General features: G+C 53.8%; 1 protein-coding gene across 2 annotated transcripts; it reads left to right on the forward strand.

Moving 5' to 3' along the window:
• The first annotated feature begins 18,084 nt into the window (after positions 1-18,084).
• TENT4A (terminal nucleotidyltransferase 4A) lies at positions 18,085-59,728 on the forward strand. 2 transcript variants are annotated; one of them, XM_043489128.1, is made up of 13 exons: positions 18,085-19,355; positions 43,865-43,988; positions 44,771-44,817; positions 45,662-45,782; positions 46,689-46,796; positions 47,923-48,051; positions 50,179-50,392; positions 52,269-52,395; positions 53,276-53,376; positions 53,928-54,100; positions 54,349-54,507; positions 56,778-56,942; positions 57,604-59,728. In XM_043489128.1, the coding sequence occupies exons 1-13, from the start codon at positions 18,601-18,603 to the stop codon at positions 57,793-57,795; spliced, it is 2,415 nt and encodes an 804-aa protein (XP_043345063.1). In that variant the 5' UTR covers positions 18,085-18,600; the 3' UTR covers positions 57,796-59,728. The 2 variants fall into 2 exon arrangements, with proteins under 2 accessions (XP_043345063.1, XP_043345062.1); XM_043489127.1 differs by having other exon boundaries at positions 18,086-19,355; positions 57,601-59,728.
• Positions 59,729-69,738: the final 10,010 nt, after the last annotated feature.

Raw genomic sequence — 69,738 nt, forward strand, 5'->3', positions numbered from 1 at the left:
AGTCACTGTGAAGTCACTATTAGCACTTTACTTCAAGACATGAAGTTCTTGAATAAGTGAATAGACATAACATTCTCCTAGGTAGAAAGATTTAGATTAATTCTTATATTAATACAATTTAATATAATTAGTTTATAAGATCTAAAAATGTAATATTAATACATTTAAATTTATGGAATCCCATTGGGTCTTTCTTGACCTTGGCAAAGTTATTCTAAGATTTACCTGGAACAATAAATACCTTTATTGAAATATTCAAGATAATTTGTTTCTTGTAAAGTAACTTAACATTTAAGAGAGGAATCCACTCCCCCTACCACCACCTTATAGGACATTAAACATGCCAATTTACAATCTAATAATTAAAATGGTATTTTTCTGGTTGAAGAATGGACAGAGTAATGAACAGAATAGAAAGAAACTTCAGAAACATACATCACAATAGTCAGAGAAACATTGGACTGGATGGCTAATTATTTGGAAAAACTAAATCAGATTTCCTATCTCACAGTTTACATACAATCAAGTCAAATGCATTAAGGTTTTTTTTTTTGACTGCATAAGGTCTTAGCTTCGGCGCCGGGGCGCAGCAGTTGTGACACAGGGTTTAGTTGCCCCTTGGCATGTGAGATCCTAGTTTTCAGATCAGGGAGGGAACTTGCGTCCCCAGCATTGGAAGGCAGATTCTCAACCACTGAACCACCAGGGAAGTCCCAAAATGCATTGTTTTAAATTTGAGATATAAACGCATATACTTATTTGCACTGTAGATGCATAATATATATATAAAGCAGACCTATATGGTGGAAATAAACACATGTATTCAACTGGTTGAGGGATGTCTAAGCGTGACTCACAGTCAGAAAAAAGTATTCTATGAATAGTTCATGCCTTCACTGTGGTTGATCATTACTCTCAAAATATTATACTAACCCAATGAAATATTGTTTCATGTTTCATGATCCACCAGTTGAAAACAGTATACATGTTCTTCTCTGGAATTATTTTCTCACACACACAAAAATCATAAATGTGGAGGATATTTTCCAGTATTGGGCCTAAGTTTACCATGAGTATTTTTTCTGCCATGAAATTACACATCACCTTTTAGACACTAGGAGACTGGGTCCTGAGTGGTCTAGACTTGAATTTAAACATGTCTAGCTTTCAGAAATTTTAACTAGCAACTATAAATGGTGCGCCAGTGTGGGCAGTAATTGTTCACAGCCACTTTAAATGCTTGCATTCTGGAAATGCCTTTGCCTCCACAGCGTGTTTGTTTTGCTTTAGGCATTTTGCAAACAAGATGCTTTTGAAACAAAACTTTCTAACTCCCCAGGGGAGCGGGGGAATGTTTCGTCATTTTATTGTTTAGAAATGAAACGAATTCATCTACCTGCTACTAGACAAGCCTTTGTTAAGTAATGACCTAATTGCAGAGATTTCTGCATATATTTCCTAGGATACTTCTAATTTTACAAACTCATTCTTAGAGGTTAGTGGTTAAGAAAGAAGATGAAAGTGTCTCTCACCTCCCTCCAACAGCTTTGTGTCTGGGGGAGAGCACACGCTGTGATTTGTGCCTCTAAAACAAGCCTAGCCCATTGTCCTGAGAAAGAGCCAGTTCTTTGGGAAACAACTTAGCCAAGATCCCATGTGAGCTGCAGGATGAAATGCAGGGTTTCATTATAAAGCACATGCAACCCACTCCAGCACTCTTGCCTGGAAAATCCCATGGACAGAGAAGTTCCCATGGTGGGTGTGGTCCATGGGATCGCAAGAGTTGGACACGACTTAGTGACTAAACCACCATTTCAAAAGGAAGGGAAATAATTTTTAAAGTTTTTATTGAAGTGTAGTTGATTTACAATGTGGTGTTGGTTTCAGGTATGCAGCAAAGTGATTCAGTTATACATACGTATCCTTCAGATTCTTTCCCCTTATAGGTTATTACAAGATACTGAGCAGAGTCCCCTGCGCTATACAGTAGGTCCTTGTTGGTTACCTGTCTTATATATAATAGTGTGTATCTGTTAATCCCTATCTCCTAACTGATCCTCCCCCGTTTCCCCTTTGGGAACCATAAATTTGTTTTTGTGTCCCTGAGTCTCCTGCTTTGGAAATAAGTTCCTTTTTGTCTTTTTTTGTTGCTGTTGTTGTTCAATCGCTCAGTTGTGTCCCACTCTTTGTGACCCCGTGGACTGCAGCATACCAGGCTTCCCCATCCTTCACTGTCTCCCAGAGTCTGCTCAAATTCGTGTCCATTGAGTCAGTGATGCCATCCAACCATCTCATCCTCTGTCACCCCCTTCTCCTCCTGCCTTCAGTCTTTCCCAGCATCAGGGTCTTTTCCAATGAGTCAGCTCTTTGCATCAGGTGGCCAAAGTATTGGAGCTTCAGTGTCAGCATAAGTCCTTCCAATGAATATTCAGGGTTGACTTTTAAAATCTTTTTTCCTTTGGATTCCACATACAAGTGATATCATTCCCTTCTGGAAGTGAGTTTTAGGGATATTATTTGATTGAGCCAAAGATAAAGACAAAATAAATTGAACATCTCCTTTTGGGCTTCCCTGATAGCTCATCTGGTAAAGAATCCACCTGCAATGCAGGAAACCCCGGTTTCATCCCTGAGTCAGGAAGATCCCCTGGCGAAGGGATAGGCTACCCACTCTAGTCCAACCAGTCCATCCTAAAGATCAGTCCTGGGTGTTCATTGGAAGGACTGGTGTTGAAGCCGAAACTCCAATATTTCAGCCACCTGATGCGAAGAGCTGACTCATTGGAAAAGACCCTGATGCTGGAAAGATTGAGGGCAGGAGGAGAAGGGGACGACAGAGGATGAGATGGTTGGATGGCATCATCGACTCGATGGACATGGGTTTGGGTGGACTCCAGGAGTTGGTGATGGACAGGGAGGCCTGGTGTGCTGCGGTTCATGGGGTCACAAAGATTCGGGCATGACTGAGTGACTGAACTGAAATGAACTGAACCTACTCTAGTATTCTTGGGCTTCCTTTGTGGCTCAGCTGGTAAAGAATCCACCTGCACTGAGGGAGACCTGGGTTGGATCCCTGGGTTGGGAAGTTCCCCTGGAGAAGAGAAAGGCTACCCACTCCAGTATTCTGGCCTGGAGAATGCCATGGGCTAGTTCATGGGGTCGCAAAGAGTTAGACACGACTGAGTGAATTTCACTTCACTTTTCCTCTAAGTGACATTTTGGGGAACTTTTAGCACCAGATAATCCATGTCAGCAATTGTGTTAAATTCACTGAACACCACTTGACGGATCAAGTGACCCATTTCAATCCTACGGTTTTTGCTTTTTTTTGTTCCGTTGCTTAGTCGTGTCTCTCTGCGACCCGATGGACTATAGCCCACCAGGCTCCTCTGTCCATGGCCTTCTCCAGACAAGATTGCTGGAGTGGGTTTCCATTTCCTTCTCCAGGGGATCTTCCCCACCCAGGGATCAAACACGCGTCTCCTATAAGTCTCTTGCATTGAGGGCAGATTCTTTACTGCTGAGCCACTGGGGAAGCCCTTTTACTTGGTGAGGACTTATGTTTTCAAACCAGCGTGGAAAAGTTTCTCTCTTGTCCCCTAAGTTGAGTTCTTCTGGATAGCGGCAGCTCAGAGCCTGGCACCCTGGAGTGGGGTGGTTGCTTCTTAAATATTTACAGATTCAAATGTGTTTCTTGTCTTCAGATTCCTTTTTCTGCTGCCTGCAGCGGGAGATGAACCATGTCTTGTCTGCTGCTTGTTTGAAACTTCTGTGGTTCTTTTAAAAGATCTGGACCCAGTTGCGTTTAGGGATGTTTCCTCCCCTGAGATGCTGCGTTATCTCTGGCCCCTGTGAGACGGCCCCGTGCCCTCCCTGTCAATCAGGATAAAGGGGAGGAGCCGCGGGAAAGACGCCACACCCGCGTGCATTGAGCGCCTCCTGCCGGCCAGCTGCGGAGCTGGGGCCGGTGCGGGGCTCAGCGTCTCAGGAGCTAAGATTCCTGCTGTGATGAATCCTCAGGTGGTCCACCTGGAGCACCTAGTAAAAGGGTCATACTCAAGTGATACCAGAGTCACTTCATCCCAGGCAATGGGAGAAGCCCACCGCTCCTTTTCAAGTTACTTGGGTGATGTTCAGAATGACCGTCAGTCTCCACTTCCCAGTTCCATCACACTGTGGCCAGGAAAAGTCCTGCGAAGATTTTGGCTGCACCCGGGTCTGGGAGGTTCGGGTTACCCTGGGAGAGGCAAAGACGAGGTTGAGAGAAGCTTTCAGATACTCGACAAACCCTGAACGCAGGTCAGAGAGACAAGAAAGCTGGTAGCTCGCTTGACTGAGAGGCTGTGAGCAAAGAACTCTGAGACCCTGGGATCCAGCAAGTGGGGGAGTGGTTTGGGGGAAGGCTGGTCTGGAGACTGAGGTCCAGTTTGAGAGGATCTTGAATGTCGGTTCTTTTAGTCAGTGAACAACTCTGTACGGGACGCCCTGTTGAGCTCTGTTGAAGGGTGGGAAGGTTGGCAGTTTCCCTGTCCCAGCCTGGGGCAGGGGACGGGGACGTCACCAAGGTCACCTCACTCTGAGCTGGCTCCTGGTTCATGGCCCATGGTTGGTCCCATGGAGACTTTCTGCCCAGAACTTTTAGCACTTGCTTCCAAGCCTTGACCTTTTTTGCTCATGGGGCAGGACCTTCCCTGGGACTGAGGTAGGCGTTTGAACCCAATCCCTCATTCTGACTTTCTGATGGGAGGAGTCACATAGACGGTCCCTAAAGTGTTCCCTGCTGTCCATCCTGCACCTGTCATGTGGGAGGGACTCCACACAGGTTTGTGTAGTAATTGCATCATGAACGTGCAAGGGCATGAATTTATTTACAGAAGAACCGAGAAAGACACAACCATGAAGACAAAACAAAATCTTCACTGTTTGACGTGGCTTCTTATTTCCAGACATCCTGAGGTCAGAACACCCACGAGTCTTAAATATTTTTAAGATACAAAGAAATGGACTTGTTAATGGCTGTTTTTAAACTTAGCCAGATTGAGGCGATACACAGCCTTCCCTTTACTAGCCCAGAGCCTGCAAATCCCAGAAGCAGCTTGGGCCACAGCGGCATCATCTGTGAGTGGGTGGATCGCTGGTGAGACTTGGCACCTGCAAGGTAGCATCCTTCATCCAGAGGTGTTGCAGGCGCTGATTATTGGAGCATCATTCCTCCTGGTTGTTCTCCATCTTCTATCAGAGGTCCACCCGTCACATCTTCTCCCTCAGGCATGGCTTCAGCCGGCAGAATGCGACTGTATGTAGCATCGCCTCACCCGAGCAGAACCCTGAGGGCCACCTGTGGCTTGGCTAGGTCTCCCTTTTCCCTCGCCATGGGGCTGAGAGGGGCTGCTCCTCCTGTGAGGGGCCCTGAATGGTGAAAGCATGATGCAGATAGTTCAGGGGAGGTGTTGCCCATGTTATTCCTAGAAGCTGTTGAGATGGGACCCTGGGTTGTTACTGCAGCATACATGAGCAAAGCTGACTAATGAAGGAGTTTTAAAATTTAATTTAGTTCAGTTTTTGGCCATGCTGCTCGACTTGTGGGATCTTAGTTCCCTGACCAGGGATTGAACCCTGGGCCCAGGCAGTGAGAGCTCAGAGTCCTAACCACTGTACTGCCAGGGAGTTCTCGCGATTTGTATTTCAAACTGTTAAACTACACAGAGTAGGCCAAAGGAAGCGTGTGTCAGGCCAGCGTGTTCTTTGAAACACAATGCCCACACCCTCCCTGGCAGGAAGGCTGATGTGGTCTCAGTGCTTCTGGCCTGTCTCTACTTCTGCCTCCTGCAAGACATCTGGGCCAGGACAGGCAAATGCAGCATACAGAGCCCCCCAGGAGCACCTTCCTTCCAGCCCCTTCCGGCAGGGGGATTTGCTGACCCCACCTACTCAGAAGACTCTTGAGAGTCCTTTGGACTGCAAGGAGATCCAACCAGTCCATCGTAAAGGAAATCAGTCCTGAATATTCATTGGAAGGACTGATGCTGAAGCTGAAACTCCAATACTTTGGCCACCTGATGCAAAGAGCTGATTCCTTTGAAAAGACCCTGATGCTGGGAAAGATTGAAAGTGGGAGGAGAAGGGGACGAGAGAGGATGAGATGGTTGGATGGCATCACCGACTCAATGGACATGAGTTTGAGTAAACTCCGGGAGTTGGTGATGGACAGAGAGGCCTGGTGTGCTGCAGTCCATGGGGTTGCAAAGAGTCGGACACGACTGAGCGACTGAACTGAACTGAACCCACTCCCTTCAAATGCCAAGGGAAAGTGAAAGCTTTCATCTTTTCTTTGCTGGCGGTAATACCCACATCTTAATCACAACCAGCAGTTTGTTAAGGAAGCCCTGTGGCATCAGGTACTGGCTTGAAGTTTCAGAAACAGGTTCCCTCTCGATCACTCGGTCACTTCCGGGGGGGCTGCCCTGTGCTTTGGAGAATACGACATCCTTGTGTTTCTCCCAGCTGCTGTTTTCTTTCTGCTGTCACTGCTGTTCATGGTGGGGCTCTAACCATCGACCTGTGTGGGGTGTGTGTGTGTGCACTCAGTCGTGTCCGACTCTTTGTGACCCCATGGACTGTAGCCCACCAGGCTGTCTGTCCACGGGATTCTCCAGGCAAGAGTACTGGAGTGGGTTGCCATTTCCTCCCTCCAGGGGATCTGCCCAACCCAGGGATCGAACCCGTGTCTCTTGTGTCTCCCTACATTGGCAGGTGAGTTCTTTACCACTCTAGAGACACTTGGGACGCCTGGCCTGGCTCAAATTCAGAAGGAAGGCAACGTGAGGATGAGGATTTTTCTCAGCAAACAGCCGATTTGGTGGACAAGGCCGCCCTGGCCCCGTCTCCATCTGCCCTTGTGGCTGCGTGGAATCCACTAGCAATGTCTCCCCAGCTAGTCTCTGTGTCCAGCCCTGCTTCCAACTCCAGGGCTGCTTGGCTGGGCCTGCAAGGTCTCACTGTCGTGAGAAAAGAACCCACAGCTCTGTCAACTCGCTATTTTTAGGCCTGAGTGGACTTCAGCCAGTTCCCCGAGTGTAGTAATTACTCAGCTATTTTATTGAACAGAGCCTTGAAAAATGACAGCACACATCCTAACTCCACTCAGACATTCAAACGGGTTGAAAAATGCCACGCAGTGGATTCACACAGACGGTGACGGGTCTGCTTGCCCCGCACCATCAGGCTGGTCCTGTCTCCATTTGTCTGTTCCGCTCACCCACACCCACCCGGGTGAGCTCACCGCCCGCACTCCATGCCAGCAGGGAAGGGTTCCCTCCCAGACGCGCCTCTCCAGACCAGCTCCTCGTCCAAATGCATCACTTCTGTGGCCGGCTGCCTCCTGGGTATCTCCTCGGGATGTCAGGCCAGGACATCGCAAACCTAATGTTTCCAAAAGAGCTGCTTCCCGCTGCCTTATGTCTCCATCTGGAAGAGGAAGGCTCTCAGTTCCTCCGGGCACCACCCGGGGGTCCCTTTATTCTCCCCTCTGCCTCACTCCTCGGTCAATCCGAATGATTCTGCCTTCAGACTGCACCCGGGCCCCCTCACCACCCACCACCATGGTGCCAGCATCCACATCTCTTCGGCAGGACGGCCATGGCCCCAGACTGGTCCCCTGTCTGGCTCCCTCCCTCCTCCCGGTTCCCTCCACTCAGGGTGGTCTGTTGGGAACGTAGACTGCCTCCACGCCTGGGCTCAGCATCCTCTCGTCCTGGCCCGTGAAGGGGACACGTGTCTGTGGGTCTTGAGGCTCCTTGTCTCTGGTCATTCAGTGTCACTCACAGACGTTCTTGACCCGAGGGACGGTTCAGCAGCGACTGGAAATAGGCATGTTCCGGCCTACGCGCCCAGGGGATCGGTTTGCACAACAGAACAAAACAGACCCCCCGAGGGTTTGTCTGGGGATGAAGATCTATTAGAGAAATAGAAAAATGAATGAGTTCATCAGACCTGTGGAGCCGTGAGCTATTCTCTTTTGTCACCAGGGAAGTTGGAGCCTGACCAAGAGTGAAAAAGCAGGAAGCAGGGCCCTTGAGTGCGTCTTTCCACTGAGAGCATGAAAAAACTAGGAAACTGAGGATGTAAAGAAAATTCTAGTTTCTCTAAGAACCTCTGAGGGACTTCCCTGGTGATCCAGGGGTTAAGAGTCTGCCTCGCAATGCAGGGGAAGTGGGTTTAATCCCTGGTCGGGGAACTAAGATCCCCCATATGGCAAAGCAGCTAAACCCAGGCATCATGGCCAGAGTCTGTGCATTGCAACAAAAAATCCTGCATCTGGCAACTAAGACCCAGTACAGCCAAACAAATAAAATATTTTAAGAAGAACCTCTGAGAAATAACATCACGAATACACGTGTAGGACAGGTGCTCTGTGCCCGTCACTCTGGTAAGCACTCCACAGGTATCGATTCTTTTAATCTTCACACAGTCCTATGCACGTGTGTGCATGCTAAGTCCCTTCAACCGTGTCCGACTCTTTGTGACCCTGTGGACCGTAGCCCACCAGGCTCCTCTGTCCATGGGATTCTCCAGGCACGAATACTGTAGTGGGTAGACATGTCCTCCCCCAGGGGATCTTCCCAACCTGGGGATCGAACCGCATCTCTTAAGTCTCCTGCATTGGCAGGCGGGTTCTTCACCACGAGAGCCATCCTATGCATAAGTTCGAATCATTGTCACCGTTCTGCCAAAGAAGGAGACTCGGGCCACCCAGCTTAATCAGCTTGCCCGAGGCCCCACAGTCAGGAAACAAACAGGAGAGTGATTGCAGGGTGAACGGGCTCCCGTAGGCCCTGTTCTTAACCAAGGAAACTGGTCTTTGTTTGAGAACGGGCTGTCTGTCCCAGTCAAGTGCTAAGGCAGAGGGAAGTTTCAGCAAACTCCTGAGACTAGAGCCTGGGTCCGTGTAGCTGGCACAGCTTCCCTGCGCAGGGCAGTGGCTTACGGATTGCCTCGGGCAGTGGCAGAAGGGTTTGGACCTGGCTGCGGGTGACCTCCGTCAGAGGGGGACCGAGCCTGGGGCTGCAGGAAGCGTCTGAGACCCTGGGATGTAATGTGTAGACACTCAGGAAGAGCTTCTGGTTGTGGAGGATTCTCCAGGGAGCGGGAGAAATGCTGAAGCCAGGGAGCCTCTGCGAGGCGACAATGAGAGGCCGGCAAACAAGAATTCTCCTGTTTCAGCTTCAGGTTGCCGGTTTATGTTGGAGATTTACATCCGCTGGCATCTATGGTTCTCCTTTGACCGGATGCGGAGTCCTACAGGTGGTAGTGGTGACCGCTCAGTGTTTAGAGGAGCCCCTGGTCCGCTTGCCCAGGCGGGGGCTCCTGTGTGTCCTCCATCCGGGGGTCCTGCCCCGGGCTCCTCGAGGGAAGCTCCCAGCTCCTCCCTCTTCCCTTCCTCCACGTGGAATCAATTACGGGGCCCGATGATTTTACCTCCCAAACATCCTGCAGCAGCGTCAGTGCTATGTGTCTGCCAGACACATTTCCTTTCTGCTGGGCTCCCGGCTCGACTACACTTTATAGACGCCCCCGGTTAGGTGGGGCTGAGAGCCTGAGCTCTGGCCACCGGGCTGCCTGCTGCAGATGTGGACCATGCCAGGCCCGACCCCAAACCTCCCGCCGGACCCATCATCCTGCTCCTTCCCTCCCCTGCTGGTCCTCGGCAGGGTACAGGGGGAGCCTGCTGGGCCCAGGGAAGCCAGGACCCCTGGACGGGGTAGTCTGCATCCCTGAAGGACCTTCACATGCCCTCCCTGCCTACACCCAGGCCCCATCAGGCCCAGCTGGACGCAAGTATGAATGAGCGACAAACTCATACGGCCTGCTGCTGAGATCTGAGGGTGTTTCCTCCAAGAGGCACAGCCCCTGACCTGAGCAAGTTTATCTTCAGTTAAATTTTCCTTTGCAAACCTAACACCGTGCTCGTTACTGACTTTACAGTTCTCTCCTCAAGCCCTGGGTCCTCAGCCACTATCACCACCCTCATCCAGCCTTGTGCATCACAACTCTATCTCCTGAGGCAGAGTGAAAGTGAAAGTCGCTCAGTCCTGTCCGACTCTTTGAGAACCCATGGACTATATAGTCCATGGAATTCTCCAGCGCAGAATACTGGAGTGAGTGGCCTTTCACTTCTCCAGGGGATCTTCTCAACCCAGGGATCGAACCCAGGTCTCCTGCAATGCAGGCAGATCTTTACCAACTGAGCCACAAGGGAAGCCCAAGAATACTGCAGTGGGTAGCCTATCCCTTCAATGGCACCCCACTCCAGTACTCTCGCCTAGAAAATCCCTTGGACGGAGGAGCCTGGTAGGCTGCAGTCCATGGAGTCACAGAGAGTTGAACACAACTGAGCGACTTCACTTTTACTTTCACTTTCACTTTCATGCATTGGAGAAGGAAATGGCAACCCACTCCAGTGTTCTTGCCTGGAGAATGCCAGGGATGGCTGAGCCTGGTGGGCTGCCATCTATGGGGTCGCAGAGTCAGACACGACTGAAATGACTTAGCAGCAGCAGCAGCAGCCTATCCCTTCTCCAGGGGATCTTCCTGACCCAAAAATCGAAATGGGGTCTCCTGCATTGCAGGCGGATTCTTTACCAACTGAGCTATGAGAGAAGCCCGCTGAGGCAGAGTGAGTCACCTTAAACAACTCAGATCCTGTCGCTCCTCAGTGCAAATCTTCTCATGGGCCTCCGATGCATCTCACATGCCGTCGGGTAGGATATGGCCTTCCCAGGCCGGGCCTCGGTCTACAGTGCCAGCCTCGGGTGAGATTTCTGTGGCCACCCCTGGACCTGGAGTCGGGGAGTGCAGCGCTCCTGTCCGCAGGGATGTTTCTCTCACCAGGTCTAGAACATCCTTCCTCTGCACACCTCTCCCTCCCTCTGTTGGCTGACTTCCCTGTCCCCTCATCTGGGGCGGTGAGGAGTTAGACCAGACAGTCTGTCTGCATGGCATCTCCTGCATCTCAGGTTAGATAGGAAGGGATGTCTTGGGATGGCTGTGCTGCTGAAATGTGGCGAGCCCTGCCCTGGAGGAACAGGGTGGAGGGTCTTCGGTGATGCTCACACCAAAGGTGCTTGAGGACACAGACCCATCTCCATGGTTGTCACACTTCTCAGAAAAGGCCAACCCTGAATTCAACTGAGAGTCTAGATCCAACAGACCAATTTACAGAAAACAGAGGAGACTTCCTTGGAGGTCCAAGGGTTAAGACTCCACGCTTCCACTGCAGGGAGCACGGGTTTGATCCCTGGTTGGGGAACTAAGATCCTACATGCCACAGCCAAAAATCAAAAATAAATCAATAAGTGGGGTCAAGATTTTAAAAGAAGGGAAAAAAAATAGAGATGACAACGAACATGTCAAGTGATACCACAGGGAGATGTACCTGCAAAACAGACTGTGGGACAAAGGAGCCTTATTTTTCAACAAAAGATTGCCACCCCCTCGACCCCCAAAAGAGAAAAAGATGAGGGAGAAATCACAGATTAAAAACCTGGGAAGATTCAAACCAACCATTGCAATTATAGAGCTTATGGGGAAAAAACAACCAATTAAAATTTTATAAGGTAATCAGATATCAATGATCCAGTAGTCGTGTACAGATGTGAGAGTTGGTCCATAAAGAAGGCCCATAAAGAAAGCGTTATGCTTTCAAACTGTGGTGCTCGAGAAGACTCTTGAGAGTGCTCTGGACAGCAAAGAGATCAAACAAGTCAATCCTAGAAGAAATCAACCCTGAATATTCATTGGAAGGACTGATGCTGAAGCTGAAGCGCCAATAGTTTGGCCACTTGATGTGAAGAACAGACTCATTGGAAAAGACCCTGATGCTGGGAAAGATTGAGGGTAGGCGGAGAAGGGGATGACAGAGGATGAGATGGTTGGATGGCATCACTGACTCAATGGACACGAATTTAAGCAAACTCCAGGAGACAGTGGGACAGGGAAGCATGGCGTACTACACTCCATGGGAGTCACAAAGAGTCAAACACAATCGCAAAGAGTTGGACACAACTTATCAACTGAACAACAACAACGGATATTGGTTATGGATCAGATATTTGATGATATTAAGTAAGACATTATTGCTAATACATTGATGTGATTAATACCATAGTTATGTTTTAAAACAAGAGTGCTTATAACTCAGAAATACATACTGGGATATTTATGGATGAAATATTATCTGGGATTTGCTTCAACATATTTGGAAGGAGAGAAAGTGGGTAAGGATGTTAGTGGACACATTTGACCATGAGTTGATAATAACTGAATCTGGGTAATGAGTATAAAGGGTTTCATTATATACATTCTTGCTACTGTTTTATAGATTTGAAAATGTCCATAATCAATGATGAGGATGATCCCTCATTTTATAGAAATGCTCACCCCCAAGGTTTACTCTTTTTTTAAACATTTATTAAATCGATTTACAATGATGTGTTAATTTCTGCTGTACAGCAAAGTGATTCAATTAAACATATATTATAAAAAAAAAAAAAACATATATTATACATATACATTCTAGATTTCCTTTAAGTAGTGGCCCCAGCACTTGAAATTTTCAGAAAGTTCAGCCTCCACCTCTTTAGGAACAGAGCTCTTTGAAGGACACCTGTCTTCATGGACAAGAATCCCTGAGGCACAGCTCAGGTAGGTGGCTCTCGCCTTCTCTCTCTTTTTTCCTCATTGTATTATCTGCTTCCCAGCGACCAGAGATTATCCACAAGCCACAGGGACCTGCTGACTCTTCCTGTCTGGCTCTCTCTGTGTGGTAGCATGTTCTGAATCACTGGCTGCAGTTGTTGTTCAGTTGCTCAGTTGTGCCTGACTCTTTGCGACCCCATGGACTGCAGCACGCCGGGCTTCCCTGTCCTTTGTTATCTCCAGGAGTTTGCTCAAACTCATGTCCATTGAGTCGGTGATGCTATCTAATCAGTTCATCCTCTTCACCCTCTTCTTTTGTCTTCATTATTTCCCAGCATCAGGGTCCTTTTCCAATGAGTTGGGTCTTCACATCAGGTGGCCAAAGTATTGGAGCTTCAGCATCAGTCCTTCCAATGAATATTCAGGGTTGATTTCCTTTTGGATGGACTGGTTTGATCTCCTTGCTGTCCAGGAGACTCTTAAGAGCCTGCTCCAGCAACACACCTCAAAAAAGATCCTTGCTCCTCGGAGGGAAGGCTATGACAAACCTAGACATTGTATTAAAAAACAGAGACATCACTTTGCTGACAAAGGTCCATATAGTCAAATATATGGTTTTTCCAGTAGTCCTGTAGGGATGTGAGAGTTGGATCATAAAGAAAGGTGAGCACTGAAGAACTGTGAGCAATACTGAACACTTATTTTAAGCCACTGAGTTTGGGGGTGGTTTGTTACTCAGCAGCAGCTGACTAATACAAACACATGCACAATCTGATTTTTGTCAGTTGCTTATATCAGCTATTTAGTTCCTGTGAGCAACTGAGTTAGGAACCTTGAATTAGATAGAGGTTTTCAAACTTTACTGTGCTTAAGAATTGTCCAGAGAGTTTACTTAAAATACTGATCCTGGGCCTAACTTCTAGAAAGATTAAGCAGATAAAATGAGCCCCTGACATCTGCATTTTGACCAGCATGTCTGATTTTGGTACAGATCATTCATGAAACACATATTGGAAACCATTTGCTCTGGAGAACACTAAAACTGTGATGTAATCACAAATATTACCTCTCCTTAATATCAGGAAAGAGAGAGAGTGGATTTTGGCCAAAGAAGGGTAAATGCTTTGTCTGTTATGTAAAGAGAAAGATGTTCCCCTCCCTGGTGTCTGAGACTGCATTTTGCTGTCAGTACTATTTCTTTTTTTTTTTTTTAATATTTATTTATTTTTATTTGGCTGTATTGGGTCTCAGCTGCGTCATTCGAGACCTTTTGTTGCCGCACATGGACTCTCTCCAGAGCGCCTGTGCTCAGCAGCTCTGGTGCACGGGCTTAGTTGCTCCAGGGCATGTGGGATTTTAGTTCCCCAACCAAGGATGGAACCCAGGTCCCCTGCATTGCAACGTGAATTCTTAACCACTGGACCACCAGGGAAGCCCCAGTATTGTTTCTTCATTTACATAAGGAAATGTTTCTTCTAAATCATATAAGAGGTTTATGATCAAATGCATAAATAACAAAATCTGGATATAATTACAAGAAGTTGACTGGTGGCTGAGGAATCAGGCAAAGAGGGATTAGCTAGAGGTAAACAGCAAAGACGGAGTGGGAGGTCAAGGTCGGGGGCGGGGGGAGCTTAAAATGTAGAAAACAAGTAAACAATGACAAGCTGTATAATAGATCCTGGAAGCTCGGCAATGCGACTGCCTGCTTTCATTCCCATTGGGTCAGTGAGGTGACTACTGGTCATCCCACCAGTTCATTAAGGGCCCATCGTGTGCCAGACACAGTCCTGAAGCTGGCCCCCACCAGGGAGAAGGACAAATATTCTTCTCCTTGTGGAGCTTACATTCCTATGGGGTGAGGGGACACAGATGACAAACATCGTAAAGAAAATTTACATCAGATGGCATAGTGGGTTGATTTGTGTTCCCTGCCCCCTCCCTCTCAAAAAAAGATCTGGTCAAGCTCTCCCCCTGGGTACCAGTAGCATGCGACCTTATTTGAAGATAGGGTCACCACAGAGGTAGTCAAGTTAAGATGAGGTGAAGCGTGAGCCCTAATCCAAGGTAAATGGTGTCTTTGTAAGAAAGGAAAAGACACACAGAGAAAACTTCATGGAATGCTGGAGGTAGACACTGGAGAGATGTATCCACAGCCTGAGGAACACCCAGAATTGCCAGCAACATCTAGGTGGCACAGCGGTAAAGAATTAGCCTGCCAATGCAGGAGATGCAAGGGACGAGGGTTTGATCCCTGGGTTGGGAAGATCTCCTGGAGTAGGAAGTGGCAACCTGTCTGGCATTCTTGTCTGGAAAATTCCATGGACAGCTGAGTCTGGGGGACTGCAGTCCCTGGGGGTCGCAAAGAGTCAGACGCGACTGAGCACAGGCACACACTTCAGAAGTTTCTCCCCTAGAGCCCCCCAAGAAAGGCATGGCCCTGGCGACACCTTGATTTCTGATTTTTAGCCTCTGGGATTGTGAGAGAATGAATTTCCGTTGTTTCAAGCCATCTGGTTTGTGGTATTTTGTTATGTGGTCAAGGAAACTAATGGAGATAAATGCTAAGGAAAACAGAGCAAGGAAGGGAAGAAGAGAATGCTGTGGGTCAGGTTTGCAGTTTAAACAGAGCCACTTGGAAGTCCTCCCTGAGACCTGAAAGCAGGGCGGGACGTCTGTGGTAGGAGCGTCCCGGGCAGATGGAACTGTAAGTGCAAAGGCGGTGTGTCCACTGCTTGTGGTGGAGTAGACGAGGTGACCAGACAAGGCAGGGACATGCAGGTCATAGTACGGCTAAGTGAGAAGCAGAGCCCCCAGAGGGTTTGGAGCAGAAAAGTGGCATGATTCTTATTTATTTAAAATCAGCACTTTCTCTTTTTTAAGGCTCACTTGGGTGGCTGTGGGGAGACAATGCCAAAGGGGGAAAGAATGGGTTGGGGAAAGCCAGCTAGAAGGGACTGTTTAGGTTAAACCTATGGAAGCTTGGGGCTTCCCAGGTGGTACTAGCCGTAAAGAACTGGCCTGCCAACGCAGGAGGCACAGGAGATGCCCCCTTTGACCACTGGGTTGGGAAGACCCCCTGGAGGAGGGCATGGTAACCCACTCCAGTATTCTTGCCTGGAGAATCCCATGGACAGGGGACAGAGGAACCCGGCGGGCTGTGGTCCATGGGGTCACAGAGCCGGACACAACTGAAGCAACTTAGCATAACACATGGAAGTTTGAAGGGGCTGTGGGTGGAGGGTGGGGTGGATGGAGGCTTTTGGCCGTTTGGCAGGTGAAGACTAGAGGGTGTATTGGCTCTGGAAAGAGGAGGCTGGGATGACTCTGAGGGCTTTGGCCTGAGTCACTGGAAGCAAAGAGTTCCAGAATAACAACTGACTTGTTTTGTGTATTTTCTGTGGTTTATTTAACTGGACATGTTCTAATCCTTGATCATAATTTCCACATGTACCATATACAGGTACTGAGCAATGTCTGAACAGAAATAGCCACTTTTATCAAGTAACATCATTTGAGGGAAGGAAAAAAAAAAAAAAACCCAAAAACCTCGGTATGCAATATACGGACTTTTTCATGTTGGTAGGAGGCTTCCAGTGTCAAGCATTTAGCGCAGTCTACTCATCTGAGATACCAACGAATACGAGACCATTTAAAATTTGCTTTGTTCCGACAGGTTTGACGGGAAAGGCGTCCAGGCTGCGGGGTTGAAGGAGGCGAACAGCCTTAGGGCCCTGGCTCGGCCAGTGAAGTCGCCTGGTCCAGGAACGCCCTCCCTGGGTCGGGCCAGGCCGGGTGGGGCCGCCGGGTCCGGCAGGCAGTTTTAGCTCCCCTGGCACAAGCAGACTCGCTCTGGACCTCACCGAACGTGTGTGGTCAGCGGTGTGTGCCAAACACCGCCAGCGTCAGAGCGCCGGGCTCAGAGCACCCTGTGGACACGGGAACGCACAGGGCAGACGGCTGGGCGAGTCGCTGATGAAGCCTGCGGACCCCGGCCCAGCTTGGAAATCCCAGGCCACCGCGGCCTGCTTCCCTGATGGGCAGCGCCGCCGGGCCGGCCTCGGGAAATCGCACAAGGGAGCTAAGCTGCAAGCTTAAGCTTTCTCTTTCCCCACAGAAAATCATTTTTAAAAGCATAACAACGGCAAACAAACAAACAAAATAAGCCTGTGAGACGGGTTGTGTATCTTTCTTTGGAAACAGAGTGGAAGAGAGAAGCTGTGAATATTCAAAACGATTCCTGGTTAGTAAGATGGGGTATGAAAAACCTACAACTCGTATGAGTTTTTGAATTCAGAGAAGGCTTAGCACCACGGGTATGCGCTTTAGGCGTTACAGTCACAACAGAAATTCAATGTTAACACCTAAGGCTTCTGTGAGGGTGAGAAACGACTTAACATTTATCTCTTCAACTACGAAATGAGGATAACGAAATGAGGATAACAATGCCTACCTCACAGGGACGCTGACCTTAGCCCACCCCGGCAGTCCATAGCATTGTTTGCGTTGTTATGAGATTCATGCTTCATTACTTTTGCTATGATTTATTACTATGTAGCTCTTTTTATGTCTCCTAAAATTTGGGGGGGGGGGCGCGGGGAGAATCTAGATGTATTTAATTATAATATTAAAAATTTTAAAAAAAAGCCTGTGAGGAAACCAGCAGACGAGTGTCCCCCTCCCCCACCCCCCGCAGGGTGTGGGACCGGCTCCACAGAAGGACGCCGGCGAGCACGTGGGCGGCGCCGACACCAGTGACCGCAGCGTGACCGGCCGCCCGCGGGACCCTGATGGACGCGAGGGGGTCTTTGGGGCATCTCTGTTCTGCCCCTGGTGCAGCGACCGCCCCGCCGAGAGGCCGGTCAGCTCCCTACGTATGGCCGGCGGGCTGGCCTACTGAGGGCGAGGACGCGGAAACGTCCCCCACGGGCGGCACCGGACTCGGGCTCCTGCGCATGCGCTGCGCGGCCTGGAGGCCGCCGGGCACCCAACACGCATGTCTCCACGCCTCGGCCTGCGCGTGGTGGAGGGAGGTGCGGCCGGCGGATGCAGACGGGGCCGAGGGCGGTGCATCGCCCCCCGCCGCAGCCCCAGTCTGGTCTAGAAAGGCCCACGAAGCCGGCGCCCCCCTCTTTCCAGCCCCTCCCCCGTCGCGTATCCTTCCGACGCGGTGCCCCGCCCCTATCTCCTTCTCTCGCCCCACTCCCTCTCCACAGATGGAAGGGAACGCCAGCGCGCAGGCGCGGTAACCCAGGCGGCGGTGTCTAGTGAGGATTTGAAATCGGCCGCGCGTGCGCACTGGCGTCCGGGCCCGGGCACGGGAGGCCGCGCTTCCTGCCCGCCCGCCCGCCCCCGCCCCCCACCCGGCTCCCTCCCCGCCCCTCATTGGAGCGGAGGCGGCGGCGGCGCCCCCTCCTTCCCCCGCGCCCCGTCGCCGCCGAGCGTGTCTTTTCGCCGCCGCCTCCGCCGCCGCCGGTGCTGCTGGCAGGGACGCGGAGCTAGCGGCGCGAGCTCGCCTGAGGGCTCGGCTCGCGGCGGCGGCCGCCCTCCCGCGGGTCCCGGGCCGCGCGGCGCCTGGGCCCGCCCCCCTCCGATGGCCTCCGCCGCCAGCCCGTGTGGAACGCCGCCGCCGCCGCGGCCCCCGCGCCGCCTGAAGGCAGCCTGACAGGCCTTAGCAGCACCGCCGCCGCCTGCCCGGGGCGCTCCCCCTCTCCTCAGAGACCGCCGCCGCGAGCCGGGACCCCGACGGGAGCCGCCGCCGCCGCGAGCCGGCCCGAAGCGCGGCGCAGGCCCGCCCGCCCGTGCGTCCGTCCCCCCGTCCGTCCGTCCGTCCGTCCGTGCGCGGCGCGGCGCGGCCCGGGGGCGGGGCGGGCGGGCGCGCGGGCCCGCTGGGCGGGCGCGTGGATGGATCCGCGCGTGGCCTGGATCCAGCCGGAGCAGAAGGGGCCGGCCAATGCCCTGTGGATGCAGATTTGGGAGACCTCGCAGGGCGTGGGCCGCGGCGGCGGCTCGGGCTTCGCGCCCTACTTCTGCCTCAACTCGCCGGCGCTGGACACGGCGGCCGCGGCCGCGGCGGGGACGGGGGCGGCCGGGCCGGGCGGCGGCGGCGGCCTGGGGGGGCCAGCGCTGCCCGCCGCGTCGCCCCCGCCGCCCCCACCGCCGCCCATACCCGGCACGGCCGCACTGCCCCCCGCGCTGCTGACGGCGCTCGGGCCCGCGGCCGAGGGTGCCCGGCGTCTGCACAAATCGCCGTCGCTGTCGTCCTCGTCCTCGTCGTCCTCGTCGTCGTCCTCCTCGTCCAACGCCGAGTCGGGCACCGAGAGCCCCGGCTGCTCCTCCTCGTCCTCCAGCAGCGCGTCGCTCGGCCGGGCGGGCGGCGGCCGCGGCGGCGCCTTCTTCCACTTCGCGGACGGCCCCCCGAGCGCCCCCAACGGGCACGCCGGGCCACGCGGGCCCGCGCCCGCCGGCTCCCCGCCGCCGCAGCACCAGTTCCACCCGGGCCGCCGGAAACGCGAGAACAAGGCCAGCACGTACGGCCTCAACTATCTGCTGTCCGGCAGCCGCGCCGCCGCTCTCAGCGGAGGGGGCGGCCCCGGGCCCCAGGCGCCGCGGCCCGGCACGCCGTGGAAGAGCCGCGCGTACAGCCCGGGCATCCAGGGGTGAGTGCGCGCGGCGGGGCGCCGGGGCGGGGGTGGGGGGGGCAGCCTCGGCCGCGAGGGGTCTCCCGGGGCTGCGCCTTGGGCGATCGAACGTCCCCACCCGGGGCTCCCACGTCGTTTGGAAGGTGGGTGTCGGAGGCTGACGTCCGACTCTACGACGAGCCTTTTTAGTTTCTTATTTTCATATTCAAAGTATAAACGGGCGGTGTGTCGAGATTCTAGAACTAACGGTGCAGGAAAGGGTCCGCTGCGTTCTGCGCGTGCAGGTGTTTTTCTTTTCTCGCTGGCTAAACTGGAAAGGGGGAGAAGGAAACAGCAATCCACTACAGTATTCTTGCTGGACAGAGGAGCTTGGCGGGCTATAGTCCATGGGGTCGCAAAGAGTCGGACACGACTGAAGCCACTTAGCAAACAAACTGGAAAGGAGGTCGCATACTTTCCAATATACCCCACCCTCCAACCCCAGCCCCGCCAGGTTAGGAACCTTTTGTCAAATGGGATGCAGAGGGGTGTTTTATGTTAACTTGCAGAGGCTTTTTAGTATTGTCGGGAACTTGAATCGAGTTGAAGGCAAATGTTGGTTAAATGTTAACTTTTTTACCCCCCGCGGAAATCCATTTAGAACAGGACTAGATTTTTTTCGGTAACGATACAGTTTAACCAACAACGAATTTAGAAACGACTTTCTGGTGAAGGGGCTTGCATATTGTGGTTTAATTTTGTGCCAAAATTGCCAGATAGCGTCATCTGCAGTTTTTTTTTTAATGTTAGTAGTGTTCAGAAAAGGTAAAAAACGTTTGTAGCAACTGGTTATTCTCCAGGAAGTGTCATCTCTATTTTAAGTATTCCCACTGTAAAGTAATTAGCCTTCAACTAATAAAAATAAATGGAAAAAAAAATAAAGAGTCCAAGACTTAGCTGTGGGGAAAAAAAAGAAGTATTTCCACATCAGCCTAATGGGGATTAGAGGTTCCTTTTACAGTTAGAGCAATTACAGAGGCCAGGACCTGTGAGGAAGGTGGGGGTGTGTGTGGGAGCTGTCCCAGGTGAGGCTGTCTCAGGTGTGAGTGCTACTTACCCAGCCCTGTGCTTTTCTGAGCACCTGGAAACAAGGTATCCATAGGCAGGTTTTTTTTTTTCCCCTCAGCATTTTAGGATTTAAGTTCTAAACTTTCTTGTACAGTTGGGAGCTGATTTGGGGGTCACCTAAGGATCTTTCAGGGTGTTATGGTTGTAAAACATTAGTTTTATAAATCCCACAGTTGCTTGGTATTGGGGTTATTTGTGAGAGTAACTGTTTATCTCTTCGGTCTGTTTATTCTCTTCTGAAGTGTGTTGTGAAACCTAAGTTGATACTACTTTAAAGCATGTGTGATACACAGTAATAGCTGCTCTTTCTGCAACTTGTTTCACCGGGTGTGGGTTGGAAGCAAATTATTTGCAGGAATTCCTGAAGCCTTTTGAGCTAGGGCTTCCCTGGTATTTCAGCTGGTAAAGAATCTGCCTGCAGTGCAGGAGACCCTGGTTCGATTTCTGGGTCAGGAAGATCCACTGGAGAAGGGATAGGCTACACACTTGAGTATTCTTGAGTTTCCCTGGTGGCTCAGCTGGTAAAGAATCGCCTACCATACTGGAGACCTGGGTTGGATCCCTGGGTTGGGAAGATCCGCTGGAGAAGGGAAAGGCTACCCACTCCAGTATTCTGGCCTGGAGAATTCCATGGACTGTATAGTCCACAGAGTGGCAAAGAGTCTGACACGACTGATCGACTTTCAGTTTGAGCTAGTACTTCAGCTCCACGTAGGAGTCCCACCTCCTCTTCCTCTCTCCCTCCGGTTGTTACTCGGGGAACTTTCTGCGCAGAGGTGGTGGGGGTGGCTGTAGGTTTCCAGCCTGTCTCCTCCCCGGAATTGACTGTGTCTGAGCCCTAGGAAAACAGGAGGGTGTGTGGTCTTCACCTGTAGAGCTCCAGGTGTGATGCTCTTGTGGGACTTGCTCAGGCTCTGCAAGCGGTGTCCTCGCCTGTAGTTTCTAGTAAGCTTGGGCACACGGGTTGCTGTCGCTTTTCTTAAGGAGCCCACGACCTGCCAGGTGCTGTGCTGGCATCTCGGGGAGGGGTCGGCGTGGGACACAGCCTTGTGACGCTGACTCGGGGGCACCCTCTCGGGCTGCCGTCCTCTCTAGTGAGGTTTGGTCAGGGCCCACCCCACGGACCTCCCTCGCCCCGCTTAGGTTAGAGGCCGAGCTGACACCTTGCTTGCCACTCCGGGCCTAGCCTGGGATCTCCGATCCCGCTGTCGGGGGCCTGCCTCCTCCACCCCCACCAGCCCGTTGGAGCTCAGCTCCGCATGATGCAGAGCTGAAGAGTGGGCTCCAAAGCCGCCAGGTGCTCTGCCTTTGAGCCCCTTAAATAGGTGGGGTTTTTTCCTCTTTGTTGTCTCCCCTTCCTTGACCGTCTCCGTGGGTGGGCCTGGGTCTGTCCACTCTCTTCCATCCCTGCTTAGGGGAGAAGACTGCTCAGATTGCCCACTCTGTGCCTGGAAGGGCGAGTGTCCAGCGCCTGGTTCCCTGCTCTGAATCCTAGTGGCCTGCCGCTTCAGAAGGGCAGAGAGGAGGCGGAGTGCACCCCAGCAGTGGTCCAGCTGGTGGGTTTGCCTGTGGGGGGAGGAGGGAGGCCTCCCCGATGGTCAGTCATGTCTGCGGGCCTGCTGGGCTTCTGGGAACTCACCTTTGGGTATGGAGAAAGAACTATGTCTGGAACTTGCTCCTGGTCACCAGCTTCTCTGGAGTGATGAGGAAGGCCACCAGAAGATCTCTTCCTTGTGGCTTAGAAAGGGAAGGAACTGAGATCAGAGAGCCGCTAGTCCACCCAGCAGACAAGACTCTTGTTGATGAGAAGTTGCTCAGCCCGTGTGGTCTCCGGACAGCATTTCTGGAAGGATGGTGTCCGCAGTCCTCCAGAAAGGGCTCACACTTGCTGGCGTGGCGGGAGTTTGAGTGGCATCCATGGAACCCCACTGGGCCTCTTCCTGGCAGCCCCTGTAGCAGCCGGCACCATCCCTTCTTTCTTGGGGAGCTTTCTGCCCTTGGGAACTCAGCCTGATGGCTGCCTTGAGAGATGGCCAGCCTGTCTTCATCCTCGAGGAAGATGAAGAAAAAGCAGGTGAAAGCAGATGGGAGTGAGGGTGAGAACTCAGCGTGGCGGTCGTCAAATGCTTCTTTTGCAGCTGCCGTTGCCTCTAGTTCTTAGTCTGTTTCTTTGGCTGAATCTCAAGTCTTTGGGAAGCTGTGTGGGCAGTGGGAGGGGTGCTCCCTGCTGGGGCTGCTGACCTGGAGCTGCAGGCAGGCGGCAGACAGGCTCAGGGCCCCTGTGACCTGGCCCTTGCCTCTGACCCCGCCGAGCTCTGTTACTTTGCCCGGGTCAGCCTCAGCAGCTTCAGAAACCTGTTTCAAGGTAAAGAAAAGTCCTGCATAGCAGGTGAGGGTATGGGCCCCGGTTCCGCTCTCACATCCTCCCTGATGCCCTGTGGGCCCCCAGGAAGGAGGTCCTGGGATGAGAGAGAGGAGGCCTGGCGAGGCTTGCTGTTGGGCCCTGCCCAGGCTTAGTTCCGAGTTTGCCCTCTCAGGCCTGCCCGTGTGTGCGGAGTCGCCCAGCACCCTCCCCACAGGTCCCTTGAGATTTCATGTTTAAAGGTCTTCTATTCCCCCAAAGAGAATTCACTCAGCCTGAGCCTACGAGATGCAGACAGGTGTCATTCATAGGACTGTCCAGCCAGTCCCCTCAGGGCTTGGCCTGGGTTCATTCTGCCCCCGGCCTGTTCTCCCCTCCCTGTTCTCCTGAGTCAGCGCCTGGAGGAGATCACGACCTCGCCTCTCCCCTGTGGCCCTGCCCGCGGTCCAGCAAGTGGCCTCCCCTGGCGTGTCCTCAGGGGACCGGTGGGAGGGCACAGGGGAAGGCCCAGCGCAACTGCCGTGGACCCTGGGCTGTCTCCACTCTCCTGCCTTCGTCTCATCCTGATGTCGTCCTCTGAATGTGCTGGGATTCGCAGGAATGCTATTTGGAGATCTGCCTTGAAAGGTGGCACACCTGGGCCTTGTTTTTTTCCGGTGTTCATCCCCAAAGGCCCTTGGTTGTGGAGGGCAGCAAGGGTGATGTGCTGGGCACGCGTTTGCTGCTGCCTGGACCATTCATGAAATCCGCTCCCACGGAGACACTCACCTGCGAGCCAGTCACGTAGCTGTTCCTGCCCCTCGCACCACGGCTGGTCTGTCTGCAGAGTGAAATTGGAAATCTCACTCAGGGTGCTGGCTGCGACGCTCAGGGAGAGTGGTGCCTGGTCCCTGGTAAACCAGGACGGGCTGGCCCTCAGGGAAGGGGCTGCCAAGGAGGAGGGGGGAGGGGCAGCTGGTTACACCGGCTGGCGAGGGGGCCTGTGAGATGGGGGCCCTCAGCTGGTTTTGTAAAGAAGGCTTCTCGACTGCTCCTGTGTGGAGGGTAGGGTAGGGTGGAAAAGCCACGCCAAGGCCGGCTGCTGAGACACAGCGTGTGGTGGGGACGTGTGCTCCTAAAAGTTAAGTCTTCAGTGTTATGAAGTTAAAAAAAATTTCATAATTGAAGATTTGTTTGTCAAAGTAAAGTGTCAGACTTTGCTTTTGTTTGCCATTTAATTTAAAATCTTGGTCCCTGTTTTAAGTGGGTTCATAACGAATGGAAGGAGAGGTAGCAGTCATCCTTGAAAAATGCCGTCGTCGTTAAGGTCATTCTGGTTTAAGCTTTGTTTTTTTTGGTTGTGGAATAAGAGTTGTAGTAAACAGGCAGACAGAAACCTGTGATGTTCGAGTCCAGAAACCTGGTTTGTGATGACGCAGCCAGAACGTCGGCTCACGGGGTGTGGGAGGAGGGCTGACTGAATCCCTCCCGGGAGCCCCCCGGTCGTTGGAAGCCACAGTGCCTGCTGGGAACGGCCACCGGCCTGTCTCGAAGGCTCCAGCCGGCCCGTCAGGGTTCCTCCGCTCAGAAGGCTGCTGCGGGCGTTTGGAAGGGGAGGTGGGCAGGCTCCATAGTCGGGACAGGTGCCCGAGACACCCGCCCACAGTGCCCTGCAAGTGAGACGTCTTAGGCGAGTGTACTTACTGCTGCTGTGTGACAAACAGCCGCGGGCTCCCTGCTTCCCAGCCGCTCTCGCTGACTGTCTCACAGGCTCTGTGGGTCGGAGGTTGGGCTGGGGGCTGGCTTCTCCACTTGGGCGCTCGCTGGGCTGAAGTCCTGGGTTGCCCATTGCATCCTCTGCTGGGGCTCAGGAGCCCTCTGCGAGCTCATTCCTGTTATGGCGTGATTCGCCCTCGTGGTTGTAGGACTGAGGTCCCTGATTTCTTGCTGGCCGCCAGCTGGGGCCTCTCTCAGCTCCTTTAAACCACCCGTGTCTTTTGTTCCTGGTCCTTCTGTCTTCAGGCCTGCCAGGCTTTGAATCTCTGGCAGTCTCTGCCAGCTGCAGAAAGCCTTCTGCTTTAAGGCCTCGTGGAGTTGGGTCAGGCCCACCAGGGGACTGTGTTAAGGGCTCACAGTAATACAGCGTGATCCCAGGAGCCATGAACATTTCCTCATGGCCGCAGGTTCTGGATCTTCTGGGGTAGGGGTGGGGAGGTGTTTTCTTGTAGGTAGACCTGTCTGCCTGGGAACACGGGCTGCGCTTTTCTTTTCCAGCACTGGTCTCCTTTGACTGGACACTAGCCCATCACTATGACTCTGGCAGATTGTCTGTCCTCTGGTTTGTCACCACTGAACTCGGGCAGCCAGAGCGGCCATAGCTCTGAGTGCCTGTCTGTGCCTCTGTTATGTGGACTGTCCTTAAAACATGTCATCTGAGCGGAGTTCATGTGAGTGCCGTGGACAGACGAAAATCTCAGTGATGGAAAAGTCCCGTGTGTGAGGTGTCTTGCCTAGGCTCGCTTAGGGGAGGTGCCCTTCCTGTGCCAGGGGAGGGTGGCCGGTGACTCGCCTGGTAACCTCTGGATACCCCGAGGTCCCTCCGTGCTTGCAGAAGACCCAGCCCAGGCCTGGGGACTGGTGCCTTGCTCAGAAGCCCCGCCCCAGGGCTCTCCCCCTTCCTGTGGAGTTACTGCCCCTCTTGAGAACTGGCACCGGCTCTCCTGTGTCCTTTCAGGGCAAGGTGGGCTGTGTCCTAGCCTGCATTCCCAGCGCCAGGCACACTCTAGCCACTGCTGTGTAAGTGTCTGGTGGGTGAGTGAGCAAATGAGTGAGAGAGAAGAAGAGAGAGTCTGGCAGGTGTGGTAAGTCTGCAGAGTTGAAATAAACCAAATGCTAAAAATAACTTCCACTGTTTGTCTTAGAATTTCTGAAGATTTGATTGCTAATTCTGAGGTTATTTAAGTGCAGAATGAAGTAAAATCTATCACAGTGTATCTGCCTCCCTTCCTGAAAAGTGGTGAAGTCAGGTTTACGCTTTGCAACCCAGAATGTAAAAAACAGAACGTTCAACAAAAATTCTGTTCGGTGTTAGAAAGGCATCTCCATTTAGTTTTTAACTGGTCTGTCTTATTATGGAATTAATACCTAACATGAGGAGGTAGAAAGCTTGGTGCCCGGTGGGTGTCCTGTGACCTGGGCTTCCGAGGCCTGGACTCCCTTTGCTGTGGGGAGGAGGCGCGGAGGCTGGACCCACGTCGGCCTGGTGCGGTTCTGCACGGAGGTTTGTCCTTCTCCGCACTCACAGGTGGACGGCGCTGAGGTTCCCCTCGGCGGGGAGTGGCTTCGGTTATCAGCACCATGTCTTTCTCTTGTGGGTCTGTGCTCCTTTTAACTCCCAAGTCAGCTGCTGTGCATAACCATTTCAGCTCTGTGTGGTTGGAGATCAGAGTGAATTTCTTAAGTGATAACAGGTGGATTGTAGGCAGTTTCTATCTTTTCATGTTTGGAAGGGATTTCGCTAGAAATACCATCGCACTGACATTGCTTGCTTGCTTGCTCGGACGCTGTCAGTTGTGTCTGACTCTTTATAACCCCATGGACTGTGGCCCGCCAGGCTCCTCTGTCCATGGCATTCTTCAGGCAAGAATACTGGAGTGAATTGCTCTGCTCTCCTGCAGGGGATCTTTCCAACCCAGGGATTGAACCTGGTGTCTCTTTTATCTCCTGCATTGGTGGGCGGGTTCTTTACCACTGGCACCACCTGGGAAGCCCTTGAAAGGCATCTCAGATGATCTTAACATTTCCGGAATCCTGGGAATCTGAAGGAATGACTAGGGTGGAGGAGTTAAAGGGAAATGAAAAATCGGACCATTTGTGTGGTGGTGATGGCTGCGTGGGGACGCGTGTGCGAGGCCTTGTGCTCACTGGGTTAGCCCCATCTCGGGTAGCCTGGTTTTCCTGTCTGGATGTGACTGGCTTCCTCGACGGTCCTGACTTCTGAGCCTCAGTTTCCCACTGTGGAGGGGGGCCTGCTCCCTCGCCGGGCCTGTCACTTGAAGGCGAGCGGGCTCGTGGGGTGACTTGTCACATGGGGGCGTTAGGAAGGCCACTGGTTTCGTTCCTCCCTCTTCTCTGGAGAAATCGAAACCAAAAGTTAGGTGGTTCTTGTTGCCAGCCGGATAGTGGCAGCGTTCCCTCTCAGGCCAGAGCCTTTGTGTTGGAGAGACGGCTGCAGAGCGCTGGGCGGGCCGCGGGCTCAGCTGGGCAGACCCACCGAGGCCGGGAAACGCTTTCTCCCTTTGACCCCAAACAAACTTTTCTGCTTTTAAAAATTTAAATAGTGCCCGGAGTCTTTTGTCCTCTAGGTTTAAGCATCCTGTTTTCCCAGAGCTTCTAGGGTCCTCTGTGTGTTTACAGGTGTGTGGGGGCTGCCCTGTGTAACTTGCTTGGAAGCCTTTGGGATTTTGGTCCTGTCTTGAGTAGGAGGAGCGGGTGTTAAACGCTGTTTCTCTGAGCTCGTTCAGCCTTCAGCACGTGCTCTGGGTCATGTCACGACTCACGACTGAACAGCTGTGTATTGTGCAGGAAACGGGAGCAAGGGTTCGGGCGGGTCAGAACTAGGGCTGTGCCACCCGCAGGACGTTTGTGAGGACGGGGCCTGGTTCTGTGCTGCCCAGTGTGGGGGCCACTGACACTCCCAGGACTCAGGAGCTGGGTTTTCATCGTGCTTAAGTTAAAATTTAAACAGTCTTATGTTGGACAGCACTGAACTGCAGTAATTTCAGATTTTTTACTCAAAACACAGTGCTTGATTCAGTAACTGCTGCCTAAATAAATCCAAACCCTCACACCAGCAGAGGCCATGCTGCTTACCAAGTTACTACCGGAAAGCCCCGGAAACGGTGTTTCTGAGTTTCTAGTGGAATTCCTTTCCCAGGGCTGCTGTCTGCGGAGCACACGAAGCGTAAACCGGGTTCCTGGCAGAGGACCCTGCCGGCCGGGTGTCTGCGCCAGCAGGTGGGCGGCGGGCTCCCACATCCCAGCCTCTTCCGCTGGGTGGTCTCCCTGCCGCCCTGCACGAGGTTTCTCCCTGAGTCCTCAGAGCAGGCCTGCGACGCGAGTACGCCTTCTCCTGCTGTGTAGACAGAAAAGCACAGCCTGGCCAGGCCGACGTGATCTGGCCAGAGGTGCTGCCCGTGGGAATGTCAGTCTGGTGCTGACCCCGGGGAGACGGTCGGAGACTGGGCTGGAGCTTGCAGCTCTGCAGACCTGGCTGTGGTGTGTCTGTTGAGGGTCACCTGCTGTTTCGCTTTCCTGGAGAGAGCAGACTAGGGGAGGGGGACCCGGGCCCTCCCCTCTCTCAGGACTTTGAAGGTCCGATGACCAGTGACAGAGCTGGGGGCACTCATCCGGCTGCTGAGGTCCTAGGAGTTCCCCCTCCCCCAGGCATTCTGGAACTGCCTGGGAAAGCTGTGGTGAAGGCAGCAGGACTCCGGCCATCAGGATTGTTCTTAGAAGTTGGAGTTTATGAACAGTGAAGGGTTTGACAAGCTGCTGACTTGGGTTCTGCTGGAAGACAACCGAGAGACGGAAAAGCAGGGCTGGCGAGCGTGTGCCTCCGGCGGCCTTGTGTCGGGGCTGTATCCTGCTTCCTCCCAGGTCCTTGAGCAGGAGCTCGTTGTGAAGAGCAGATTAAGTCTTGGTAGATGATGCGTCTTGCCCAGGCTGCAGCTAGAAAGCCAAAGCACAAGCGCCTCAGCCCAGGCCTGCTGGACAAGAAACCCCTCTTCCCCACTGCCTGCTGGGGACGGGTTGGTGCCCTCGGGAAGGCCCAGAAGGAAAGTGGTGAACGGTCAGGGGGAACGTTGGTGCAGAGCACAGAGAGTATTCTGTTACTGGCATCTCCTCTGAGTTTAAGCAGACAGGTTAAAAACTTGAAGTGTAACTCTGGAAATGACTGAAATATAGAAAAGAGGATACTTTGCGTGGCTTGTGAAACGCAAAGGGATTCCGAAGTATTGTTAAAGGTTATCTCATGAAAGAAAGTGGATGATGAATCTGTCTAAAGAGTTGGTGTCTCTCTCGAAGACTGACTACGAGGGACTGACATGCAAACCTCAGTACAAGATGAAGGACAGAGATAAGGATACAGAGCCGAGCCCAAGTTCCAGAGAACGGGGCCTGTGAGCATTGTCACAGGTTAAGGGCTGGAGGGAGGGAAAGCTTGCAGAATTGGCCTCTCAGGATGGGTTTTAGAGTAAGCCCGTGGGAAGTAAGTAGAGGGCGGCGCTGGGGAAGACGGTTCCATGACGGGGCAGTTGAGCCTTTGCTGCTGGCATGGCAGTGGTCCTCAGTGCATGTTGTGGTATTTATTAATCGTCATGGGCCTCCCAAGCCCCTGCCAGTCCAGGAGGAGGAGAGGGCGTGAGGCTCAAGCCGCTGAATCTGAGCATGCTATAGGCTGACTTAAATAACGGTATTTTTATAAAACAGACTTCTGCGTTTTTTTTTTGGTAAAAAGTAGAAAGCTTAAAATCACTTAAGCCTACCACCAGGAAGTAACCACAGGCCCTCAGGTGACTGCTTCTGTGGACATCTCTCTAAGCCCATTTGGATGGACACGTGGCATTATCAGCAGACGTACTTCAGTGCTCCTTAAATACAGTTTACTGAATTATTAATTTTGCTTGAAAGCAAAAGTAGTATTCACTATCAAATAGAAAAATAGTTTCTAAGAGCTCTTGCAGAGACCAAGAATATAAAAAAGATGAAGAAAACCTTATGAGAGTAAGTGTAAAGAAAAGCTTTGTTTTCTTTTTTTAATTGTTGATTTTTGTCTGTGCTGGCTCTTCGTTGCTACGGGATTTTTCTTTAGTTGTGCCTGGCGGGGCTCTAGTTGCGATGCATGTGGGCTTCTCGTTGTGGGCTCTGAGAGCGCTGGCTTCGTGGCTGTGGTCTGTGGGATTTGTGGTTGTGGTGTGTGGGCATCGTTGCTCTGAAGCACGGGCACGTGGGATCTTCACTGGTCAGGGATCGAACCCATGTTCCCTGTGTTGGCAGGTGGATTCTTCACCATTGGGCCACCAGGAAAGCCCCAGAGTAAAACGCTTTAATACAATCCCTTCAGTTTGCTTGCTGCCACATAAGAGACCTGAGCCCTGACTGGGGAGTTACCTCTGCCAGACTCAGCTGCTGAAGCCCTTGTGCCTACAGCGCGGTGGTGGCAGGAGGTGGGGTCTTTGCGGGTGGTGGGCTTCGACGAGGGAGGGTGGGGCCTCATCGTTGGACGAGTGCCCTCCCTCCTGGGAAGAGGGCCGTGTTCCCGCCTTCTGTCTTCACTGTGCGTGGACACGGAGAGTTGGTAGTCTGCACGCCCGGACGAGGCTCTCACCGTCACCCGGCCGTGCAGGAAGCAGGTGCTGGGCTTGCAGCGCCCGGAGACGTATAAGGCGCCCATCTGCGGGGCCACTACACGGCCCCCATCCGTCTCCAATTCCTGACACGGGATCCGTTGTCTGTCACCGCGCCTTAGACGTTGGTGTCTTATTCCGTCACTGTGATCACTACCTACGTTTATTGAGCTCCTTCTGAGTGCCAGGCCCTGTTCTGAACACTGGACTTGTTGAATCCTCACAGTGACGCTGTGTGGGGGTGCTGTCAGCAGCCCTGTGTTTCCTGGGGGGAAACAGAGGCACAGAGCGGCAGGGGTCCCGCCCTCCTGCCCCGACCCCACAGTCTGCAGTCGCTCAGCCTCGGTTCTGTACTTGCGCAGATGTTGTGCTGGGCGCCAGGCTGTCCCCGGACGCCACCAGCTTTCCAGGTTCTGGCCGGTGTCTTTGTGGGGCTGCCGCACACGTGAGCGCTGGCCCTGTGGGCTCTGAGCCCCTGATCCCCCTGGTCCGCAGCCCCTGGCCGCTCCACGGGCCTGGGTCGGGTGTCTTTGTGGGGCTGCCGCACACGTGAGCGCTGGCCCTGTGGGCTCTGAGCCCTCGATCCCCCTGGTCCGCAGCCCCTGGCCACTCCAGGGGCCTGGGTCGGGTGTCTTTGTGGGGCTGCCCCGCACGTGAGCGCTGGCCCTGTGGGCTCTGAGCCCCTGACCCCCCTGGTCCGCAGCCCCTGGCCGCTCCACGGGCCTGGGTCAGGTGTCTTTGTGGGGCTGCAGCATACGTGAGCGCTGGCCCTGTGGGCTCTGAGCCCCTGACCCCCCTGGTCCGCAGCCCCTGGCCGCTCCACGGGCCTGGGTCCACTTGTCTGGTGTACAGGAGAGCTCGTGGGCGCGTGCTCCCCGAAGCCTGCCAGGGGCCAACATCGTGACCTCGGTTTGCTGTCCACCATCGCTAGCTGCTGTCAGAGATCTGAAGCAGGACAGAGCTCCTCTCAGGGACGCTGGTTGCTTCTGGATGCCCGCCTGTCCGAGCCTGCCTCCCATCCTTACCTGGTCCTTTCCGTGGTATGGACCCCGCCTCAGGCCTTCTTGCAGCCGCCCTGCCATATGCAGAGCAGGCTCTGCCTTGACTTTCGGGGCCAGGCGTTTGTTGTGTTCATCTTCCTGTCGCTGGGAGTCTCCCACCTTCTCTGCGTGGACAGCTGCCTTCTTTATCCTCTCTGTCCCCCCTCCTTAAACTGGCTCTTCCCAGGCTGTCGGTGCAGTGGCTCCCCGTGCTCCTCACCCTCTTTCCACCCCGTGCTTATGGACATATTCTTAGCTAGGTGTTCCATAGCATGAGGAACGGGAGTGGGCTTTCCTGACCCCAGCTGGCATCCACTCCTGCACCGGGTTGTCCTCATGACCTTCGGCGTCCTGGTCTCTGCCTCTTGATTTGCTCTGCTGTGGTCCTGGGTTGCAGTCTCCGAAGATGGGGCGTGAGGGTGTCCGAGCCCTCTCACTCCCCTGGAATGTTCCCTTTCCAGCCAGCTGCAGGCCACAGGGGCTGCTGTGTCTTCGGTGGGCCCTCTGGGACCCGTGGGCCCCTGGGTGGAGAGGAGAGTCTTGGGGCGAGTCTGTGGACCGCCTTTTGGGGCTTGAAGCCTGTCCCCGAAGAGCTCGGCTTCTTGGGACCCAGCTCCCGTCCTTTCATGGACTCAGGGTCTCCAGGCCTGGCGCTCGTCTGCTCTGAGCTCAGCCCAGGGGTGGCCGGCCCTTGCTGCCGCTGTGTTGGCCCCAGGCTCTCTGTGCTCCAGGCGGTGCCGGGTTCCTCTGGCCTCCAGGGCTGCCCTGATCTTTGAACGTCTGGCTGCGTGCGTCTTGCCCTCTGTCGTGGCTCTCGAACCACCTCATTGGGAGGCCGCCCCTGACCCCACGCCGTGGAGTAACTGTGACGTTGGCCTTGGCCACCATTTGGAATCGCTGCAGGCCGTGCCGTGCTTCGGGTTGCTTTTGGTTGCCTGCTTTGCTCCCAGCTCCGCGAGATGAGGGCCTGCTTTCCTCTGTCTGGCGCTCTCCGTAGCCGGGGTCAGAGCCTGCCCTGCCGGGGTTTGCTGTAAGGAGCCAGACGATGACTCGCGTCTGCTTTCTGGTCGTCAGTGCCGACTTAAACCTTCGGGTCCAGTGAGTGCTGTGCTTTGTCCGTCCTCCCTGCCTGTTTTTACCAGTTTTCCAGCACTGTCGTGTTGTCCCCCTTTTCCTTAAAATATTTTCCCAATCATCCGGGGGGGCCTTCGGAGGTTGGCGTGTGCTTTTGCTGCTGTCTTGAGCCAGAACCCTGGGTCTGGCCCTGAGACTCAGAAGGTGGACATGTCTCAGTCATGCCAGGCAGAACTGGAGCAGATGATTTACTCCCTGCTCTATACACGTGGAGACCTTTTGCAGATTGGATGAAAAGTAAACATTTGATAATTAAATTATGTTTTTATTCTTCTGGTATCATAGATCACACTTGACTTTGATGTATACACAAATATTGGATACCGTGAAGTTAAGTGGCTTTAATTACAGTGGACTTTCAGAAATGCTGACACACGGGCGTGTGGGGAGACTTGGCTCTAGTGTGGCCAGCAGCGCACGGGCGCCTGGCGGTGACGAGCGCCCACCTGGTCACGTCTGTGGTCTGCCCGAAGCAGGCTCAGGCTCACTGCGTGCCCCCCTGGGTCCCGGGAGCGTGGATGGTAGTTGGCAACGCCCTCCATCAGGTGCGGCACACAGCGTTCTCTGGGAAGAGGTGCACACGACGTCTGGCGTCACTGCCCAGCAGTCGGGGCCAAGGATGGAGCAGCCGGCTGGGTGGGGGTCTGCAGGAGGCAGGGTGCGCGGAGGCTCCAGGGGGCTCTTGCAGCAGTATGAGCAGAGACATGTGAACCTTGAGTTCACGCCAGCAGGTTCCGTGTGGGACGTGAGGCTCAGGCTGCGTGCCAGCCTCTGAGCATCTGTAACGTGGGAGGGGGAGGGGTTCTGAGGGTCGTGCTCGTGACGTGTCACAGGCGATTGGACCCAGTGGGCAGGTGTGCATGCCAGTTACTCGTCTGCATAGTAAGAATACTGATATGATCACATTGCTAGTGAATTTTAGTAGTTTCTAACTCGGGAAGATCCTCTGGAGGAGGAAATGGCAACCTGCTCCAATACTCTTGCCTGGGAAATCCCATGGACACAGGAGCCTGGTGGGCTGCAGTCCACGGGGTCCCGTAGACCCAGACAGGACAGAGTACACATGCGACGTCTGCTCGTAGCCTCAGAGTCACCCGGGCACAGCCCTCTGCCAGCAGCACTGTTGACAGGAGCCGACCAGAAAGACCAGCAGGGGTGGGGACATCCCCTTCCTCACTGGTCCCCTCCGGTCAGTCATCCACGTCTGCAGAGGTGGTTCTGGGCTTGTAGGGTGGCTTTCTTAGAAGCCCTGTCTCTTTGCTAATAAGCCAGTGACCTGGGGTCAGAGCTCTTTGCTAATAAGCCAGAGCTCTAGGGCTGCACGATGTTGGAGATGAGCTCAGGAGGAGGCCCCTGGGCTCCAGGGTGCGGGCAGGGGCCCAGCCAGAGGGAGCGAGTGTGTGGGTTTTGCTGAAGGCGGCCTGCCTGAAGAGGAGTGAAGCTCAGCAGTGTCTGCCTTTGGTATTTGGAGTAAAGTCAGTCACTAACCCTGCGTGAGGACGCTTTCTCTTGGCTTTGTTTATAAAAGCAGTATAGTACTTACTGAAGAAATTTGGAAAATAAGGAAAAGAAACGACCCATGCTACTTTGCTGTTCTCTCTTATTTTTTAATGCTGCTTTAAATGTGTCACAAATGGGTCATTTTGTATGTTTGTTTAAATCTAACTCTAGGTAAATGGCTCCTCCTGTCTCGAAAATCTCCTTTAAATGATTTTTAAGGATGGAATTGATGTACATTGTTTCTCAAATAACTAGGAATAGATACATACAACTTTTCACTTTTAATAAAGGCCTGTCGTGCATATTTCTGTTTGTGTCTGTGTGTTGGGCGACTTGCTGAGCGTGACTTCCCAGCCTGTGGCTGAAGGTCAGGATCATGAGCTGCACAGCTGCAAGATTGAGTCCTGATCAAATAATACTTTCCTGAAAGACTATAATGGCATCCTGTCTCATCACTTTTTGGCAAATACATGGCAAAAGAGGGGAAGCAGTGGTAGATTTTATTTTCTTAGGCTCCACAATCACTGTGTACAGTGACTGGAGGTATGAAATTAAAAGATGCTTGCCCCTTGGAAGAAAAGCTATAACAAACCTGGATAGTGTGTTAAAAAGCAGAGACATCACTTTGCTGACAAAGGTTCATATAACCAAAGCTTTGGTTTTTCCAGTTGTCATGTACGGATGTGAGAGTTCCACCATAAAGAAGGCTGAGCGCCAAAGAATTGATGCTTTCGAATTGTGGTGCTGGAAAAGACTCTTGAGAGTCCCTAGGACTGCATGGAGATCAAACCAGTCAATCCTAAAGGAAATCAGACCTGAATATTCACTGGAAGAACTGATGCTGAAGCTCCAATACTTTGGCTACCTGATGAGAAGGGTGGACTCATTGGAAAAGACTCTGATGCTGGGACAGATTGAAGGCAGGATGAGATGGTTGGATGGCATCACTGACTCGAGGGACGTGAGTTTGAGCAACCTCTGGGAGTTGGTGATGGACAGGGAAGCCTGGCGTGCTGTGGTCCATGGGGTCGCAAAGAGTGAGTTGAACACGACTTAGCAGCTGAGCAGCAACAAAGATGATTTGGGAGACACTAGTGAAAGTGCTGTCTGTGCACAGTATTTTGCAGTCTCTCAGGATAGTCCTCTTTTCAGACTCTTAACCAGATTGCTGCCCAGAAGATTACCCAGCTTCCTTTGTGAGTGTGAGCACATCTGGAAATAGGGCAGAAGATGTAGCTGTCTCCATCTGAGAAATGATCCAGCTCCTGGAGCCAGGAGCATGGCTGGGCGGTTCCCTCTGAGCCCTGCGGCCTGAAGGGCCTGTGCTGCGGCTGCCATGCAGGGCTGGGTGGCGGCGTCCTGAGCCGTTGCGTGTGGCTCAGCCAGGGGCCTTCTTGGCACCCTTTGCCCTGGCAGTGGCTGTGAGCTCCTCCAGACTGTGGGTTCTGGAGGTCATGCGGGCTCCTCAGGACCCCAGTGTCAGGAGGCTGAGCCCCACTGGTCGTTTGTGCCCCGTGACAAGTTGAGGACTTGCTTGGTGAGTGGGAGCTCCCTGCTGGCTTGCTCCAGCTGGTGGTTGTGGCGGGTCATGATGCACCCCGGCAGAGTGATGGTTCTGAGCAGTTATAACCAGCAGAATCTCTGCTCGCATGTCTGTGAAATGCTGAAGTTGGCTTCGTCCTGGTCTGTGGGAAGCGCTCAGGTATCTCACCAGCGTTCTCTGTGTAGAAACCCGTGTTAGCATGTCCTATCTGTTCTCGAAGTGGGTTTAGAAGACACACCTTAAATTAACTGCCTCTGCCATGGTTATTTAAGAGCTCTGATACCTGACCTCTTGCTGTCCTCTGTGAGGAAGAGGAGATGGTTGTGGCTCTTGTGCCACTCGGAGGCCCCAGGGCCTTGGCTTGGCGTGGCGCGTGCAGTGTGGCTGGGTTTGCTCTGCCGGGGTGAAGAGGCACTTCCCCTGACCCGCCCAGCGGCACCTCTGCTCCCCTTCAGCTCCAGTGCTTGGACATCGCTGCATCCAGTTCTGTCTGAGTCATCCCAGGATGGATCTCGGGAGAGGACAGGAGAGAAAGCTTACTTTTCTTAAAAAAACAAATTTTTATTTTTTGCCATGCTGGATCTTCGTTGCTGAGAATGTGCTTTCTCGTTGTGGCCAGGAGGGGCTACTCCCTTGTGGAGCACTGGCTTTTGGGTGCCTGGGCATCAGTCATTGTGGCCTGCAGGCTTAGTGGCCCCGCAGCATGTAGGATCTTCCTGGACCAGGGGTCAAACCTGTGTCCCCTGCATCAGCAGGCAGATTCTTTACCACTGGACCACCAGGAGAGTCCGAAAGCTTGCTTCTGCCAAGAGCTGAGTTTGCATGGATCAGGGTGACTGAGTTGACGATTCCTGAGCTGCAGAGCCCTCTGTCCTGGCCCTCTTTTGTCCTGGGTTGGCCTTGGCCTTGCGCCCCAGGGCTCCCCATCCGTCACCACATCCTCCTCCTCCAGTCACTCAGCCGTCAGGACCCTCCCCTGGCAGCAGCTTCTCCAGAGGGCCTCTCTCTGCACTCTGGAGGCCCCGCAGCTTCCTGCAGGGCGGCGCTCAGGAGCCCCGTGCACAGGTGGGTGCTGGCAGATGCAGCAAGGCCAAGGTGCGGCCCCGCAGGCCCTGGCTCGGCGATGGGCAGGCGTGCTCTGGAGGCACACGGGCTTTCGACCTTGCGGTTTCAGTCTCCTCACACTTTTGAGCTTAGGTTGAAAAGTTAACCTTTGGCGGCCTCAGTCACGGTTTTCTAAATCGTTGGTAGAGATAGTAATTGGTCTTTCTTAAATTAACTGCCTTTGCCATGGTTAATTAAGAGCTTCTGGTGTCTGACCTCTTTTTTCTGTGAGGAAGAGGAGATGGTGGTTGTTCTTGGGCCACTCGGAGGCCCCAGGGCCTTTGCTTGGTGTGTGCAGTATGCTTGGGTTTGCTCTTAATTGTCATTGTCAGTCACAATGACTGCAGCCCAGGCACCCGAGAGCCAGTTCTCCACAAGGGAATAGCCCCTTGCTGGTCATAATGAGAGAAAGCACACTCTCAGCAGTTGGGTTTGGTCTTAATTATTTAAAAATAAATACAAATGATTTGTAATTAATCACTAACCATGTTAAGAAAGGATTGTACACCCCCAAAAGAGAAGTCATTTGGTCATCCCCTGCTGGTCTGTCTGTCCAGGAGCCCATGCTTTGCAGCTGCGAGGGGGTGCAGGCCTGTCTGTGCCTTGGGCAGTCGGGCTTCGTGCTCTCGGGCTTCGGGCTCTCGCTGCAAGAGCATTCAGGTGGCCTGAAAGTCCCCTCTAGGCCTGCAGTGGTTCATCCAGATATTCTCACCAAGCTCCTGTTGGTGGCGGAGGTGGAGACCGTGAGCATCGCGGAGCTGCAGGAGGGCGCTCTGGTTCCTGAGAAACCACTGATTATCAAGGCTTGTGAGGAGAGCTGGAGGGAGTGGGAGAGGGAGAGAATGAGAATGTGTGAACAGTGCAAGAGGGTTTCTAGTAAGTTCTTTTGCCTTTTTCACTGTAATCGAAAAGCCTGGCTTTCCACAGGCATTTGGAATTGACCAGGTTCATGGAGGGTGTGAAAGGGAGGGTGACTCATGGTCAGCAGTAGTGGGGGCCGGGGCGTCGGGACTGCGGGGTGGGGAAGGGGGGTGACGACTGAATGCCCAGGAGCACCGCGCTCGTGGGCTTGGGCGCTGAAATGTCCTGTAACCGAGCTAGAGGAGGTTATGTCCATTCATCTGGTTTTTCTTCTCCCGCGAAGTGATGAATGAAGTCTGACCTCTGACTGGCTTTCCTTAGAAAAAGCCATGGAGATTTCAAATATAGGGGAACAGGCGGCCCTCTGTGCTTCCCCCTCGCAGACCTGCATCAGCTTGGCCTTCCTGTTTGCCCCGCTTCTGCCCACACTGTTTTAAGTACATTTCATTGTCCTCGCTTCTGGTCCCTTGTGTAATCGTGTCTCCTACCTGCTGTAGTGCATATGCCTGTCCTCTTGTTTGAGTGCAGAGATGTCTCCACGGAACAACCCACAGACTGTGCCGCGCTGGCAGCGGGAGAAGGAGCCTCTCTGCCTGGGGCTGGGTGCCAGGGCCCCGGGCTGGGGAGGTGCTGCTGCCAGGCGCCCCCTTCAGAACCAGCCAGCCCTCTCTGGCTTTGGTTCAGATTTAGACAATGTCGGAAGCCATGTAACCCTGCCAGCTCAGCTTCTGCAGTTGAAAATCCACCTCCTGGAATGGGGCATCTGTTCTCGTGAATAGCTGTATTAGCTGTGAAATGACACAGTTCGGTACCTAACTTAATAATCTGTCTTGTGCTATTTGAAAAGCTCATTGACTTGGATTTCATAAGTATGTACAGCAGCCATATACCAAGTATTTACTAAAACAGATGCTGAAACAAATGCAAAAATTAATTTGACTAATTAAGGTACTAAAGGTACTAAAAATTTTTAAGTCATTACCTTTTGAGTGGGTTTGAACTCTTACAAGAAAGTGATTGTAAGAAATGTCTTTTCTCATTTTTCAGTGAACCTTATTTTCTGATACTTAGATTAAAAGTACATTTTAAAATAATGCTTCAGACGTTTTCCAGTAGTTCCTTGATTAAAATTCACTGAAAACTCTGGTCTCACCATTTTTATCTTTCTTAAAATAGCCAGGAAGGGCATCAATTCAGGACTTGCGCCGTTGTGTTGTGTCAGTTTGAGACTCTTCCGCCCTGACTGCTGAAGCTGCGTGTGGTCTGCATGGCCGGTCCCCAGGGCTGGAGTGTGTCGGAGCCCGCCTCTCAGACGTGGCGCAAGGCTGCCCTCTAGTTCCTCCTGAGCACCTGCCAGCGAGACTTCCCCACCATGTCCCAACTGACGGCACCTCTCCAGGGGCTCGGGCCGCCCCCACACACAGCCATCCCGGGCGCCGCTCCTTGTGGGCGACCCCTGTAGGCTCTGGAGTGGGTGGCAGGGACCACCGGGTCTCCTCAGCTGAGGGTGAGGTCTGTGTTGTGCGGAGGTTTCTGGAGTTGATTCTCCACCTCGTGTCTGCAGAGTCACGGTCAGGCCTCACACCCCGTGATCCTCTGTGGCTCTTACTGCCTCCCCACAGTGCCTTGTGGCCAGCTTCTAATTCACGTGTTCCTTTGGATCTGAGGTGCTGTTACTTGCAGGAACTCTACCCATTTGAAATTGAAATATAAACTTCATATAGATAACTTTTTGTTCATCAGCCAGCTTAGAGGTGTACTGTTACAAAATGTGCTGTGAAGAAAGAAAAATACTTAATTCTGAATTGGTTTGATGCTCAGCCATTGATTGAAAGACGCATCCCAATTTTAGACACATTGAAATGTTAGGGGAAAAAAGAGTACATTTTCGTGATGATGGAAGAATAATAGTCTTTTCCCAATTACAAGTTACATCAGTTACTTGGAAAATGCTCTAATCAGGCACCATTGTTTACCAGGGTCTTGTTGAGCTATTAAGTCAGAGTTTTGTGAATGTAGCAGTATGTATGTATATAAATTGTATCAAGAACCGTAACACTTAACAGTTGTTGTTCAGTTGTGTCTGACTCTTGGCGACCCCAAGGACTGTAGCCAGCCAGGCTTCTCTGTCCATGGGATTTCCCAGGCAAGAATACTGAAGTGGGTTGCCATTTCCTATTCCACTTTTTGTGTTGTATTTAGTATTTCCATATGTTAAATACAATTAGTGGTGTAATGAGCACACTCATGGGTGAACTTGTATGTGCTTCCTCAGTTGTGTTTCCTCTAAAATGCATCTTTTTTCCTTGTCACTTTTTAAACATTATTTTTTTTTAATTATACACAATTTAAATTATTTTTTGGCCACACCATGTGGCATGCGGGATCTTTGTTCCCCAATCAGGGACCCAAACCCACGCCCCCTGCAGTGGAAACTTAAGAGTCTTAACCACTGGACACCAAGGAAGTCCTTTTCACTTTTTAATTTATACATAGATGAGTACATTCTAATAAAAACCCAAAATTCTAGCGGCGCCCAGCTGTCTATAGAGTAGGAGGTGGTCACTTAGCAGCTTGTCGATCACCTGGAGGAGGAAGCCCAGTGGCCTTGGCTTGTGGCCTCTTGGACCTTTCCCTGAGCTACGTGCACACGGAGCGTGCGTGTGTGCCGGAGCCCAGGTATTTTGGGCTCAGTGAGGGAACCTTCGTTCAGTCAGACCCGTGGTCAGCTGACCCCAAAGCGTGAGGTTCAACCTGAGAGTGCCTTGGTCTCTCTGAACAAATCCTTCCTGTTTCTGCCACGTGCAGCTGACAGTTTACACGCCACGTGTTTTTGGATAGAACTTCTTTGTGATTCCTCTGCTGTCTCAGTCTTTGTGATTGTCGTGTTTGTGTTGGAGTCTGGAAGTCTGAGATGGCTCCTTTTGATTTTTCTTCTGTTTGATATTTTCATTTGAAACTTTAGCTCTGCCTCTGTATTACGTTTTCAAATGTTGAAAGAGGCAGGAATCTGCCTTCCTTGTTTTTTTAGCTACTGTGTCAGGATTCTGTTTGCAGAGAGGGAAAGTCACAGCGTGATGGTTCCCTGACCCCAGTGTGCCAGGACTGGGGAAGGGGCGGGCAAAAGGGCTGTGGGTGCACCGCCCTTAAACTCTGAGAAGGTCCCCGTGGCTTCTGTCATGGCTCGCTGGTGCCTGTAAGCTCAGGAGGTCCATGATCTTTTAAGCACCTGGGCCCTCAGGTCACTGTCGCTGCAGTTGGTTTTGTGATCCCTCTTCTCTGATTCACGACAGAGGACGTCGTACCATGACGGTCACAGCGTAGAAATTTCCTTGAGAGATGTGGGAACGGGTGATGTGGGCCCTGGGAGATACGATGACTAAATTGCATGCTGACGCGAGACTCGAGTGTGGTTTTAATATGCAGAGGTCTTGTCAGCTGTGAGATTCCTTAGAGGTTTTGCTGCGTGAGAAGAGCAACCATCCTCATTTTCATTCTTGAGTAGAACAGATCAAACCTCTTCCTCGACATCGTTCTGTAAACCCCTTTGGAGAAGTGAAGGCAGGTGCGTGTTCACTCTCGGAAGCGGTGATCGACAGAAGGCCCTGCCGTGTGTCCGATGCTGGTGTGAAAGTATGCTATCCCGACCATCATAGGTTGTTTCACAGAGTGATGATTCTTCTTGTGATATCAGTCAGTCAGTCGCTCAGTCGTGTCCGACTCTGCGACCCCGTGGACTTCAGCATGCCAGGCTTCCCTGTCCATCATCAATTCCCGGAGCCTACTCAAACTCATGTCCGTATTGAATAACAGCATCCCAGCTCTTTTATTTAGGACTGTGTACCTTTTCTAGGTTACTTGGCCGTTTAAGACTTGTGCTCACACATTGAGTTATCCAGCGCAGGGGTCAAACACCTTCTGGATGCTCATTTTTGATGATGTTTGTATAGGGAAGGCCAGGTCTTTAGTGACGAGGTCATCAGCAAACTATTTGATCAAAACTTGATTGATCCCACACGTATTGATGGAGTGCCTGCCACAAGCCGGCCCTGAGACCAGGCTGTGAGCAGGCACCCTGTCCTCCAGCTGGACTCCGGTCATCCCCATGCCTAGTAGGGGGCGGGGGGCACTGCTCCTCCCGCCCACAGGCCCTGTCTAGTGGCTCTGCCTGGCCCCCAGCCCTCTCCTGCCCTCGGAGCTTCCTTCCTGTCAGGGTTCCTCCAAGAGCCCGAGCCAGAGGAGCCAGCTGCAGGGTTTTCTGAATCTGCCCAGACGGTTGTCAGACTTGTCGTGTCGTTCCGCACTGACGGGGCCTCCCATTCCAGAGCCACAGCGGTACCTCGAGGGGCCCTGCCTGCCCAGAGGAAAGAGCTCCAGGGTGCACTGGAGCCTCCTTGTCCAGCCAGGCCTCCAGCAGGATCCAGCAAGCGTCCTCCTCCTAACATGTGCTACAGGAGTTGTGAAATTATAGATGCGGTTTATTCCGTGTCTCAGGCACGCATGTCATTGGTGCGTCTCACCGGCGGAACAGGACAAGGCAAGTCAGCAGCCATCCGACTCCCCGCCGGTCACATGCGGCCCGGAGGGCAGACCCCGGGAAGCAGAGGGGTGTGTCTCACATGGCCATCCTTTCCACTCTGCAGTGGCGTCTGGGGGGTTGGAGTGCCTGTCCCCTGATGCTTTCACGTGTTGGATGTGTGGAACGTGAGCTTGGATTTGACCACATCGGCTCGGCTGCTCTTCTTCCAAGTCTTCCGGCCAGTTGCCTGGCTCCTCCAGGCCTGTGTCCTCACTCAGCATCTCTGCACCTCTGTGCTCTGTTATCAACAGCGCTGAGCTGCAGGGGAGCGTGTGCTCCTGGTGCGTGGGTGTGCTGACTGCTCACCAACAGACGGCTGACCCAGGGGTGCGTGGGCCTCCCGGCAGGTGCTGGGGGCAGGGGCTGACGTCCTCGCTAGCAGGAGGGTCCCTGGTGTGGTCACTCACCTGGCACGTCTGGTCCTGCTGACGACCGTGCTAAGCTCGGGGAAGTGTGGCTCATGGCTCTCACGATGTGCCATCTGAGCCCCTGGAAGGGGTGTGGGAAAAGGCTCGGGATGTCGTTGGCTCTCAGTCATCGTCGAGATGAGAGAAGCTTTACCCTCTAAGTCTTGGGAATTTGATAGCTATTTTGGTAAAATTACTGCATTTCAGTGTGGTATGACTTACTATCTCTTCTGATTAACTAAAAACTGGGCTCACGGCTTAAGCAGTAGCAGGCTTGGGGTGATGTTTTGTTTGAAAAATCGATGGTGGCCTCGCTGACACTGCTGATGCGCTGTGAACAGGGTGTTGAGGGTTTGTCTCCTCCATCCCATCTGGGCTTTCAGTGGCTTCACTCGCTTGTAGACTGAGCCCTAGGACTGTCAGCGCGGGTGAGCTGTGGAGAGGCGGTCCTGCAGGGGAGTCATAGCGGGCCGTGGGCTGGAGTCGGTGTGGGATGGGACGTCAGCGGTCTGGCCTCACCTTCATGGCTAGGCACCAGGTGGTCCTGTCAGGTCGTGCCTGCTCTCAGGTGGACTCACTGTTGAGCTGATGTTGATAGTAGTATTTTTTTTGATGTTGATATTATTATTGAACGAATTTCACTTTATCTTCTTTTCCTTACTAGTAATCAAACTTGGAATGGAACCAGGTAGATTTGACTTGATACATAATTTCTGGGAGTAGGTTATTTGCTCCCTTATCTTTAATTCTGCCAAGTACCTGAGGGTGATGTGTCCTTCCTTCCAGCAGAACGGTGACCCTACGTTGCCACCCCCAGGGGACTGGCAGAGAAGTGACTCTGGGGGCTGGGGTGTGAGGTGGCTTTCAGAGCCCACCGGTCTCTCCTGAAGCCACTGCTTTTTATTTTATATCTTTGTTAGAAACAGTGGAGCAGGGGAGGGCTGAACTGACTGGTGTTCCTCACACCTTGGTCGCTGGGCCCTTGTTGCTGATCCGGGGCGTTGTCTCAGTGGGTCAGGCAGATCTGGCCGCTGAGACTCGGGCCTGCCAGGCTCCTGAGGTCAGGAGTCTTCTGGCCTGGCCTGTCTCAGACCCCGCAGTGAGGGCGCCCCTGGGCCTGGAGCACACCCACCTGAGGTAAGGCCCCTGGGTAATGGGGTCCCTCCCTGCTCCACCTCTGTTGGGAGCTCCCTTCAACTTTGATGGATGGCATTTTCTCAGTTTCTTAATGTCAGGTCACTGAGATGTTTCTTTTGGATAAGACTTTAAACATCAGTCGAAAGTTTTGGTGAAACGCGTTCCTGTTACTCTGGGGTGCTAAACTGTGCTGTGGGGTTGCATTCCCACAGAGGGGTCACCTCACCCTGTATGCTCAGAGGAAACGAGAAACTGGGTTTGAAGCGGCCGGAGGTACGCTTTAGTGTCATGCTGATCTCATACCAGAACGAGGCATATGGTTACATCTAACGGTGACTCTGGTGTGTTTCTCTTTTGTCCGCTAGGCTGCATGAGGAAATAATTGACTTTTATAACTTCATGTCCCCTTGTCCTGAAGAAGCCGCCATGAGGAGAGAAGTGGTGAGGAGGATCGAGACGGTGGTGAAGGACCTCTGGCCGACGGCCGACGTGCGTATCTGCGCTGTGCGCCACCGCGCGGCGGGCGCCCTGTGTCTGCGGGCCTGTGCAGAGCCGGCAGGCTGGGCCCCGCTGTGGTGCTGGCAGGGCGGTGGCCTCAGTTGGAGCTTGTTAGAGACGCGTGTGCCCCTGCCAGCCCTGCCGAGGGAGACCCCGGGAACCTGGGCTGGGGGCAGGGCTCTGTGCTCAGCTCGCCACCCCCACCCCCACCCCCCCCCCCCGCCCCACCGGTGGTTCTGAGCTTCTGACATCTTCAAGTGTGAGGACCGTCTGCCTTGGAGAATTCTTTTTTGGAATCTTGTGATTATTTTCCTTGTTTGTAATTTACCCTAATATAAGGTTACCCCTTCCCGCGCCACACTGCATTGCAGGGTTCCATTCCATGAACCCTGGAAGTGTTTGCTCGCAAACCGCGTCCCCAGTGAGTGAACCATGTGTGCTCACGGAGGAGTGCTCCATGGGCCCTGGGCACCTGGGGGGCAGTGAGAGAAGGCCCTCTGGTGCCCTGACACCCCTGCCCCCACCGCAGCAGTTTCATCCTTGCCCTTGGGTGCCCTGGGACAGAGCCCTGTGCTGTCCACAGCCTGGGCACCAGCGCTGTGTGGCTGTGGGTGCCGCCAGGAGCTGTTTTGTCCTTTCATTCTGAGTTTTGGAGAATTCCTTTTGGGGCAGGCTTTTAACTTAAGGCTTGAGAGGATGCTGCTGGTCAGTGGGGCCCCAGGCAGGAGCCGAGTGAGCAGTGGCAGGTCTGAGCCGCGTGCTCTCATTTGCAGGTGCAGATATTCGGCAGCTTCAGCACTGGCCTCTACCTTCCCACCAGGTGAGTGCCCACTCCGCACAGATGAGGGCGTGGTGGACGAAGCTGGGGGTGAGGGGCGGTGTCTGTGTGCATGCTGAAGGCTGAAAGCAGGTTCCTTGTGTGCAAATCTGAGGCTGGAAAAATGTAAGCTAAAGGAAAAGACCACAGAGCACCGGGGCCAAATTGCGGGAAGCAGACATTTAATTTACTGTTAGGGTCATTGATTGCTTTGCCTGTTTCCTCTTGCACTTCAGAGAAGATGAGAGAGGAGGGGGCGTGAGGAAGATGGGAGCCGTGGAGTAAGTGCAGCAGAAACAGTCTGAGCTCTTTGGATATTTTTGAAAAGTTGCTTTTACATTTTAATGAAATTTCAAGCAAAGTTGCATTTGAATAGTATTTTGTGAGGATTTTTAATTGATAGAAAAACATCAAACAGGTGTTTGCATTTTAGAGTCCTTCTTCAGAGTTTCCTCATAAAGGGCTTTTTAATGTCTAGTTTTATGTGTATCATTTTATTAAAAACTTACATTCTGCTAAGCCAGTTTAATCCTCAGAGACTAAAGAGACTGCAGCCTCAGGAGTTTTGGGGTGGCATTGGCAAGGCCGGTGGGGAGCTGGGTCCACCGCAGGTGTCCGGGCGTCCAGGGCCACGCAGACGGGAGGACCAGGCTTCTGTGGTCCCCGCGACTCAGTCAGCATCTGCTCTCCACCTGTGTTACAAGCAGTTCACAGACTTCATTTTCTCTCACTGAGAGGGAGGGGCTGGTGGGGTGGTGATGGCCCTGGAAGCACTGCGGGCCTGCAGCAGGCGTGTTACAGTGCAGACAGGAGGGCAGGGGTTCACGCTCGCTTCTCTCCCGTCCAGTGACATCGACCTGGTGGTCTTCGGGAAGTGGGAGCGCCCCCCGCTGCAGCTGCTGGAGCAGGCCCTGCGGAAGCACAATGTGGCCGAGCCGGGCTCCATCAAGGTCCTGGACAAGGCGACGGTGAGTGCCGCTGCTGGGCGCCCCGCCCGAGCAGCCTGTGGGATTAGCTGACGTGGTTTACGGCGGATACTGGTTCTGTTTGAAGACCGCTCCACTTCTTGTGTGAATGTGCTTGTGTTGTTCTGTAGTTAGGGTTTCTAGCTGACAATATGTTTAGACACCGTCTGAAGTACACGTTGTACTGCAAACACTGAACTCTTCCTGCACTAGAATACACGACTAGGTCGTCCTTTGTGAAGCCGTGCAAGGAGGCGATGATCATAACCGAGGCAGGGCACACTCAGAGACTGCCCTCTGTGGAGAGTGGAGCCCAGTGATCAAACCGTGGTGTTTATTACATAGAAAAAGTTACTGTTTGCCAAGTTACACTTCAGAAAGAAAAACTTGCCTGGTCCTCTCCTGTTCCAGAAATTTCCACATATGAAAAAACATACTTCCCTCAGGCAGAAGGTGGATGATCAGGCCTCTCTGTTGTGTATGTCAGGGCCTGTCCAAGCCCAGAGCTCTGCACAGCCCAGGAGCCCTGTGTCCGCGGCCTGCTCCGGGATGCTCCTCAGCCTTGGCCCCGCCCCTCCGTGGCCCCGCCCCTCCGGCCACGCCCCCTCCGTTTCTCTGTCCCTGGTGCCGGGTGGCTGCTGGCCTCTGGGCAGGCACTGGTGTTTACATGCAGAGCAGCCTAGGGGCTCAGCCTGACTGTCCTGAGCGGCCCTCAGAATGGGAGTTTGGCAGTGTTCCTACTAGTTCCCAGGATTGGGGGTTCACACTCACAGGAGTATGGGGTATGTGTGTCTAAACTCCTTTTGTGTTTAAGGAGAAAACCCTCTGTATAACTTGGGAAACATTTGGATACCTGACCATAAACAATGTTGCCTATTAAAGCAAGTTTCCTAAATTAAATCTTTGCAGGTACCAATTATAAAACTCACAGACCAGGAGACGGAAGTTAAAGTCGACATCAGCTTTAACATGGAGACCGGGGTGCGGGCAGCAGAGTTCATCAAGAATTACATGAAGGTGCTGTCACCGCAAGTTAGCACGGTGCAGATAAGGGGCTTGTTAAGTTGACTGACCTTTCCCTTATAAATGTTGAAACCATTAAACTGATGATAATCTTTAATGAGAAAGACGGTTACAGATGGATTTACCTTAGAGTGTTATTTCATTGAAGTTACATAGCTGTTTCGCAGCTTTGCCTTCCTTTTCCTAATTTAGATACTTGCACATCATTATAGAGATCTTTCTAGTTATTACACAGTGACCATCCCTGCAGCTCCTTGTGCCTGATTTGCAAGTTGAGTACATCACAGTGGAGCGTAGATTTGCTTTCTCTGGGGGCGGGGGATGGGAGGGCAGCGGCGGCGGTCTCAGTGCCTCAGGATGGAAGGTGTTCCTTGAGCTGAGGGACTCTGGACTCTGACCAGGTTTGTGGTGCAGTTAAACGGCGCGCCCTTCCCTGTTCAGAGAGCTGCGTTGCCTGGACCCTGCCTCTGCTCCCAGTTTGAGGCCTTGCTCCTCGGGAGCCGCTCACTCTGCAGTCAGGCTTGTTCTCAGAGTCCCCTCTGCCGCAGCAGAGCTGGAAGCCCAGTGAAGGCAGCTGGGCCCCTGCACCCCTTCTCAGCGCCGGTTGCCCCATGGCTCCTTGTTCCCACGCCCTGCTCTCCACCCTTGTCCTGCATTTGGCAGTGTTGCATCCTGCTGACCTCCTGCCTCGTCGTGAGCTGCCCACCCCTCGCTTGTCTCATGGGTGCCTCTTGAGTGTGGGCGTTTTGTCCCCTGGTTCTGGGACCTTCCCTCGCCCACAGCTGCACCCACAGAGCCCTCTGCTCAGCGCCTGAGAGGGGGCCAAAACTTGGAGGAAGCACCTGTTCACTCCCCACGCCCCTGGGCCTGGGGTCTCCATGCATGCCCCCTGCCTCAGCCGTGCTAAACCATAATCTGAGGAGGGGCCCCCAGGAGGGCCCTAGTGAGCCCCTCATGGATCTCTTCTCAAACCCCTGTGGGGTGAGGAGGCCTGGCCTTGAGCGTCCCAAGGAGCAGGACGAGGAAGTGAGCTTCCTGTCTGCACGTGGAGTCTGCCCAGTGCGGACTCTTCAGAGCCACGGTAACTAACCAGATGCTGTCTTTCTTTTGGAATTTGCAGAAGTATTCGTTGCTGCCTTACTTGATTTTAGTACTGAAACAGTTCCTCCTGCAGAGGGACCTGAATGAAGTTTTTACAGGCGGGATTAGCTCGTACAGCCTCATTTTAATGGCCATCAGTTTTCTGCAGGTGAGTATGCTTTGTCTCAGGAACTCTTGACCCTGAGGCTGCCGTGGGTGTCGTTGTTCCCGGTCTTCTGACCGGGCGCTCCTCGGCTTCCAGCTCCTTGCTGTCCCTGCACAGGTCTGTTTTGATGTAGTAGAAACTGACTTCTAATCTTGATGATGAAACTGCTTTGATCAATACTTTTTTCCTTTGCTCCTGTTTTTTTTTGTGTGTCTGTTGTAACTGTTAGAGGGTTTATCTCATTTTTATCAATCAGGTATATATTGACCTAACCCTGAAGAACCATTATGTTTAGAAAATTTTCATGCCTTGAAAGACAGTGAAAACCTTTCCTTGGTTCTTGACTGTCATTTATACTGAAAAATTTGTCTCAGGAAAAAAGTCAAGTCTCACACATGGTAAAAAAAAAAAAAAAAAATAAGCTTTTCCCTGAGTGATGAGAAGCCGGTATTTTTTCTTTATCTGTTGCCCATATTTTGTTGAGTAGCATGAAAAAACCTATCAGAAAACCTAGCTGAGTGTTACGTGCTGTGCTGTGCTGATGACCTGTCCTTACGCCGCGTTTTTAACGTAAGGTCTCTTCGTGAATTGAGGCACGATCGTGCCATTTGCACTTGTCAGCCCTCTGCTGTGTTCTGGCCGCACGGCGCTGCTGCTCTGCTCTGTCTGTGGTGGCGCTGAGGGTTTTGTATCAAGACTTGGGCCATTTTTCTTGGCTCCGTTGGCACTGCTGATGGTGGAGCTGCTCGCCCTACACCCCGGGGTCTCCTCGGCACGCCTCTGGGGAGGCCCCGTGAGGGCCCGCGGGCAGGTGGGGCTCTCTCTGCCGTGTCCTTGCTGCGCCTCCCTCACGCTGCCCTTAGAGCCCTTCTGCCCGAGTTGTCAGACCTTTTTGACCTTTTTTTTTGTTTTTAGAACTAAGCATGAGCTGTGTCCTTAATTTATTTCCTCCCACTTTCCTGAACTGTCCTGGCAGCCTTGCAGTGTGACTACTGCCCACTCTCCTGGTGCCCGGTTCAGTGACCCTGCAGAGGCCACCCGGGCCTGGGTGGGGCGGCCACTGTCAGCTCCACCCCCTGGGTGCCCGGCCCTTCCCACCTCCGCACTGTGCCCGCTGCATCGTCTGATCCATGCTGGACTCACAGAGGTCGTGGCTCAGTTGCTTGCCCTGGGTAACGCTCAGGCAGGAAGACAGAGGAGGGAGAAGGCCAGACAGCAGCAGGACCGCGGCGCTGAGCCTGTGTGAGGTCTCCTGAGCCCGGACACGCCTGCAGCCTGGAGGAGCCACGCTTCCTCCACGGACACTGCGCTGCGAGCGCTTTCACCTGCCGTGCTTCTGCCGGGACTTGGACTCGATGGTCTTCTTCCCGACCGTCACTGTCCGGCGGTCTGGTGGGATGGCCGCATGCGCCCGCGGGGCGCTGGCAGGACTGGCAAGCTGAATGTTTGGTTTCTTTAAACTTGTTTAAATTCACGGCTCAAGGCCGTCACAGTGGGCCATGCACTCAGATTCCTGAGCCTTTTAGTGACACTCGGGAGGGTCAGTAGACGGGCTCAGCTTCAGAATAAATCCATTAGCTGCTGCAGGAGCAGGTGGGGTGGAGCTGAGGCTGAGGCTGAGGCTAAGCTGTCTGCCAGGCGGTGGGGTGAGCGCTCTGAATCCTGGTGCGGCGCTGGGGGCCGCTCCGGTTAGTCAGCCCTTCAGTCAGCACGGTGACGCTCTGCGGTCTCGCACTGCCCCCTGCTGGCTGCACGTGAGAATGACAGGATTAATGCTGGAATCTAGAAAACTGCCGCCACCATCTCGGTGACTGAATTGTACAGAATATCGTCCACTCACTCACCAGTATTTGGGAATTTGGGATTAATCAGATGTCTGTGTAGAAATGTGTGGCTTCTGAATTTCATAGGATGGAAGTATAATGTAAAGATTCAGATGAGAAGATTTTCTTCCTCTTGAACAGTCTTGGTTGACAAGCGATCCAGGCTCTGCTGGTGCCTCCTGGCTGCCAGGGTGGTGGGTGGACGAGGGCCCCTGACTGCGTCCTGGGCTGGCCGCCTGACCCCGCCGCGTGTGCGGTGTCTCGAGTGCCCAGAATCCATACAAACTGGGGTGCCTCACTTTCACAGCTGCATCCGAGAATCGACGCCCGGAGAGCGGACGAGAACCTAGGGATGCTGCTCGTGGAATTTTTTGAACTCTACGGAAGAAATTTTAATTACTTGAAAACTGGTATTAGAATAAAAGAAGGAGGTGCCTATATCGCCAAAGAGGAGATCATGAAAGCCATGACCAGCGGGTACAGACCGTCGATGCTGTGCATTGAGGACCCCCTGCTGCCTGGTAAGGACCCTTGCTCTGCGCGGGCCCCCAGCTGCAGGCACTGGGCTCCGGCCGCCGATGCCAGCGGGGAGCATTCACAGGTGCCCAGCCACGGGCAGTCACTGGATCTCATGTAGGGTCCTGCTGCTCTACCAGGGTCAGGGGTGGCACGTCAGAATTCCTTGTTAATACTTCTGAATAACTTACTGTAAAGTTGCAACTTCGTTTACTTTCTGTAATCAGAAAAATGTAGAACGTGTGAATTAAGAAAAAAATTCCATTTTTCCTGAATAGAAATGTATTCCTTGTCCGTCATAAGCCATCTGTTTCCCAGGAGTCCGTCGCACAGGAGAGAGAAGCGTGCCACGGCCCGCCCCGCTTCTGTGCGCGCCTCTCCGGGTTCCCACGTGTGGGTGTTGACATCGAGCGTCGCTTCCCTGTTAACTGGGTGTGTGCTCGGTCCTCTCCAGCTCTTTGTGATCCCATGGACTGCAGCCCACCAGGCTCCCCTGTTCACGGGGTTCTCCAGGCAAGGATACTGGAACGGTTGCCATCACCTGCTCCAGTTAATTGGATGGCATCACATAATACAGACAGCTTTGCTGCTTGTGATTTTACTTGACAGTAAACCTGAGACTCCTCTCCTGTGTGTGGAGGGAGGTTCTGGTGTGAGGCTGGCTGCCTTGCAGATCCTGGCAGGTTAGGGTGTGTTTCCCACACCTTTGCTGACTGTCTTTGAGATCTTTGCCCACCTGATAAGGCCAGGCATGTCCCTTTTCAATTACTGTACTTTTCTCTAATGATGGCTGAGGTTAAACAGATGGTTACTGGTCAGCCCCACAGGTGTTTATGGAGGGTTTATTGGGTGACACACCGCTCTTACTGTGGGTGATAAAATCAGAGGCAGACAGGCGACAGACCAGGTGGTGAGATGGTCAGCTCCGGGTGCAGTGCCCCTTCATGGTTTTTTGTGTGAGCTTATGCGCTTTGTCCGTCCGTCCGCTGCACTGTCTTCCCTGGTTTTGTAAGGTCCTCTGCCGTCAGGGAAGCCTTTCTTTGTTGACATGTTGTACTTCTGTCTCTTGCATCTGTATTTGGTATTTTTTATTGTTTCTGTGTGTGTGTATGTGCTAAGTCGTTTCAGTCATGTCTGACTCCTTCTGACTCTATGGACTGTAACCTGCCAGGCCCCTCCATCCATGGGGTTCTCTGGGCAGGAATACTGGAGTGGGTTGCCATGCCCTCCTTCAGGGGATCTTCCTGACCCAGGGATCAAACCCGCATCTCTTTCATCTCCTCTATTGGCTGACAGGTTGTTTAACACTAGCGCCACCTGGGAAGCCTTTTGTCTGTTGCATTATATTTGGTGTTTTTTTAGTGTTTAGCTCCTGTATATGTTTTTCAACACCCTTAGATTTATGGTTTTTGTTTTGTGGCTCCTGGGGTATGAAATTTATTTCTTAAAAGTCTTCTGAAACTCTCCTCTGTGGTCTGAGTGGTCTGTGTGGCACTTCCTCAGTGGTGCATCTCCCTCCTCCCAGGACAGGCCTCCAGCCCTGGCGTGTCTGCGTTGGGTCAGCTAAGTGGCCGGCAGTTCCTTTGTCTTCAGAGTTTGCTGAAATGTAATTGAAAAGGAAAACCTGCACAGTTACAGAGCGGCTACATGATTAAACCTGGAAAAGAGAAAATTTTGGTGCTTAAGGATACGTTTCCTAAGAAAAACATCCCAACCTGAACTTGAGGAATGAATTACATGTAAATTGAACTTGGAAAGGCTGCTGTTCCAACCAAGTCCACCCCTTACCTGGACTCCCCTAGTGACTTCGGTGGCGCTTCATTTTATTTGCTGTCTGCAAATGTGAGAGGTTGTATCTCTGATGATGGCTCTCTGTCTCAGGGAACGACGTGGGCCGGAGCTCCTATGGGGCCATGCAGGTGAAGCAGGTGTTCGACTATGCCTACATCGTCCTCAGCCATGCTGTGTCGCCACTCGCCCGGTCCTACCCCAACAGAGACTCGGAAAGGTACCCATGGGGGCCGCGGCCCCTGTCGTTTGTCTTCACGGAGTTTGCCACCCTGTTGTAGGAGAACCTGAGAATTCTGGGAAAGGAATGCCTTTTGGGAGTTCAGGGTGGTCCTGGTGGTCAAGAGGTGAAAGGTTTTCATTTGGAGAGCTAGGATTTTCCCAGGGTATTAGTTTTGGGGAGGTCATTTCTGGCTTTTAAAGCTGTAGAGTGTGATGTTTTTTCTCCGGCTGCACTCAAGAGGTGGGTGTCCAGCCCTGAGGGGTGCGTCCCACCCCCAGCCCCCTTCCCTGCACACCTGTCTTTTGTGCCCCGTTTTGAGCACTCACTTTTCTGGTGTGCGCTTTTACTGGTGAGAAGTGTTTCTGACTGCAGGTCATGGAGGAGCTGAGGGGAAGTGAGAGGCAGGAGTGATGACTGTCGCAGGAGGTTGCTGAAGCTGGGCCGGTACCTCTGTCCTCAGAGGTTATGGAGGGCAGCACAGTGGTTGGGGCACAGGGCTCTGTGGCCTCCGTCCCTGGGTGTTTGTGGGCAAAGCTTTGGGCCCGTTCTGGGCACTCAGTCTCCCCCATGTGGTGGGAAACGGGGCCCCTGTGGTCACTGGGACTGGAGGCGGGCTTCCCTACCTGGCGTGGACTTCAGCGGTCCTTGGTGGACAGATGGAGGTTCCAGGACTTCTGCATCCATACCCCCACTTTTTCTGTACCGTGTGGGTTTGGATGCAAACAGCAGAAGTCAGTCGTAAGATTACCTTCGCTTTTCCCACCTTTGCTTTAGCAGAGCTCTGTGTTAGGATGTAAGGCGGCCCCTGGATAGTGTGGCCGGCTCCGCGGCACGCTCTGTGCTGTGCTCACGCCTGCGTGCCCTTGCCCTTCCGCAGCACCTTAGGGAGGATCATCAAGGTGACCCAGGAGGTGATCGACTACCGGACGTGGATCAAGGAGAAGTGGGGCGGCAGGGTCCACGCGGCGCCGGACCCCGGTGAGAGGCCACCCTCCCGTGGCTCTGCATGTCCTGACGCGCTCGCGCAGGAGCGTCTGCTTTTAGTAACAAACTGTTCACACTAAGAAAGCAACTCGTTTCCTGTAAGAATTTAAAGCTGTAAGGTTCAGGCCAGTGCTGTCCACACATGGCAGTTCTGAAGTTCCCAGGAACTGCGTTGTAAGTGGAAGGAAGCAGGTGAAATTAGTTTTAGTAGTCTGTTTTATTCAACTTCGCACTCAAAATATTATCATCTGAACAGGTAGTCAACATCCAAAGTTACTGAGTTTCTTCTACCATGTCCTCCCAAGTGCTGTGTATGTTTATACCTGAAATGCATCAGGATCACGGTTTGTGTAATGCAGAGTTGAAACTATACATCCACGTTGTTTCGAACATAGTTAAGTTTGTTCCAATAGCTGAAATGTGACTTAAAATATTAATTGAAATGAAGTGAAATTAGGAATTGGCTTTGTCAGCCTCATGCGCAGTGTTAGAGGCACAGTGGGACCTTGGGCTGAAGTGTGTGATGGCTCACCTTCCTCCCACAGACAACAGGATCAAGATCGCAGAGCGGATGGGCGCATGCGAGGGGGACCAGCCTCCTCGACGAGACCCTGAGTCTCCCTTCGGCCCACGCCTGACCCTGTCCCTGCCCGGCCCCCAGCTCCGGTCGTCTGGCTCCTCCGCCTCCTCCGTGTCCTCACTCTCCGGCAGCGACATCGTGAGTGGCCCCCTCTGAGCCCTGGGGCTGCTGCGGGTCGTGGTGTACAAACTTATGTGGAGATGAGACCAGCAGTCTGGGCGTCTCAGTTGTGATTCTGTGATGTTCTTCAGTTTTGACCTGACAGGGAGAAGGCCTGGGCAGAGGGGGCAGCTGATCCTGGGAGCCCCTGGGGCTCACCCCTGGCTGCTCCTGTTGTTCTGAGGGGCACAAGCCTCAAGTGCAGCCCTCCTCTCGTCCTCCCCCAGGATTCGGACACGCCTCCCTGTACGACACCCAGCGTGTACCAGTTCAGCCTTCAGGCGCCCACCCCTCTGCTGGCCAGCCTGCCTGCTGCCCTGCCCATGCCGAGTGGCAAACCTCAGTCCGCCACGTCCAGGACGTTGGTCATGACAACGAACACCCAGGTACGCAGCTGGCTGGGCCCTTCCCAGTGATGGCCTGGGACCAGGTCCAAGGTGCTGTGCATGGTAGGATTGACTGACACGTTAGATTAGAGAGAGAACCCTTAGAAGTTCTTGGAACAGACATGTCTGTCCTGTAGGACATTCTCATCCTTGGTGGGTTGATAGAATATGGTCCTGTCATTCTATAGAAGTCCGTGTTCTTGAGCTTCACCATATGCTGTGTTTGCACGAGGGGACTCTGGGTGTCTGAGCCTAGAGCTGGCTCTTGACAAGGTTCACATGGTCTTTCTGCAAGTGATGATGATGCTCAGCAGGTGGCCACCATCCTGGGATGATGCTGAGAGGGCCCTTGGTGCTTGCTGTCCCTTGGCCAAGAAGGATGCCGTCCCTGATTTCCTCAAAGAATCCCATTGTTTGCACTGTTCTCAGATTTGATACCAACACTGACTTCTCCACGTTATTCACTACATACTCTCATAGAAGAAATTCTATAATATAATCCTTTTTCAAAAAATTTAGACAAAATTAGTCTAAAAGATAGATTTTTAGAGGTAATTTTTGGTGCTTTAAATTTGTAGCTTCTTCCCAAATATACATCAACTCCATGTGTATGAAACTCATCACATTAATGCACTTCTGAAGTAGAGTCGGCTTTCACAAGCAGTTGTAATCTGAGCAGAAGGTGATGGGGATTCCTGCTTGTCCCCACGTGTCTCTGTGTTGCTGGGCTCCCCACACAGGTGGGGCGTTCTCAGGACACACCCCAGGCTAAGAGGGTGTGGAGGCAGCAGGCGTGGGATGCGCAGTGGTGGCCGTCAGCACAGCCCCCCGGGAATCTTGTCCCGGCACATTAATAAGCGAGGAGCACGGAGGCAGTGCCTGCATGTGGACGAGAACCGCCACAGACAGAACTGGCTTTGACGGCTCCTCAGGCCTGGCTCCCCCCAGAGCCGTGTGCAGGCGCTGCCCGCGCTGCCTCTCCCGGGTGGCGTCAGGACCACGTGCTGCCTCTGGTCCCTCTGTCACCTGCGCAGATAGGGAGGCAGAAGGTAAGGCCACTCAAGTTTTTCTTTTCTTTTTTAAAAGCATGTTTATTTATTTTACTTGGCTGGCCTGGGTCTTAGTTGTGGCATGTGGGACCTAGCTCCCTGACCAAGGATTGAACCTGGGCCCCCTATATTGGGAGCGTGGAGTTTGAGCCACTGGGCAACCTGGGAAGTCGTCATTCAAGGTTTAAGACAAAAAGCTCAAAGCCCACTTTGTCATTTTATTGCCAAACTGCAAATGTCACTTCCAGTGGAGTCACTGAGGGAAATCCCACTTGTAAACCTTCACGTGCACAGTCTCTTGAGTGCCCCACTTGTGGTGAAGTCTCCCTCATCAGGATGCAGTGGAGACTTAACAGCCAGGGCACAAAGCTGTCAGAGACCCCAGGATTGCGCTCTTCTCTGCACCCCTGGGGGCACAGAGCCCCCACTGAAGAGAGGTCCTGGGTGGGAGGAAGCGTGAGGAAGGGGTGCCTTCCTTGAGGCCAGCTCCTGCCACAGCTGTGGCTCAGGAGGCCACAGCTACCCTTCTGAGGTCTCGGGGGCGAATGCGGACAGTTCTAAGGTGAGAGCAGTGAGGGTCTGGAAAAGCAGGGGAGGGGGTCCCGAGCCAGCACCTCTGCCCTGATGGGAAGGTGGTGCGGAAATGGGAGGGGGGCGGAGGTGGGGGTCGTCCGTCTGCAGGCCTTCAGTCCACCTGGCCTGGGGCCTCTCATGCTGCTCAACCCAGGGCGCTACCTGGAGACCCAGGGGACAGTTTCTCTGATAATTGTAGTCCTCTTGAAGTTTTTGGTCACCAAAACCTTATGGCTTGGGTGATTGGACATCCTTCACATTGTCATTGTGCTTCCAAGCAGACTGTTGTGAGGTTGTAGTCAGACAGACTGAGGGGCCTGTTGTGAGGCTGCAGGCAGACACAGACTGAGGGGCCTGTTGTGAGGTTGTAGTCAGACACAGACAGGGGTCGGTTGTGAGGCTCTAGTCACACAGACTGAGGGGCCTGTTGTGAGGCTGTAGTCAGACACAGACTGAGGGGCCTGTTGTGAGGTTGTAGTCAGACACAGACTGAGGGGCCTGTTGAGGCTGTAGTCACACAGACTGAGGGGCCTGTTGTGAGGCTGCAGGCAGACCCACTGAGGAGCCGGTTGTGAGCGCCCTTCTTGGGGCTCCTGGTAAGAGCTTTGTCTCGCGGGCACTCACGCCGTCTCTGGTCCTCTCCCCCAGACCAGGTTTACTATTCCTGCCCCGACGCTCGGCGTGGCCCCCGTGCCCTGTAGACAGGCGGGCGTCGAAGCCGCCCCGGCGCTGAAGGCTGTCCACCATGTGTCCTCCCCAGCCATCCCTTCTGCATCCCCCAACCCGCTCTCCAGCCCCCACCTGTATCACAAGGTACGGCCCCGGGGCCCAGGCGCTGGTTCCCCCCCACCCCCGCACGCTGGCGGCCAGCCCGCCCTGAGCACCTGCTCCGCCCCAGAGGGAATCCACACACGTTCTTTGTTCTCCAGGGGCAGTTTGATCATTCAGCTTCATGTTTGCTTTCCCTGTAACAAGCAAAGCTTTATAAGTGTTAAATTATTTTAAAATTTAGTATAGTTTAATTCACCTGTAAGCATCTTTTTTTTTTTAATTGAATTTGTTAGCATAAAAGTTCGAAGTGAAGAATATCTAACTCCTGTTTTTCTGTTAATTCGCACGGTAAGCTTTGGTTCTCAGGAAGCAAACGATGAAGCAGGAATGATGACGCCGCACGCGGCGTCGCCCCTCCTACCACTGCACTGCCCCCGCTCTTGCTGCAGGCGCCCTGGGCGGGGGGCCGGCTGCACTGGGCTGGGCTTTCTGGTGTCCGGGGCCCTGGGGGGCGTGGGTCCACTGCCGTGGGGCCGCTCTGAGTCTTCCCTACACGTTAGAAACATGGTTCGGAAAAAAGGCCGGGAGGTTGGGAAGAGCCATGGCCAGGGTCCAGGCTCTCGGCCCACGGTGGGGCGCGGGGCTGCGGTGGGCGTCTGTCCAGGCCGGCCTCGAGCCATGTCCCTCTGGGTCTCCTCAGCAGCACAGCGGCATGAAGCTGTCCATGAAGGGCTCCCACGGCCACAGCCAGGGCGGCAGCTACGGCTCGGTGGGCACTGGCGGTGTGCGGCCTCCCGTGGGCAACCGGGGCCACCACCAGTACAACCGCACTGGCTGGAGGAGGAAAAAACACGCGCACACGAGGGACAGCCTGCCCGTCAGCCTCAGCAGGTAATGCTCCGGCGGCTGCCGCCCGCCTTGCAGACGGCAGGGGTGGCCGCGGGGCCCGGCCCGGAGACCAGGCCCGGCCGGCCACGCTGCATGCCCCGTGTGTGGTCACGTCCTCGAGAGCAGCTCGCTGTGTCGTCTGTGAAGCCTTAGACGTGGACGCTGTCTGCTGCCGCCCAGGCACTGCCTGCAGGGAGCGGGTCTGCACGGGACCCGGGGCCGGCGGGGTCGGGCCGCCTCTCGGCACCGTGCTGCCCTGCGGGTTGGGTACTTTCATTTCACGTTGTCGGAGCAGCGGAGTGCGAACCCCAGTATTTGTTGGGAGGTTATCATTGTTTTACTGCCCTCACATTTTGTTTTGAATTTCAGAACTGTTTTTCTATGTAAATATTGAAAACTTATGATTTGTGCAATAACTCAGATATTTTTTATTTAATTTCATATTTTCACATAAGTTATATTGAAGGGAGGAGGGAATTTTTTTAAACAAGCTTAGATCCTTTCCCGAGTTGCATTTTCTAAGTTGGGTTCATCGTGTCGGCTGGTTGATGAGCGTCGTTGTGAACACCACGAATGAGGGGCTTGGGTTATTTTTATGTTCCTTCTTCAGGTCAGACGTGAGGCCTCTTAGCCTGCGGTGAAGGAGCCGAGTCCCCCAGTGGGCTCCCTGAGGGGTTCGGCTCCTAAACATTCTGACCAGCTGCCCGCCGGCTCTGCCGTCCGGCCTGTCTGTGGTCCTGCTCTGACCTCGGAGTTTTAATGTTTTGGGTTTGGTTATTTTAAACTGTAGACAACAGACCCAGCATTTAAAGTGCCAGAGTATAACTTTCTACAGGGAAAAAATGTTGTCACATGGTAAGATCTTAAACAAGCGTGAACCGTGAAACGCTGCAGTTTTAGTCACGCAGCCTGTCATGACGGGTCTGGCGAGCACAGACAATGGTACCCAGTTTTAGGAATGTGGAGAAAGGAGTTATGTTGATTCCATTGTGGAATCTGTAGCGGTATGCATTCGTTCTGTTAAGAGCAACTATAGGAGAAGTACTTGAGCTGCTTGGCGCGCCGTGGGGGGTTAACACATCGCAGGAGAGCGCAGTCCAGGGTCGGCCCGAGCGGCCGGCGCCCGACCCGAGAAGCATCCTGTGCAAGTGTGTTCTGCCACGACAACCACTGTCTCTGTTACCCATCCCGAACACTGACGCAGCCACCCTGCCTCACCCTGAGTTTCCTGAGCGCCGCAGGTGTCCCGGGAGGTGGGCGCCTCTCCTAGGTTGTCCGGCTCCCATTTTTAAGACAGGGTTCTGACCCTGCCACACTACAGGCGGGATGGTCTTTGAAGTCCACTAGTGAGAGACGGGACGGGAAGCTTACTGCTGTGATCCGGGGCGTGCAGAAGCGGGGCGTCCTTGAGGGCTCTGAGCGCCACACACCCCGCCGTGTCTGCGGGCCCCGGAAGGCAGGCCCGGCCCGCCCGTGCGGAGAGAGGCTGACCTGCCTGCGGGCTCCCTGGGGGCGCCCGAGCCGAGTAGCACAGTTTGTCTGCGGTTCGTGATGATCCAAGGTTATCAAAAATATTTAAAGATATTTAAATTGTGAACCTATTGATAAAGAATTATTTATAAAAACTGATACGTAGGCCTGTACTAATCTCTCCGCATTAGCAATATTGACTGTAACCCTCCACTAAAGAAACACGGCGGGGACTGGGAGCACCGCGGGTGGGCCCGGGACGCAGTCCCAGACTGGGGCGCCAGGCTCCAGCCCACACGGTGAACGAATGAATTGGCCTGGCTCCCTGTGGCCACACACCGCAGGCTGACAACAAGATATATCATGTTTCGATTTTTTTTGTGCGTGGACAACAATGTGGAAGCTAAAATTGACATATTTTTATGTAAAGTTTTTCTATTCTTTGATTTTTAATAAACTTTGGAAACCAGGTGGTGGCTGTGTAATTTGTGTGTGTGCCTTTTCCTTTCAAGGCAGGGGCGGACTGCCCTCTGCGGGTTTCGTTCTTGCCTTGGCCAAGGCCGGACAGCCAGTGATCATGTTGTCATTGGTTCATGAACTTGGAACCTGGTGAGGTTGCAGGCTGGGCATGGGAGAGTGAGCCCTGTCCTAGGCTAGGTGACAGGATGCGTCAGAGCTGTTTATTGACGCTTTTCGTGTGTCGTTTCTGACAAGCCGATGTCATACGGCGCTTAACTTCCCATCAGAATCCTTTGTTCCACCTCTCTCTTGGGCCAGCATTATACGACTTCAAAATAGCACGTTTGAAACCACCGAAAATCATAGCATGGCTTAAAATGTAGCTTACATTTAGATTAGAACGTATAAGGAAATTTATGAAAACTCCCACTCCCCTGAGTTACTGAGCTGCTGGCTTGGCCGCGAGGCCTCTAGCCAGATGCCCCAGAGCCGCCGTGTGTGGAGCCCGGCGCTGTGGGGCTGGTGCTGTGGGCCCGGCGTGCCTTCACGTCCTTCCCCAGGAGGCTTCTTGCGAAGATGCCCTGACCGGAGCCTGCAGATGCCAGGCCCGGCTCCTCAGGGACCCTCATTGCCAGGAGGTCGCAGAAAGCCTCCGAGGGCAGCTGACGGCCCACGACCTCAGCGAAGAAGGGAGCCGGGGCTGGGGGTGCAGAGTGTGTGCCAAGCCGCTGGAGTCGTGTCCCGCTCCGTGTGACCCCACCAGGCTCCTCTGCTGGGGGCCCTCTCCGGGCGAGAACACTGGAGATGATGGGTGCATTTTTCTGAGCAGAGAGCCTGGGGTGGCCTTGGGCCAGGACTTGAGTGGCCTGGGGGGGCTGGGTGCGTTGGGGACCCAGGAGGCGGCCTGGGTGGGGTGCAGGATCTGGCTGGAGGAGCAGAGGGAGGGCCCCCCTGACCCTGTGGCCACCTCTGGAGGGCGGGCTGGAGGAGGGCGTTGGGTGGTCCAGCTGAGAGGACCGCTGCTGGGTTTAGGATCTAGGGATGGCCCGCAGGTGGAGCTGTAGGGCCACCTGGAAGACTCGGGGGCAGAAGTGGGTCTTTGCCCACAGCACTCTGCACCAGCTTGGACAGCGGGATTCCAGATGCCCGAGGCCTCCGGGGGGGGTGGGGGCAGGGGCTCAGTAGGTAAGCCATGCTGGGAGCCTGGGGGGTGGGCTGTAGAGACTGTGGTCTCCTCAAGTGTGAGCTGGGCCTCGGGGGCGCTCAGGGAAGCGAGAGGGTGCCAGTGCTGCGCGGCGGGGCCCTGCATCCTACTGGGACGTGGCATGCAGCGGCCGCTGTCTGGAGGGGCCCCTCAGCCTGCCGCCCCCGCGGCCCAGCTCCGCGGCCTCAGTTTGACCCTCTGTCGGCTCACCTCGTTGTCTCGGGCCGGTCAGCACAGACACACAGGCTCCCAGACACCCCCGTGCCCCACACCCACAGCCGGGGCTCCAGGATTTTGTCTCTGAGTTGCTTTGGGATCTCAAGTGTCCTGTCTTAGCCCATTCCAGGGACCTGTACCTGGGCCCCAAGCTGCCTGTGTGCACGGGGTCAGTGACATTGGTAATCCAGAAGCCAGTGTATGTTTTTGGTTGTCACACTGTGATGGGTTTTTAAAAATTTTATTTTTTTAAAGTATAGTTGACATACTAATTTCAGGTATACAGGTCACCTTGGCTTCCCTGTGGCTCAGATGCTAAAGCATCTGCCTGCAATGCAGGAGACCTGGGTTCCATCCCTGGGTTGGGAAGATCTCTTGGAGGAGCGCATGGCAACCCACTCCAGTATTCTTGCCCGGAGAATCCCAAGGACACAGGAGCCTGGCAGGCTACAGTCGGTGGGGTTGACAAAGAGTCAGGCACAACTGAGTGGCTGCCACACACACACAACATTATACTTCAGTATTTGTATAGCTTATATGGACTGGGTTTCCACGCTCTCCTCCCAGCCCAGGAATCTTCCCGACCCAGGTACAGAACCCAGGTCTCCTGCATTGCAAGTAGATTCTTTACCATCTGAGCCACCAGGGAAGCCCGCTCCGCTGAATGTCATTCTGAAATACTGCCTATATTCACCGTGTGATGACCTGATGAAGCTTTGAGGAGGGTGAGATGCTTATATCCTTACACTTTAGAATTTGCAAAGCTCCTGCCAATCCTCAAGTGATTTAGATGACCAAAGGAAGCTGACTTAAAAGGGATACTGGCTACCATGAAACACACACTGTCCCAAAGACCTCACACCCGAGGCTAACTCCCACCGTCTACGAGCTGCTCAAGAAAAGGTTTCTTTACTGTGTTTCCATAGCTCCGTGGGGATGGGACAGTCCCCCAGTAATGATGAGGAAGCCCTAGGCCACCCCTGGTGGTGTCCTTCACTGTCCATCTCCCAGGATCCCTGGGCCCTGGAGAAGGACCAATTTGTGATTCAAAGGCCCCAGGGTGAATTCTGGGGCTTCCCTGGCGGCTCAGAGGGTAAAGACTCCACTTGCAACACGGGAGACCTGGGTTTGATCGCTCCCTGAGTCAGGAAGATTCCTGGGTCAGGAGAGGGCATGGCAACCCACTCCAGTATTCTTGCCTGGAGAGTCCCCATGGACAGAGGAGCCCGGTGGGCTACAGTCCAGGGGGTTGCAAAGAGCCGGACACGACTAAGCAGCAGCAGCAGCGGCAGGATGAACCCTGGAGCAAGGCGGATGAACTGGATGAACCTGGTGGTAATGGGCTCTCAGGAAGAGAGGCGAGTTCCGCCTGCAGGGAAGCTGCTCGGCGGGCATCCCGGCCTCTGCGGGCCAGCCTGCAGCTCCTTCAGGTTTCCTGTGATCCCTGGAGACACTGCTGAGCTCAGGCTGAACCCCTTCGCCGTACCCCTGGTGTCGGGGGCTGGCCGGGAGCCACCTGGGTGGATGTTCACCCGGTGATGAGCAAACCAGCTGGCCGTGGTTTTCTCTGCCAGTGTTTGTACTGCAAGATGCTGACCTTCATAAAGGCGATGCTAGAAAAGCGTGCTCCTCCCAGCCTGACTCCTTGGTCTTCCCCTGCATCTGCTTTCTCACGGGCACAGGCCCTCCTGGTAAGACGGGTGGTCCCTCACTGCTCCGAGGGTGAGGATCATGGGAGTGGGGTTGGGGGGAGGCAGCCGAGGCCGGGCAGGGGCCTGCAGAGATGAGGCTGAGGCTCTAGGCACTTACTGGGCCCCTGCGATACCCATGACACCACCAGCACTGTGGCTGAGCCCATGTCCACGCCGGGCACAGGTGTCTTGCATCCCTCTAGTGAGTCGGGGGAAGCACAGAGGTCAAGGAACTCGGCCAGAGTCATTTAACAGGAGTGGACTGAGGGGGAGGCAACTTCCCGTGGCCTCAGGGCTCCTTGCCCCCTTCCCAGAGATGAGGGTCTCAACCCCCCCAACACAGCTCACGTTCACACCCCACCTCCCCTCGCAGACATGGCCTGGCCTGCTCCTTCCCCAGGTGGTAAACAGACACAGGAGGCACGGCCCGGCCTTTGCTGGGTTCCGCTTGTCCTCTGTCAGACCCCCACTTCTGTCTCCCTGGATAATGTAAACACACACGCTCATGTGGTTAGTTACTGGACCTGACAGACATGAGCCATGCTGTCGGGAGTTCAGGCATCCAAGTGCTCCCAGCGGTGGTCTCAGCTCCCACGTGGCCCTGGCAGGGACCCCATCTGGCCCCTCACCTGCTCCGAATGGCAGCTCCCACCCATTCTCCGAATCTCCCCGTGGCCTTCTCGGGGAGCATTTATCCTTTGGGAAGGCCTGTGACACTTGACACATCTTTTGCAATGATTCCTTCTTGTGGGTGGCCAATGGTGCCCACTTTAGCGTCACTGCTCTGGACAAAGTGATTCAAACACCTTTGCTGGGCATCTCGAAGGAGACGATGCCGGGGCCCCACCTGCAGAGACTGGCATTAACCGTGTAGATGGAGCTTCCGCCCACCGGCTTTAAGCCACGGGATTCTCCCATGAGGCCAGGGGTGAGAACCATGGCCCAAAGCATCCCGTGTCCCATTCCTTCGACCACCTCGCCAAAAGGAACAAGGTTCCTTTGCCGCCATGTCCGTATGACTCCACATGTTAGATGAACCACTGCCCACTCTTACACGTGGGATCTGTTCTGTTCTATTCTCTCCTGCTCTATTTCTTTAAAAAGCGGAACGCCGGTGGCTCACAAGCCGCATCCCTCTCACACCCGTGATGGTCTGGACCGTCATCTGAAGCCCAGCTCTGGAGCCCGGAGAGGAGGAGAACGGCCTCAGACGAGGAGGGTGGGACGTGGGCCCGAGTGCAGCTGCTTACTGGGGTTCCTGGGGCCAGACCAGTGTCCTCCGCAGCTTTCAAAACAAGCCGGCAGGGTGGGCGCCAAGGGGCTTGCCGGCTGGAGCTGACAACTGCGTGGTCACAGGCTAAGTACTGAATGCTGTTTCAGGTGTAAAACAAAGATCGGTTGGGAGGTTTTCTTGGCCTCCCTGCTTCCTCAGGTCCGGAATTTCCACCTGGTGGTGAAGGTATGGAAGACGGTAGATCTGGTGCCGGGCAGGGGTCCTTCCCCACGGAGGGGGCCCTGACTCCCCTGGCCTCCCCCTGGTGTCCTGGGCCCCTCTTGGGCACAGGGGCAGGACAGTGTCGGCCATGGTTGGGAGCTGCTCCTAAGTCCATGTCCAGAGGGGCCCCCTCCCGTCAGAACTTCCCAGAGGGTCAAGGGCTGCCTGTCCCCTCCGTGCTGCTCCCGGAATCGCCACTGCTCAGCCTGTCACCTTTCTTTCTGGTATGTACTATACTGTGATCCGAAGGTAGGGGCTTCCCTGGTGGCTCAGAGAGGAAAGAGTCCGCCTGCAATGCAGGAGACCTGGGTTCGACCCCTGGGTCAGGAAGATCCCCTGGAGAAGGGCATGGCAACCCACTCCAGTGTTCTTGCCTAGAAAATCCCCACGGAGAGAGGAGCCTGGCGGGCTACAGTCCATGGGGCTGCAAGAGGCAGAGACGACTGAGCGACTAACATGCGCGCACACACACAAGAAGGTAGTATTTTCTTCTGTGTTGTTTGACTTTTTCAAATTTATCTTCTTTACTCAGGAGATTGTGAGCTTTCTGAGGCGTGTGTGTGTGAGAGAGAGAGAGAGAAAGAGAGTTAAGGGGCTTGTGTGTGTCCTTCAGTGGCTCAGTGCCACTCCAGACACCCTGAAATCCTTTGCTGAGATCTCACTGGTTTATGAGTGGGTGCACATTCTTCTGTTGTTCCATGGGCAAAGAAAAAGAGTGCTAAGTCATGTCTGACATACTGGAGTGGGTTGCCATTCCCTTCTTCAGGGGATCTTCCTGACCCAGGGATCGAACGCTGGTCTCCTGCATTGCAGGCAGATTCTTTACCAACTGAGCTCCATGGGAAGCCATAGGGGTAAAGAAGTCAGGAGCAAAGAGCAAAGCTTAGGTGAATTAAAAAAAAAAAATGTTTTTATGTGAAAAAATGCAGCAGGAAATAGTAAGATTCCAGGTACATTTTGTAGGAAAACTGCAATCTAGATACACATTAAGATTCAAAAGAATGTCAGGTCCTCCTTGGAGCTGCTTCTCACTGCAGAGCCACCTGTCCTGAGGCTCGTTTGGTTCTTTGACAGCGAGGCTGCAGTCAGTGCTGGGCGAAGGGGTGGGCCACAGGTGAAGCTACATAACTGGGAACAACCTGGACCCCCACCCCACGGCACCCCTCCCTGCCGCCTCCCCACACCTCACACCCCACTCACATCCCATCCACACCCCACCCCCCATCCACACCCCACACCCCATCCACACCCCACCCCATCCACACCCCACCCCCCATCCACCCCCCATCCACACCCCACTCCATCCACACCCCATCCACACCCCATCCACACCCCATCCACACCCCACCCCCCATCCACCCCCCATCCACCCCCCATCCACACCCCATCCATACCCCATCCATACCCCACCCCCCCCACACCCCACACCCCATCCCCACCCCACGTCACCCCATCCCCACCCGTCCCATCTCCCGTTCCCGGGTGGCCGTGTCTACTGGCGAGTCTCTGGTCCAGGCCTCCTGCCGTCTGCTGCCCCTGCCCGTGGAGAGACTGCTGTGCGGTGACCGGGCTCTGGGGTGGGCATTGCCCTCTGCCCCCTTTCTGTAGGGGCTTCTTCTCAGGCCCCTGAGGAGCCCTGTCTGCGGCCCGCGCCCCGCGGAGCAGCGAGGGGACCCGCTCCCCGCCGGGGACCCCCACGGCGCCCCCTCCCCGCCAAGGACCCCCTCCCTCCCTCCGCCCGAGGGGCAGGCCCCCTGCAGTCATCGCGGGGCAGGAGGGCAGTGTACGAGGGAGGTGACCCCTTAGGAGGCCTGCGAGGTCAGTCAGTATCTGAAAAGAAACCCCGTGCCCAGGTTTTAGAAAAGTGCTGTTGAAAACCAGAGAGACTGGTGACGTCCCCTCCTGGGAGTGACCTTGGAGGAGGGCCCGGGCCGTTCCTGCCGCCCCGCCCAGGGGATGCCCGCCGCAGCCGACAGGGGGCGCCCGACTCACTGCAGTCAGACTTCGTCCCTGCAGACCTGCCGCCGTGTGGGGCCTGGGGTCGGTGGTCCTGCTGGGGTCAGGTCCGCAAGAACGTGCTGGGAGGTCTGGGGCGGTGGGAAGCCACAGCTGGGACAGCAGCACTTGGTTGGGAGCAGAGGGTTCGGGGGAGCATCTCCTGCGGGAAAGAAGAGGCCTCTCCGGGGAGGGGACGCTGGCCCGCCCGGCAGGGGCCTGGTCCTGGGGGCCCGTGGACAGTGCGGGTGGACGAGGTCCCTGGAGCTGCCGCCCCCACCTCGGGGACGGGGTCGGCTCCGCAGCCCCAGGGGAGGGGCTGCTCGTGGCCCCCGCCTGCCAGGGGAGGATGGGAGGGGGTGGGCTGGTGACTCCACGGGTCCTTAGGCTGAGGCCAAGTTCTGTTCTGAGAACAGCAAGGGTGGAAAATACTCTTCTAATGGACACGCAGAGCCCAGGCTGGTGGAAGAAACTTTTCCCAGTTGCTTTTCCGTGTTGTGTTCATCTCTGCGTACAGCAAAGTGGATCAGCTCTGTGTATACGTATTGTTGTTGTTTAGGCAGGAAGTCGTGTCCAACTCTGTGACCCCATGGACTGTAGCCCACCAGGCTCCTCTGTCCATGGGATTCTCCAGGCAAGAGTACTGGAGTGGGTTGCCATTCCCTTCTCCAGGGGATCTTCCCAAACCAGGGATCAAACCCACCTCTCCTTCCTCGGCAGGGAGAATCTTTAGCACTGAGCCACCGGGGAAGCCCATGTATACATATATCCCCTCTTTTTTGGATTTCCTTCCCATTTAGGTCGCCACAGAGCATTGAGTAGAGTCCCCGTGCTATAAAGCAGGTTCTCATTAGCTATCTACGTTATACAAGGATCAATAGTGTATTTCTGTCAATCCCAGTCTCCCCACTCATCCCACCCCTTCTTCCCCGCTTGGTGTCCATACTTTTTTTCCTGTCTGTGTCTCTGTTTCTGCTCTGCAAACAGGTTCATCAGTACCATTTATGGAAGAAGGGCTTCCTACTCTCTCTGCATTTCCTTCTAGGACTGTGACCCTCCTCTGCCTAGTTAGGTCCTGGGGCAGGTTGGCGACCCTCTTCCCGAACACCTGGGCCCCCCTCCCCTCAGAGGTGGGGCCAGGTCCCCCCTCCCCAGAGGACTTGGCCCCCATCCACGTCCACCAGAGGGATTCCAGAAAGTCCTGCTTTTCATTCTCAGAAAACCAGCTCATCCCAGAGTCCAGTTTATCTGAGTTCGAAGCAGACAACTGAAAGCTGTTTTCCTTCGCGTATGTCCAGCGTCTCCCTGTTGTTGGTGATGGTATCAAAGTCACAAATCGGGGTGGGCGGGACTCCTAGCCTCCCCCACAGCCCTGGGCGGGGGAGCTCATTCTCCCTCACCCAGTTCAGGACAAAGGTGGGCGCAACCCCCAGGTTCCTGGGGGACACCGGGTGTTTGGGAAGGTGACCTAGGAGAGAGCGGAGAGCTGGGGGAGAGAGCTTAACTGTCAGTGGGGGAGTGAGTGTAGCCTGACCCTTTGAGCCGAGCTTCTTTTAAGCCTCCTCCCTTGTGGCCAAAGTGCCTGGCACCCTGGGGACCCCGATCCCCTTGACCGGGGGGCTCCTTGGATGACCGAGAGGTCCGTTGGTCCAGAGTGGGGTCCGTGGGTCCAGTGTGCCCATGGGCTATGAGCTCATCCCAAACACGGGGTGAGTTGCAGATGTCCACCAGGCTGGTGCCCAGCCCCAGGGCTCTGTTTGGGAGGGGGTAGGAGGGGCTCCTGGGGGTCCCAACACCCCGAGGCTCCTGAGAGTCCCACACCCCCAGGGCTCCCATCCCGCTTCTGTACCTGGTTGCAGGGAGATATGTCTTCATGGTGGCCGGAAACCAGCTTCAGGAACAGTCCTAACCAAGCAGGAACCTGGGTGGACAGAGCAGCCTTGTCCCCATGAAATCCTCACTTCCTCACTTCTGGACTCCCTGATCACCATCGTCACCAAAGGGGCAATCCGTGACACTTGTCAGTGAAGGGGGAGAAAGACTTGTCAGGTTCCTAGTTTTGTCTTTCCCGGTGGCTCAGATGATAAAGAATCTGCCTGCAATTCAGGAGACCCAGGTTTGATCCCTGGGTCAGGAAGATCCCCTGGAGAAGCGAATGGCAGCCCACTCCAGTGTTCCTGCCTGGAGAATCCCATGGACAGAGGAGCCTGGTGGGCTATGTCCGTGGGGTCACAAAGAGTCAGACACGACTGAGCCAACTAACACTTTCACTAACCTTTATTTCAGGTGTGGTCTTCATTTGAAGGGTGGGTGGGTAGGTTCCCGTGCTCTGCTTCCCAACTGTGTTGACAGAGTCTCCCACCCATGGGGTCAGCAAGAATTTGAAGACATCATGGCTAAAATGTCCTAATTAGGGATCACACACCCATTTCGGGGCTTCCCTAGTGACTCAAATGGTAAAGAATCCATCTGCAATGCAGGAGACCTGGGTTTGATCCTTGGGTTGGGAAGGTCCCCTGGAGAAGGGAAAGGCTACCACTCCAGTATTCTGGCCTGGAGAATTCCAGGGGACTATACAGTCCATGGGGTCACAAAGAATCAGACACGACTGAGCGACTTTCATTCACTTTCACACACCCATTTCAGGCACACAGCTAGATATAAAAAGTTAGGTTTAAAGAAATCTGCTCACACTTCCTATTACAAACATTGTAAAGGGTTCTGTTTGGAAACGACACAAACTCAGTATTATCTCCATATGTTGTATTTCATTGTAAACGCACGATGATATACAAAAGAGAATAGTTTTTTTTTTTGCCACACTTCATGTAGATGCCGCAGATTCCTTCCAGATTACCCTAATGAACTACAAAAATACAGTAAAGTCTTAGTCTCTGTGAACTCAAAACCTACTCTAGTTATCACTAATATTAAGAATTCCTGCCTTAGCAGAGAGTAAATTTTGTGTTCACAGCGTCAGAGATGTTCTTATGTTACCTTTATATTTATTCCGCTTTGATTATAAAAATCTACAACTGATGTGGGGGAAAAAAAAAGCTAGAGAAGCTGTGGAAATCATGAAGCAGGTGTCCTTTTCCCTACCCGTGTCATTGCTGTTCAAGGTTCTAATCGTGGGACCTGGGTGAGTGAGAGCTTCTTCTCCACCCAAAGAAGGAGCTTTCTGAGGTTCTATCATGTTATAAGCCCAGCCATCACTTCACATGTACAGACCACAGGGGGTTAAACTGGGCGGGGTCCGGGCAGGGTCCGGGCGGCAGTCAGAGCCCAGTCTGTGGGTTGTGATGCTGGAGAAGCAGAGCCCCTGCTTCTCAGCTTGTGGGGGGTAAAATCTGGAGGGTGGGGGGCAAGGTGGTCGTCTGCCCCGGTTCACCCTGGGCTGGCAGCTTGGGCTGCCCGCGG

The sequence above is a fragment of the Cervus canadensis genome, chromosome 16, assembly GCF_019320065.1.
Source record: "Cervus canadensis isolate Bull #8, Minnesota chromosome 16, ASM1932006v1, whole genome shotgun sequence".
NCBI lineage: Eukaryota > Metazoa > Chordata > Mammalia > Artiodactyla > Cervidae > Cervus > Cervus canadensis.

Bases quoted from the DNA above. Each gene is read 5' to 3' on its own strand.
- TENT4A (XM_043489127.1), top strand. From the start codon at position 18,601: ATGGATCCGCGCGTGGCCTGGATCCAGCCGGAGCAGAAGGGGCCGGCC. The intron at 43,989-44,770 runs GTGCGTATCTGC...TCTCATTTGCAG, and splicing joins ACCTCTGGCCGACGGCCGAC to GTGCAGATATTCGGCAGCTT. The intron at 44,818-45,661 runs GTGAGTGCCCAC...TCTCCCGTCCAG, and splicing joins GGCCTCTACCTTCCCACCAG to TGACATCGACCTGGTGGTCT.